General features: G+C 41.6%; 2 protein-coding genes across 2 annotated transcripts in view; one reads left to right on the top strand and one right to left on the bottom strand.

Annotated features, from left to right (window-relative positions):
• Positions 1 to 123, top strand: part of RHOBTB1 (Rho related BTB domain containing 1) — a gene marked incomplete at both ends in the record, with an annotated part of 23,871 nt that extends 23,748 nt beyond the window's left edge. The window contains one exon of the mRNA XM_080620873.1: positions 1 to 123. This exon is cut by the window's left edge and continues 47 nt beyond it. Coding sequence (XP_080476999.1) covers positions 1 to 123 — 123 coding nt within the window.
• A 35,789-nt stretch (positions 124 to 35,912) lies between these two features.
• On the bottom strand, positions 35,913 to 43,245 carry CDK1 (cyclin dependent kinase 1; the record flags this gene model as incomplete). The annotated part of the gene is made up of 7 exons (XM_080621360.1): positions 43,195 to 43,245; positions 41,622 to 41,778; positions 40,399 to 40,522; positions 39,864 to 40,034; positions 39,107 to 39,270; positions 38,830 to 38,971; positions 35,913 to 36,026 (listed from the first exon to the last, which is right to left on the bottom strand). The coding sequence occupies exons 1-7, from the start codon at positions 43,229 to 43,231 to the stop codon at positions 35,913 to 35,915; spliced, it is 909 nt and encodes a 302-aa protein (XP_080477486.1). The 5' UTR covers positions 43,232 to 43,245.
• Positions 43,246 to 72,089: the final 28,844 nt, after the last annotated feature.

Raw genomic sequence — 72,089 nt, forward strand, 5'->3', positions numbered from 1 at the left:
TTAAAGGAAGAAGATCACTACCAGCGAGTTAAAAAAGAAAGAGAAAAGGAAGATGTTGCCCTGAACAAACACCATTCAAAGCGGAAGTGGTGCTTCTGGAATTCCTCTGCTGTAGTTGCCTGAACAAAGCAAATAAGGGAAAATCCATAACCATTGTCAAAAATTAGTCTTATTGTTAGAAATAAGATATACTTCAGGTTGTCAGGAAATTTTGTTCCACGTGTGCATTTATTATGCTAGGGTCAAAAGCACAAGCTCATTGAAAGTGAGCCTGGAACAGCTCCTTGAAGTCATATGTATATTTTTGGCTAGTAAGCAGATAAACGCCTACCATTATTACATTTCTTTTTATAAAAAAAAAAAAAGGGGTGGGAAAAAAATCCAGCATTAATATTTCAGTCTCCAGTTGGGAAATATTTTTATACTGTCTGGTACATCTTGTTCAGATGAAATTCTGGATTCTGTTTTATTTTACAGACCACAAAATAACCATGTAGCAGCTTTGTAATTAGATTTTAACTATTTTTACTATGCGAGTACGGTGAAATAGACAATCTTAAGTCGTAAGAAACCACTTTTAGAATATCTCATAAAAAGTCATCTTAGGAAAAAATCTAGTTGCCTAGTATATGTTGTCTTTTTAAACTAAGTACTGTGCACAGGTAATCTAATTAGATGGTTATTTCCCCTTTCTAAAGCAAAGGGTTGGAATAAGATCCAATAACTGCAAGATATAGAGTGATTGATCTTTGCTCAGCTGAATAATAGGCAGTATAATTACCTGTTCAACCGCAGGCAAATGTATTTCTAATATTTGCCATGTAAGTGCAAATAATTATGACTATGTGGGCCATGTGAAATCTAGTGATGCTGAGTATTCAGAGGTTTTATATGTCTAGATCAAGGAGGATATTTCTAAAATCATTTAGAAGGGCTTATTAATTTATATCCTCATACAAGTATGGATCTGAGCTCAAAAAGCAGTTACACTGCTTGCATTTGAATTACTGCATGGCAGTTACTTTGTTCTGTTAACCGTGCAGCCATTCCTTATGCTGAATTCCTTTTTGCTTCAGTGCAAGCAAATGAAAGGGCTGCGAAAACAAGTAGGAGTTATCTAATGTTACAGCATTTTGTAAAGGAAGAAGGGTCTTCACACACAAGATCAGTTTGATCCAAAATCTTTTTATAGCTTTTCCCAGGTAGAACTCAAACTGTTAGATTATTTTAATGAAGTAGATTATATATTTCCTCTGGAAGTAAGTATTCCCAGAAAGCTGATGGCAAAATGATGGCAGAAGGAGGAATTCTGCACAAGTGGTGCAAGAAAAGAAAAAGCCTCCAGTGTTTTTAAATAGCCTGTGTGTTCATGACCTTTTATCAGGCATTACTCTAAAGCTGCAGTGTTACACTAGATTATGTAAGGATGAGAGCATTTTTTAAAAGACCAAAACTGAAATACATTGACTGTTGAACATACACACGCAATCCTGTACAGTGTCTTAGGCACAATTCTGTAACCAAGGTAGTATTGTGTATTAGATTTGTTAATACTGTTTTGTGCTGGTAGCTCAGCATACCAATGTGAAAAGCTGTTTGTTTGTGTTTTTTTTCTGTATTCAAAGGCAAGGCAGTACAGTCAAACCCCAGTACTGTAGGTCAGGAAAGGCTTTGGACTGAAAGCCATATACACCTCTATGTATTTGCATTCGAAATGGACTAATTCATGGTGAATGCTACCACAGGATGGTAGAAGCTACCCAGCATGGAGGAGTTGCTGCTCCTCAAATTTTTACAAGGAGAGCAGGTGACAGATTCCTACCCCTATAAGATTCATCACCATACGGTGATAAAGAAGGGCTATAAATGATGGTTGCAAATATGTCTCCTTAATTCTTGATCAGTGATAACATATAGTGTGGAGAAGAATTAATGAGAGAAGATATGTCAAGACTAAAATGAGAAATATTTGTTGTCATAAAGTGTTAACTAGTCACGTTTTGAATAAGTATTGCTACTAGGTTTTACACAACCAAAGCTACTGTATGATTGTAATCTTGCCAAACTGTAATGGATATATAAATGAACTTGAGGTATATGCAATAATATCCAGTTGTTCTAGATATCAGCTACTATAACCAAGTGGCTGGTTCATTTGGTTAATGCTGTCTATGGCCTTTAATCTTGGTGTTTATTTTGTGGTTTTTATTTTGGAAAAAAAAAAGTTAATAAAATCATTTAGTTACACATTGTCTCCCAGCTCTTTGAAGAAGCTTCCTGAATTTTGTATTAGGTGCTGCGCTTCTTAGTGCTGTTTGTAATCATACAGTTGTGGTATCATTCGTTTAATTTTCCTGAACTGATATTTGCATGGCAGATTAGGATTTATGGTTGGGAGTGTCATGAGGAGATCCTACAGTGTTGGTATATGATAATGGAAGGTTGGTGTTTGTCACCATTCAACTACATAGCAAAAAAAATCTCTTGCCACTTTTCCCCATGGTTTCTGATGTTTAATTAGACTTATATTACCCAAGGACATGAAACTAATTAGTTATGACAGACATGGGGAAGAAAAATGCAGGTAAACAACAGGAGGTCTGTATGGTTTTCAGTACACTCTAACCTTTGTACAAACATTCTTTTCCCTGCTTTCTCACTTCCTTAGTTGTCAGCCATTCTACAGAATCCCTCATTGCCTGTTAGTAGACTCTTAGCAACTACCTCTATGCATATAGGCTTTTTAACTGATAGAGGTAGAAAGGTAACGCTTTTCTAGAGGATTCTGCAAGATGTCATGCAAAGAATGCCATATTTGCAATTTTTTTTCAGCTCTTAAACCATGCCAAGGATATTGAAAGTAAGCATGTTCAGCACACACTGTGCATGTTTTTTTAAGTGGTAATTTATGAGAATGTTACATATCTGTGTGATTTATTTCTGGAAGGAAAATTTTATGTCTTTGAACTTACTATTAGAAAAGTTAATAGACTCAACCAAAAAAGTGGTAACATTAGAGGCAAAAATGTTTCTCTTATTTATTTAAAACCAGTACCATGGAAGGAAGGAGCAAATCAGAAGCGTTGCTCTTCAGGGTATTATTTTTAAAATATTATGACTCTTTAGAAGAAGCTGTGTGTCCTTTGTTCCTGGGGAGTCTCATTCAGCTTCTTAGAAACAGTGTTTTTCTGTTTTTCTTTAGGACAGAATTTGTGCGAGCAATTTCCTCTGCATCACAACACAAACCAGTTTCTGTGGCTTCCCACCCACAAATAGCAACCAAAGCCAGAAATGGAAGTGTTTTATGAGTAAGATGGGATTGGCCAGACTTCAGCCACAACTCAATTTCATTCGCAGAAGTCCTACTCATCGTCTTTTAGTCAGAAGAGGCCTCAAAGCATGGACAGGTACACTAGATAGTATGGCATATGTGGGTATGTTAAGAAGGGCTGCTGCCTAGTAGAAGGGACTAATCTAGACATCCTTTCTGAACACTAAGAGCAGTATTGTACCAGAGAAAGGCAAAAGCAGCACAGGGCTTTATTGCCCTGTCTCTCAGAATAATATCTCTCAGATGTCTCTCAGAATAATTTATGCCTAGAAGTGTTTGATTTGTAAAATCAGGGTTGTTTCTTTTATTTTCCATGTTCCAGTAACAAGCGCTGGGAGACCAGGTGAAGGCATCTTGGAAATGCTTCTCTGAGGGCCAAGTGTCCCATCATCTGTACAGACAGGTTTAGGTAAAGGTCTAATGTACTAAATAGGATTAATTTTGGTACCTATACTCCAGGATAGTGAAATATTTCACTTCCTCCAGACTTTTTAAGATTACAGTCTGGTGAAGAGATTTGCTTTGTCAGATGAAACAACAGTTTTGTCCCTATTGTGTCACTTTTTTTTCTAGATCACAGTCTCTATACTCTTATCAATGGATAGGCCAGCATTTATTTACTCTGGGTTGGAATCCAAGGTATGTGCTATTCAGTGAGGTGTCTTTAAGGTGACTGCTTGCCACTCCTGAGTCCCCTTAGATTTTTGGTCTATTAAAATCTAACAGCATTTACATGAGTCTACTTCTCCTGCAGGCAAAATTCCTATTGAAATGGTTGAGAGAACACACGCACTTTGAGGTGCCACCTAATGAATTTACACATTATCACTTGCTTGTGTTCCAAATCTTGTAACAGAAGTTTACTTTCTGTACTGCATGCAGGCTAAGACATTGTGTTAGCAGCAATAATCCCCATCCTGCAGGCTCTACAATAGGATAGTTCATTGTCAGTTAACTTATGTTTTTGCCTTTAGTTAAGAGAATGTAACACTTGTCATGGAATCACTTTGCGCTAGCAGCCGGAGTAGTGAGAGTATTGTATATTTATACATGCAAACTAAATCCCTCACTGATGCTTACATAAAAATCTTGATTTCTGGTAGAAATATGAAAACCTTTTGAATCAAGGCTGCAGGAGGTTAAGAAGAATATTTGAACATCAGAAGAGACAAAAATTATTATGCTAATGTATCCCAGCTCTAGAGAAAACCAAACTAGGAAGATAATGATGTGATTCAGAGGGAGAAGCTAGCATGGGACAACACGATTGTGATGGCTCCTTTATAATTGTTCAGCTTTACTATTTAATTTGTAACAAGGCCATATAGCTACAACATCCCACTGGGCTGTTCTACAGCAACAATTGTTCTCAGATGCAGAACAACTGTTCCCTGCATCCCACCCCCACCGCATGGGGGGGCACACGTTACAATGAAAACATTATTTGATGGACCTCAAGTCCTTTCCTGTGCAGCACTGGTACCTCACAATCTGTCCTTTGGCCTGCAGAGGAGCCCAGTACCAGCTCCTGGATTGGTACATCTGTTTTTGTTTCATGTTGAAGGATATTCCAGAACAACAAGGACCTTACCCCAATGTAAGAAGGATCTCCAGACAGCCTCCTTCACTAGGACAGCAGACAATGGAAGAATAAAGGTCTGTGGCTGCCAGACATCAGCCTGTCTAGGGATTTCAAGATAAAAAAATTGAAGTTAATGACTTTCAAAAAACACTCAGCTAGAGACCAAGTCACAGAATACACAGGGAAAAGCTGCATGGCAGCCTGGTCAGCACTATTTCAGGTACCATTATAAAGATGCTAAACTGGGAGGGGCAGATTCCTTGTGGAAAGCTCTGGCTTTCAGCTTTAAAGAAAAGCAGGCTTCACCATTAGATACAATTAGCAAGCTGGGTACCATGCCTCTGTATTGCACAGGTCTGAACAGCCACATTGGAGGGTTGCCTGTTTCCCCCACCCCATTCTGGCTGCTCTGAAGTTTCAGATAAGCAGCCGGGTGATGACACCTCACAGGGAAGATTTTTCTCAAGAAATTTTCTTTCCTTTAACATTTTTTAAAAAGGTTTCTTTATTCCCCATGGGGATTAATACTTTTTTCTATTATGGCTGTATAATAAGGATTACACGACATCTCTGGTTATTAGTGCTGAGTAGTCAAGTTATCCTCATAGGTTAAAAGCAAAACATACAATTAGCAGCAGATTAAAAGTATATGATTAAATATGCATTTTAGTCATTAAATATAAGCTGTTCATTCTGACTGGACGATCAGATGTGATTACCCCCGCCTCCTGGCTATTATAAATGCTAGTTGTGCACTACATATTACAAAGAAATTTCTTTAGATTTCTCTCCTGGGTCCTTAATTAGACTTAGAGCCTGCTTGCAAATTTCTGTGGATCTCTATGCCGATCATATCACATCAACATTTTCAATCGTAGCGTTTCTGGGGTTAGTTTTAAAATATTTAACAGATCTCATCCTGTAATCAAACTCTGTTAGACGATGATACCTTTTCCCACAAGCAATATAGGGAAAGAGGGTTTCTAAGGAGCCCCTGGGGACTCTCTGGGGCCAGGGAAGCTCTGTGAATCCTCCCTGTTTCCTGCACAGCAGAGTCTGCAGGAAGAGCTGCATTGGCTTGCAGGGGATGTGATCAAGTGTCACTAGTCCTGCAGTCTGTAAGATATCCAACAGCACTCCGTAAAACAACCTCAACCAAGTGCAAGTATTCACACACTTATTGCTCAAGATTTACCTCTGCTTTCTAGCTCTCCAGAGGGTATGCAGAGCTTTTCCTGCCTCACTCAGGCTGGTCTGCTGAGGCAGGTTCTCCCAGCTTTGTCCCCCCTTCATTTTAGCTGGCCAAGAGCAGTAAAGTTCGAATACACAGAACTAATTCCTGGCCTGCTGCATTTCTGTGGCAGGTGCTGTGGCCAATGAAGGACTGCAGTTCCCACAGCTGCACAGCCTTTCCTTTCTGAGGTTTCCAAGGCTAGAAAAGGTAATGAGCTGTAGAGACTGGTCTGCTCTTAATTGGTTTTATCATCTGCTCAGGGGGGTCTGTTTGTTTGTTTGCTGTAATCACAGCAAGGTTTGTTTTGTGGAAACTAATTTGTTAGGAAGGTAGGAGGAATAAGAAATAAAAATGGCTGCATCAAAAGATAATTGGGTGATTATCTAAAGGCAATTGGGTAATTAGGCTAAAGACTTGTTTTTCTTTCTTCTTAGGCCTCTCCAGTATGTCTGAAGGTGAGGAGAGACTGAAGGTCAGTGCAGGGGTTGCTGGGCAGAATTTTCCTCACAGTTAATAGAACTGATTGCTCCTCCATAGCTGAGCAGATTGGCAAGAAGGCTGGTGCCTCAGAGTTTGTTAGAAGCCATAAAATGATTTACCTTCAATCTTTTCTGCTACCCGTTGGCTAGACACTACAATAGGTGGTGTCGGTCTGAGCTTGCTGTGGGGCTCCACAAATGGTTCTGTGCCCTGCACAGTGTAGTGAGTGCTACATGGAGCACATGTGCCATGCGCCTTTTAGACAGGCACTTGATGCATAACCTACAACTGTAAGGGCAGCATTTGAGAACTTTGCTATTCTCTTCTAGCTCCATGGCTTTTATTTTGACATTGCTGACTCTCCCAGTGCATTAACACAGAGTGAGACTTGGGCCAGGAGGTAACTTCTTAGAAGTACATTCTACCCTCAGGCTTCAAAATCTTGTTTTCTTGAATCTGGGTACACAGACACCAAACAGAAATCAAGCAGCTCTGCCCATTGCACCCCTGATCCTTCTAAGCTGTTTTTCAGCCCTTGTCAGAGAGGCTGCCCATGCAGAGCAATCAAGCTGCAGAACTTGCCACATGACATTGGGCATATGAATAGCCTGCACAAATTCCCAGGTAATTTGGAAAAGTCCATGATAAGAAGTTAACTGGGAGTCAATAAATACATAGAAAAATATGCCTCGCTGAGTAATTTCGAACGGCAAACAAATAGCTGGTAGTTTTCAGAAAAGGTATCTCTAACTGGCCATGCTGTTCTTCGTTTCTCTGGGCATCAGATTTTGGCCACTGTCAAGGACAGATGAATTCTTGGTCTGACCCAGCAATGCTGATCTCTATGCTCTAAAACTACTGGGATGAAGAATTCAGTGTAGTGGGCGAGCTTTTCCCACCTATCCACGTGCTCCTTTGCAATGAGCTATCTAATAGGGTTCTGTCTTCCTGATCACCTTCCATTACTGGAAGTCCTCATGATGCTTTTAAGCTGTTTGTTATAAATGCTAAGAATAAATTTAGGTGGCATTGATGGTAGCATGCATAGAAAAAAAGAAAACCAGTTGTCTGATTTTTATAAGTTAATATGCAGCTTTTCAATGGGCCTTTACTGCACCAGCTGCACTTAATGGGATTATTGCCCATTCACTAAGCCACATCTTAGCAGGCTGTACACCATCCACAAGAATCCATAACCACCCTAGCACACTTTACATCTCCTGGATGTTTATCCAAAAGCTGTGCCATATTGGTTCTGGATTGTTATCTATTTTGCAGCAGAGTTGAAACAGAAGTGGTTTTGCCAGGTTCATTCAAGATCTGCCCCTGATCTCTCTCCTTTAGGTGCACAGCTAATCATAATCAATTCTTGAACAGACTGTCAGGTATAAGCTACAGTTCAACTAATCTGCTCTCTCTCACTGCTTCATTTACTGCTATTTTCTTTCAGAGAACCATCAGTATAGATTGAAGGAGAGAAGCCAGAGAGTTGTAGTCTATGGGGCGGAGTCTAGTTGGAGGCCTGTATCTAGTGGAGTGCCTCAAGGGTCAGTATTGGGACCAGTATTATTTAATATATTCATCAATGATTTAGATGAGGGAATTGAGTGTACTGTCAGCAAGTTTGCTGATGACACTAAGCTGGGAGGAGTGGCTGACATGCCAGAAGGCTGTGCTGCCATCCAGTGGGACCTGGACAGGCTGGAGAGTTGGGCAGGGAGTAACTTGATGAAATATAACAAGGGAAAGTGTAGAGTCCTGCATCTGGGCAGGAACAACCCCAGGTTCCAATATAGGTTGGGGAACGACCTGTTAGAGAGTAGTGTAGGGGAGAGGGACCTGGGGGTCCTAGTGGATGGCAGGATGACCATGAGCCAACACTGTGCCCTTGTGGCCAAGAAGGCCAATGGCATCCTGGGGTGTATTAGAAGGGGGGTGGTCAGTAGGTCGAGAGAGGTCCTCCTTCCCCTCTACTCTGCCCTGGTGAGACCGCATCTGGAACATTGTGTCCAGTTCTGGGCCCCTCAGTTCAAGAAGGACAGGGACCTGCTGGAGAGAGTCCAGCGCAGGGCAACTAAGATAATTAAGGGAGTGGAGCATCTCCCTTATGAGGAAAGGCTGAGGGAGCTGGGTCTCTATAGTTTGGAGAAGAGGAGACTGAGGGGGGACCTCATTAGTGTATATAAATATATAAAGGGGGAGTGTCACGAGGATGGAGCCAGGCTCTTCTCAGTGGCAAACAATGATAGGACAAGGGGTACTGGGTACAAACTGGAACACAAGAGGTTCCACTTAAACTTGAGAAGAAACTTCTTCTCAGTGAGGGTGACGGAACACTGGAACAGGCTGCCCAGGGAGGTTGTGGAGTCTCCTTCTCTGGAGACATTCAAAACCCGCCTGGACACATTCCTATGTAACCTCATCTAGGTGTTCCTGCTCTGGCAGGGGGATTGGACTAGATGATCTTTTGAGGTCCCTTCCAATCTCTAGCATACTGTGATACTGTGTGATACTGTGATCTTCTTTTTGAATTCCCTTTTGGTCTTAATTGCAACACCTAGGGAGTAAAAGGCAGCCGGAGTAAAAGGCAGCCGGAGTAAAATGCAGCCACAACATTTTCCCCTTGTCCCTTTAGCAGTCCGCTACAGTCATCTTCCAATTTGGCAGCATTTGAGTGAAGCACTAATCAAGGCAAAACCCTTTGATATGGGTACTTGACATTTCATGAGCAGCCTCATTCTTTGATATAGGCTATAACTGGGCATAGGGAGGGAAGACTGACACAATCACTGTGTCTGCACTGAGTTGTCATTTGTACAGAGTGGCATACTCTAGGAAACCAGAAGGGTCTTCAGGAAGACTTAGTACTTCCAGCCTGCTAAGAAAGCAGGCATGTGTATTACGTTAAAGAGCTGTGTTTAGCCTGGGGCAGGAGGGCAACTGGAGATACTCAGACTCCAGGCAGAAAGGCTATCAGGAAGTAGCTAAGCAATCCCATAGTATGAGGGTTGAATGGCATCAAATGAAACTAGCACGTGGAAGGTTCACTACTAAGACCATTTCTCCACATCAGTGTTAGTTGAGCAGCAAAATTTTGTGCCAGAGAACACTGAAAGCTCACACAGCTCCCAGAATAAATATCTGGGGAGAAAAGCTGTCAAAAACAGATCAGCACCTCTGCTTTGGGGACTTAAGTCCAAGGCATTGAAAGTTGGCAGTATGCTACCAAGTACCATTTCATGCTTACCTTTGATTTATCTTTCCAAAGTGTCTGCTGCTGGCCATTTTCAGAGGCACGATCTGGGGCTGAGCAGACCTTTGGTGATCTGCCCATGGCTGTCCCTGTGACCCTGGGTAAGGACACTCTTACTTCACTACAGAAATAACCAAGTCTGCTCTTCCCCTCTGTGTGCTGCAGGCAGGCCCTTGTTGGTCTCCTATCTGATGTCAGTTAGAGAGCTCATCACTTGCTTGTTGGCAAGTATAAGCTCAACCCATGAAGGGAGAGGAGAGAAAGCAGAGGGATTCATCCTTCCTCTATTCCTGGAAGACTGTAGTGTTCCTGCAACGTTCTGAGCAACAGATGAGCCTTTTAGAAGAGGTCAGATGCATGAAGCGGTTGTGTCTACAGACAAAAAGACTGCAGAACAGGTACCTCCTTTGACAGGAGTCAAACCCAGGCACCAACTCCTGTGAGTGAGACATAATCCTGACCAATATACTTAAAAATGAAATCAGGCCTCACAGTCTACAGCAAATGCTGGTGTTTGTTCTGGATGATGCTAAATCACACGAGGATACATAGTATGAATACAGTGTCTGCCAGGCATTTTAAAGCATCTTGGTTCATTTCACCTAACCAAGCATCTAAATAACATGTTAGATTCAGCTGTTTGTGTTGTGATCCCCAGAGTCACCTACGCTTACCTGCTCTTTAGGAGGCCATTTTGGCTGTTGGGAATGAATCAGTTTCCAGTTCTGGAGCTGCACAGTACTATGTTAAAAAAAAAATAAATGGAATGATGTGAACAGTGGTAGTAGAGAAATATGAAGATATGTCTTACCTTAAGCATAGCCATCAGCCTGCTGCTGAATATAGAGTACCAAGGTAAATATTGTGTTCAGCCACCGCTTCTGCCTACCCTCTTTGTCTTGCTTCTTACTCACTTTGCTCATTTTCACACACAAGGCTGACAAAGTACCATCACTTACTGTGATACACATTTCTCCTATTGCTCTGGGAACAATCTTTCATTACTATAAGCTTTTTCAGTTTTCTTAAGGCCTTTTACCACTTTGCCAGTGTAGCATAATTTATTTTGTTGAGTGGTTTACACATTAAAGTGTGTGAAGTTGTATTTATATGTCTCCGATGAGTTCTTTGCTAGCTAGTGGAACAGTGTTGTGAAAGGTTTTTTTTCTTGGAGCTTTCTGTTTCCACAGTGCAATTTTTCACCAAAAATAAGACTTCAAAACTGCTGACTTTTGCCACCTCAAGCCACTTTAATCACCATTTCAATTCTCAGCTCCAGATAGACAGTGTAGAGCCTGGCATCCTCCCTGAAACGGGAGCTTCTCATTTTAGGCCAGAGCAGCTGAGGACCCTTCAAACAGCAAGCTGCAACTGTCCTTCTCAGATGCTGTCCTTCAGTTTTCTGGCTTCATGCCCTTAGTTTAAGTTACATATTTTATCCATATATTTCATAGATATAGTTTAAAAAGTTTAGGCTCTGCCTGCTGTTACCTTTAAAATTGAAATGTTTATTTCCTTCCCATACATCCTTCTCCCTTTTGTAGCTTAAGCTTTTCTTAAGCTATGTAGCAAAGTGTGGGCATTAAGTGTGATTAAAGATAATTGTGGATGTACTCACATCAGAGCACAGGGAAAACTTAACTCAGTTTTGTACAAGTGCCTTTAGTGATGGAGAGCTCATGCAGCACTTCAGGTAGGACAGAAGAAGGCACAGTCAGAGCCATCATAGAAAGATTTGGGCTGGAAGGAACCTTAAAGATCATCTAGTTCCAATCCCCCTGTATGGGCAGAGACACCTTCCACTGTATCAGGTTGCTCAAAGCCCCATCCAGTTCTTACCATTTCTTTTGAAAGAAACAAGAGGCAACACATTTTTCCTAGATATGCTGATACTAGACTGCAGTCACAGCACACTGCTTGATCTATCAAATATGCTTTTTGAGAAACGCTCAGGTTCATCTAAGAACTATGTTTATGTGAGGCTTAAGGATAGGGGTTTTTTTACTAGATATCCAAACCTTAGGCAGAACACTTATATTGGTCAAAAGAGTAAACACTGAGTCTATTGGTACTAAGCTGGTTTATAAAAATGACAGCTTTTCCTAAAAATAGGTCCAGAGGATTTAAAGGGCAGGGAGAATAGCATCTTTTGTTCTTGCCCTGCATCTGTAGCATCCTGTTTTCCAGATTAGGCCCTTGGAAATACTGTGTGTACTCCACTGCTTTTTGAACTGGGGAGGGGAAAAATAAATACAGAGAGGAGGCTGAAGAGTAGGTAGGCAATGCCAGAAGAAAGTAAGTCTTGTTATTAAATGCACAATCCTCACTATGAGTGGATTCAACTGCGTTCACCTTAGCTAAGACTAGTGTTTGCAAGCCCCATGTATGCATTCAGCTCCCAGTTCTTCCTCTTGTACCATCACTCTCTGACTCCCAGCTGCTGGAACATACTGGAACAGCTCATTATGCAGTACCACAGGTGAGCCCTTAGGACAACCTTTATACCATTCCCTGTGGTAATGTGCCAGCTGCACAGATGGCTTCTTTCTGACTCTGCTTTTCGCTGAGTTGCACATATTGGAGCCTGCCTCGAATCAAACCTGCCCTTGCATAGCTAGCTAGAATATAGCTGTGCGGCCAGTTGTGAAAGAGCATCACATTCCCTCATAAATATGAGGCTCACTTCTCCTGTTTTGGGATATTTGACCCACCTGCTGATGGTTTTGAAGGTTGCCAGGAGCAGAGGAAAATGTGTCAAACAAAAAATGAATTACAACATCTAAAAAGGGGAAATTAAAAGCTGAGTGGGCTGCTGAAAGCCTAATTCAAACAAGAGGAGTGGCTGATCGTTAACTTTTCTGTAGCAGATGAGGCATTGCTATAAAAGCATATAAGATTAATTAATTTAGTACCATAACACCTCTTTTAAATAGGTAGATGTCGTGGTTTAAGCCCCGGCTGTAAATTAGAACCACGCAGTCTACTTCCCCCCCCAACTCCCCAGAGGGATGGGGAGGAGAATCGAAAGAATGTAACTCCCACGGGTTGAGATAAGAACAGTCCAGTAACTCAGGTATAACACAAATCACTACTGCTGCCACCAATAATAATAATGATAAGAGAAATAACAAGGGAAGAAAATATGATACCGCTCGCCGGAAAAGAGCCCGACCGAAAAGAGGACGTGCCCTTCCGGGTAGCTCCCAGTTACATCCCCGGGCATGACGTGCTGTGGTATGGAATACCTCTTTGGCTAGTTTGGGTCAGGCGTCCTGTCCCTGCTTCCTCCCGGCCCCTCCTCCTCCCTGGCAGAGCATGAGACTCACAAAGTCTTTGGTCAGTCTAAACATCGGTGTTATCAGCTCTGTTCCGAGGCTGAAAGTCAAAAACACAGTGCTGCAACAGCTACTAAAAAGGAGAAAAACTGACTGCTACTGCTGAAGCCAGGACAGTATCCACCCCTTATTCCATACCATTCACGTCATGCTCAGATCCCACATTTTCCATATACCCTCACTCTCATTTCAGTGCACTGTTATCTTAGTGCACAGACCAATTCCTATAAAGCTACTGAGTCCGTTCGGTTCATGATGTTGGGCTCCATCTCTTGTAACAGTCTTTCAGGGCAGGAGAGGCTGTGTGCAGTGTTGGATCGTTGTCTGCTGATGCTGATCGTTCCTTCACTGTAGAACTCATCCGGTTCTATCAAAGTTCATTCTCTGTTGGGATGATGGTCGGAGGGAAGTCAGGGCCAGTCGCTGGTGCCCTGCAGACTTCTAGTTGATGGCTATAGCAGGCAACAGCGTACAATTGAGTTCATTGTCTGTTTTCCCCTAAAATCAAATCCCCTTGAGGTACGCATCGGACTTCCCCATCTTCCCGCATTACCCACCAAGTATATCCAGGTCCCTGAGCAAAAGCAATCCCACGAGTGGGTTTGCCTTTACCTGAAGCAGGAATAACCCAGACTGTCTTCCCCAGCAAATTCTTCATGTGCACCACAGGAACTTTGTCCCCCTCTACAATATGTAAAAGTTCTGACTGGGCTGGGCCAGCCCTGTTGGCAGATCCTCTGGTGTTGACCAACCAGGTGGCCTTTGGTAAGTGTGTATCCCAATGTTTGAAAGTTCCCCCACCCATTGCTCTCAGTGTAGTTTTTAACAGCCCATTGTACCGTTCGATTTTCCCAGAGGCTGGTGCATGGTAGGGGATGTGATATACCCACTCAATGCCATGCTCTTTGGCCCAAGTGTCTATAAGGTTATTCCGGAAATGAGTCCCATTGTCTGATTCAATTCTTTCTGGGGTGCCATGTCGCCACAAAATCTGGTTCTCAAGGCCCAGGATAGTGTTCCGGGCAGTGGCGTGGGGCACAGCGTATGTTTCCAGCCATCCGGTGGTTGCTTCCACCATGGTAAGCACATGGCGCTTGCCTTGGCGGGTTGGTGGGAGTGTGATATAATCAATCTGCCAGGCCTCCCCATATTTGTACTTCAGCCATCGTCCTCCATACCAAAGAGGCTTTAACCGTTTGGCTTGTTTAATTGCAGCACATGTTTCACACTCATGAATAACCTGGGCAATAGTGTCCATTGTCAAGTCCACCCCTCGATCACGGGCCCATCTGTATGTTGCATCTCTGCCCTGATGGCCTGAAGTGTCATGGGCCCACCGAGCCAAAAATAATTCACCTTTATGTTGCCAATCTAAGTCCATCTGAGCCACTTCAATCTTAGCAGCTTTATCCACTTGTTGGTTGTTCTGGTGTTCCTCAGTGGCCCGACTCTTGGGTACATGGGCGTCTACATGGCGTACCTTCACCACCAGGTTCTGCACCCGGGCAGCGATATCTTGCCACAGTGCAGCAGCCCAGATGGGTTTACCTCTGCGTTGCCAGTTGCTCTGCTTCCATTGCTGCAACCACCCCCACAGGGCATTTGCCACCATCCATGAGTCAGTATAGAGATAAAGTACTGGCCACTTTTCTCGTTCAGCAATGTCCAAGGCCAGCTGGATGGCTTTCACCACGGCAAACTGACTCGATTCACCCTCCCCTTCAGCAGTTTCTGCAACTTGTCTTTGAGGACTCCATACAGCTGCCTTCCATCTCCGATGCTTTCCCACAATACGGCAGGACCCATCAGTAAACAAGGCATACTGCTTTTCACTTTCTGACAGTTTATTATATGGTGGGGCCTCTTCAGCACGCATCACCTCCTCTTCTGGTGACATTCCAAAATCTTTGCCCTCTGGCCAGTCCATGATGACTTCTAGAATGCCTGGACGACTGGGATTTCCTATTCGAGCTCGTTGTGTAATTAGTGCAGCCCATTTACTCCATGTCGCATCGGTTGCATGATGTGTAGCGGAGACCCTGCCTTTGAACATCCAGCCCAGAACGGGCAACCGGGGTGCCAGGAGGAGCTGTGCTTCAGTGCCAATCACCTCCGAAGCAGCTCGAACCCCTTCATAGGCTGCCAGTATCTCTTTCTCAGTTGGGGTATAGCTGGCCTCAGATCCTTTGTATCCCCGACTCCAAAAGCTGAGGGGTCGACCTCGAGTCTCCCCTGGAGCTTTCTGCCAGAGGCTCCAGGTAGGACCATTCTCCCCGGCTGCGGTGTACAGTACATTTTTTACATCTGGCCCGTTCCGGACTGGTCCAAGAGCTACTGCATGAACTATCTCACGTTTAATTTGCTCAAAGGCTTGTTGTTGCTCAGGGCCCCATTTAAAATCGTTCTTCTTCCGGGTCACATGATAGAGAGGGCTTACAATCGAACTGTAATTTGGGATGTGCATCCTCCAGAACCCCACAGCACCCAAGAAAGCTTGTGTTTCTTTCTTATTAGTTGGTGGAGACATTGCTGTTATTTTGTTGATCACATCTGTAGGGATCTGGCGACGTCCATCTTGCCATTTTATTCCCAAAAACTGAATCTCCTGTGCAGGTCCCTTGACCTTACTCCGTTTTATGGCAAAACTAGCTTTCAGCAGGATTTGGATTATTTCCCTCCCTTTCTCAAAGACTTCTTCCGCTGTATCACCCCACACAATAATGTCATCAATGTACTGCAGGTGTTCTGGAGCTTGCCCCTGTTCCAGTGCATTCTGGATCAGTCCATGGCAGATGGTAGGGCTGTGTTTCCACCCCTGGGGCAGTCGGTTCCAAGTGTACTGGACGCCCCTCCAAGTAAAAGCAAACTGTGGCCTGCACTCTGCTGCCAAAGGAATTGAGAAGAATGCATTGGCAATATCAATCGTGGCATACCACTTGGCTGCCTTTGACTCCAGTTCATACTGAAGGTCTAGCATGTCCGGTACAGCAGCACTCAATGGTGGTGTGACTTCATTCAGGCCACGATAGTCTACTGTTAGTCTCCACTCTCCGTTAGACTTTCGCACTGGCCATATGGGGCTATTAAAGGGTGAGCGGGTCCTGCTGATCACTCCCTGACTCTCCAGACTACGGATCAGCTTATGGATGGGAATCAGGGAGTCTCGATTGGTGCGATATTGCCGCCGGTGCACTGTTGTGGTTGTGATTGGCACTTGTTGTTCTTCGACCTTCAGCAACCCCACAACAGAAGGATCCTCTGAGAGACCAGGCAAGGTGGACAGCTGCTCATTTTCCTCAGTCTCCAAAGCAGCAATACCAAAAGCCCATCGGTACCCTTTTGGGTCTTTGAAGTACCCTCTCCTGAGGTAATCTATGCCGAGGATGCATGGAGCCTCTGGACCAGTCACAATGGGGTGCTTTTGCCATTTCCTTCCAGTCAGGCTGATCTCAGCCTCCAGTACAGTCAACTCTTGGGAACCTCCTGTCACTCCAGAGATATAGATGGGTTCCACCCCTTGACAGCTTGACGGCATCAGGGTACACTGTGCACCGGTATCTACGAGAGCTTTATACTTCTGCGGGACTGATGTGCCAGGCCATCTGACCCACACAGTCCAGTAAATCCGATTATCCCCTACCTCCACCTGGCTGGAGGCAGGGTCCCTCTAACAGTCATCACAACGTTGGACACCTAAGTCGTATTGAAAGGGATTATTCTTCGTTATCATAGGAGCTGGAGTAAAATCAGCTCTTCCACTCCATCTGGGAACCTGCTCACCAGAGACTGAAGCCGCAGCTCTCATGGGATGATTAGTCTTGACCCTTGTTCCTATTTTCAATTCATGCACCCATTCCTCCAAAGCTGAAGTAGGTTTTCCATCCCACTTCGTCATGTCTTCTCCATGATCCCGCAGGTAAAACCATAGGGTGGCCCGTGGTGTTTGCCTTCTATATCTTCTGTCTCGAACAATAGGACGTCTTTTGTTAACAGCTGAGACCTGTGTTGGTACACGTGAGGAGCTGGATAAATCAGATAGATCGTCCCTCAATTGTTTGACATCCTGGGACAGTTTTTCCACAGCTGAGATGATGGAAGGGGTGAGATTGTCTTCGAACTCTCGGAGTTTATGAATCATTTCATCCACTGTTGGTGTTACTATGTCACCCCAGGTTACTGTTGCCAATGAATGGGCATATGATGACGGTGCATTCTGTGTAAGTTTTCGCCACATGGGTCGTGTACATTCGACTTCATCTGGGTCTATGGGTGTATCTCCGTTATTCGGTTTGATGTGATAAATCATCTCTACGATGGCTGATTCCCTCAGAGACTGGATGCCTTTGTCTAAAGTAGTCCACTTGGCCGAACGACTCGTAACATCATCCTTGTATGGAAATCTTTCTTTCACAGCTGCCAAGAGCCGCCTCCAAAGACTGAGGGACTTTTTCTCTCTTGCAATTGCTTTGTCAATTCCCCCTTCTCTAGCAAGTGATCCCAGCTGCTTGGCTTCCGTACCTCCTAGTTCGTGACCATCGGCCCCATTGTCCCAGCATCGCAGCAACCAGGTGATGATGTGCTCCCCTGGTTGACGGGTAAAATCTTTTCGCATATTCCGTAGCTCGGTTGAGGTCCGAGGTCGAGAAGTCACCTCTTCTTCTTCTTCGTCATGTGATGATGACTCCTGACCAGATGCTGTCCTGAGTGGTGAATACATTGTTTCTTCATCTCGCTTCACCCTTCTTGCCTCTTTTTTGCTTTTTCTCTTGCGTAGAGGGGCAATCGATATTGGTACGAATTGGTCCTCTGGTTTAGCTGCAGTCATCACTGTGGTTTGAGTAGCAACAGTACTTGTTGCTGGGGGTGGTGTAGCTGCTGTGGTTGGAGCTGGGGTAGCTTCGCTGTCTGTTGCAGTTGAAGTTTGAGTAGCGGCTGTACTTGTCGCTGGCGGTGGTGTAGCTGCTGTGTTTGGAGCTGGGGTAGCTGCACTGTCTGTTGCAGTCGAAGTTTGAGTAGTGGCTGTACATGTCGCTGGGGGTGGTGTAGCTGCTGTGCTCGGAGCTGGAGAAGCTGCGCTGTCTGTTGCTTCGCTCTCAGATCCAGGGACATTTTTTCCCTTTTGAAGGTGCTGGATAGCATTGAACAAGGCCCGGTAGGCATAGGCCAAGCCCCAGCACGTTGACATGATTTGTCCCTCTCTGGTATGACCAGGATGACAGCACACCTCATTTAAGTGTTTTACTAATTCTTCTGGATTTTGCAGTTGTTCGGTGGTGAAATTCCAAAACACTGGAGGGGCCCACTGACCTAGATACTTGCCCATACTATCCCACACACCTTGCCACTCATGGCTGTCCAGCCTCGGGGAAAATCTCTCGGTCCCCCTATTTTGTCATCTAACCCCAGACAAGACCCAAACCCGACTCTGCTTAACTCTTGAGATCAGACGTAATGGTTGTGGACAAAACACACTCTGTATGTGTGCCAACATGGTGATCCCCATCACAATCAGCAAACAGGTCTCAACAATATTAAAAGGCCACTCAAAAATTTCAAAACTCTCAAACGATGCTGTAAACGGTCTGGGAGGGGCACTGGGAGGGTAAAAGAATGTCTCCTTCATAGGTTGACCACCCAGGAAGGAGAAAAAAGATGTATAGTTGCTAAGCATTTGTATTATATACCTCCCAAAGTATAAAGGTGGTGACCACACTGGGAACACAAGCCAGATCAGTTTCATGATCAATCCTTCTATTGTATTACAAGTCATTGCTACAAAATACAACGAGACAACAACCTTAGCCCAAGCCCCACACTTGAAAAACACCAACACAGCAAATACCGGCTCTAAGTAACCTACGGCATATTGAGACTGTGAGATCAAAAACAACAACTTTGAGAGCCAATAAATCAGCATTGTGACGAGTGACTATTAATCTAAAACACTGAATGCTTATCACAAATACGATTAGACACACTCCGGTCAGATCTGTCGTTATCTCAACCCTTCGGGCCCCACGTTGGGCGCCAAAAAAGAACTGTCGTGGTTTAAGCCCCGGCTGTAAATTAGAACCACGCAGTCTACTTCCCCCCCCCACTCCCCAGAGGGATGGGGAGGAGAATCGAAAGAATGTAACTCCCACGGGTTGAGATAAGAACAGTCCAGTAACTCAGGTATAACACAAATCACTGCTGCTGCCACCAATAATAATAATGATAAGAGAAATAACAAGGGAAGAAAATATGATACCGCTCGCCGGAAAAGAGCCCGACCGAAAAGAGGACGTGCCCTTCCGGGTAGCTCCCAGTTACATCCCCGGGCATGACGTGCTGTGGTATGGAATACCTCTTTGGCTAGTTTGGGTCAGGCGTCCTGTCCCTGCTTCCTCCCGGCCCCTCCTCCTCCCTGGCAGAGCATGAGACTCACAAAGTCTTTGGTCAGTCTAAACATCGGTGTTATCAGCTCTGTTCCGAGGCTGAAAGTCAAAAACACAGTGCTGCAACAGCTACTAAAAAGGAGAAAAACTGACTGCTACTGCTGAACCCAGGACAGTAGATTATCCCACTGAATAGGGAAAAAATAGGAGATTAAAATACTCTGTGGGAGCTAATTGAAAGTACATCAGCTGCACAGAGCCCCACACCTATTTGTCCTTGCTCATTGTTTGAAGCTACAGCAACAATATCCTCTAACTTTGAGCAACGCATTTTCCCTGCTATTAGTGACCAGCTAGGATCTGTGGTCAAGATATCCCACATGGCAACTCATCCCTACAATTATTAGATGTTTTACTACTTGCTCCTTAATTAAACACCTCTTTCTTTAGCACAATAGTGTAGCATAGCAGCAGGGAGCAGAGACTGAAGTCTAAAGATGACAGGCTTATAACTATTTCCTTACAAGAGGCATCCTGCAGTGTTATTAACTAGTACAAGCCAACCCCAATGAAACCACAAGAAGAAGGTTTCTAGCTGACCAAAGTCTTGAATGCTGAAACAGGACAGGGGAAGCTGTAAAGGAGCATTTAGTTCAGTCCATGAGCAAACAAAGGATTAAACAAATACGCACCTAAACTGCTAACAGCATGTAACAACTGGTGTGCCATGGGATGGAAGTTTCATGCAAAGGAAGGAAGATTCCTATAGACCTTAGAAAACGGAGAGCGCTTTTTCCAGTTTACACTTTTTAAACAACAGAAGAAAAATATCAGTTTAAGCCAGGTAAGTGTGAAGCATGTAAAGCAGCTTTCCTTTTGCTCCGTTTAGCTCTCAGTACTACCCTTACTCTCCATCAAGTTCTGAAGTAACAGCTCTGCTGCTGCTTAGCTTCCATAGCCTTCCCATCTCCCAGACGCCTTTGCAGCCTTCTCCCTTCTTCCTCACTCCATGGGCTTTATTTCAGTGGGCTTTAACCTACTAGGAAAGTAGATTTATTTTAGGTCTAGCTTGGTTTTAGATTATTGTTTCTATCCATCTTATTCTGCTCAAATATTGTTCTACTGAGCACAGGAATATCTTCCTGCTTTCATTCTGCAAGGTGAAAGAGTTTGAATGAAAAAAATGTTTTTAAGCTGATTTCTTAGTGGAGACCTACTTATAAGCTTTGATGTGTTCTTCTGCAAGGAGTCATCTACCACAGCACTACGTAAAGGTTGGAGCTTGGATCTCAAAGACGGCCTCAAACAGGATCTTAAAGAAAAAAAGGTCAGGGAATTTTGGTGACCAGAAAAGAAAGAGATAGTGATGTTTAATCTTGTTCTGTGTGCTGCTGCTTCTCCTTCAGTCTCCAGCTGAAGCTTTCCTGAAGTTGTTCAAGTACAACCTTTTTCCCCTGGTTTTATCAGGCACCAAAATCTGAGGAAAAAGTGTGTTTCAGTGTTGCTGTCCTTTGCACTATAAAAGAAAAATAATCCTTCATGGTGTTCTCTGACCTACTGCACAGGTGATGGGTTCACCATTTCCTCGCCAAAGCATTTCCTTTGATGTTTTATCTACCCGTATCTTACATGCTGCATTTGTTATCAGTCTATGGTTTTGCAGGGGATATACGCATGGGACTAAATACATTAAGAAAATACTAGGGATATTCACATGCTTTAAGTGTGTTCATCTGAGACTCTCTTGGTGTTATATGCTTTCTTTAGCACAATGAAGCTCTCAGGGATGCTTTGTCAATCTGATATGTGGTCTAGGTAAATGTTCCTCATGCTGTAATTTTACTTGCTGTAGGGAATATGCATCCTACCGTGAAAGTGATGGTTTGGTAGTTTATGAAACAGATATGTGTGGGTTTGTCTGGATGTCTTCCCTTTACCTGCTCCTGCCAGCATTTCTTACTGCAAGTGGGGTTTGCCAATGGGACAGTGGCCTACAGAGCACAATGCTGCTGCAAACATGAGATAGTCATAGGTGGCATCTGGGAGCAAACTGCTCATGAACCTCAGAGCAAGAGTGCTGGGGAAGCCAGCACAAGCACAGCTGGGCCAAGCCTTATGCTGTCCTCTTCAGGCCCTTGCAGAGGGCTGGCATGGGTCTGTGGGCTTGCTCGTCAGTGTGGTACCTGAGGCACTTTTCATGAGGCAGCAGCTGTGTCCTGCCAGCAGATCCAGGTTGATAAGCCAGAATCCGGTACAATTAGTTACTGGAATGGTGGGGCTTCTCACCTTCCAGTCTCCCTGTGAGGCCTAGAGACTTTAAAATGAAACCAGAAGCCTTTTAAATGACAGCAGAGATGCTGATAATTCCATGTAGCCACAGGACATTAGGTCTACAGTATTGATGTCTCAGTTTCGATCTTGTTACTGATCAGAAAGACTTACAGGGCCAATAGAGATCACAAAGCTCATATTTCTATAGCCAGGAATTATTAAAATAATTTTAATAAAATAATAATAATAAACCTTAACTTATTTTAGTGTCAAATCTTTCTGACACTGATTCTTCCAGCTTGCATATAACTCCCATAGCCTGAAACCCTTCTGAATTAGTACCACACTCATTACACAATCCCCCAGGTAACATCTAAAAAGCTGACTTCCACTCCTCAATAGGTGAAAGGCTATTTGGGTCCTTATAAGAGATGCCACTGAATGGGAAAAGCTTTCCTTTGGAAGCCAAATTAATAAAACAGCAAGGTCAAGCACTGTCAAAATCATGGCAAATGCTGTGAGCCTGTCACTTGGAGATTGTAGGGGCAGATGGGGAGAAACTTTCCTGCTGACCAGGGACCTTTCTTGAAGGCTCAGTTGTTGTGACCCGAATGATTTTTCTAAGATTCTAAATTCTTTTTTATAAGAACTAAACTTGCATTTTCTCCCATTTCTCAAAGGCTAAAGCATGTATCACCTAGTACAGGCCAGCCACTTTGTGGGAATGTCATGTCCCAGAATAACCCTTTCATTTGGTCATGCCTTGGGTAAATTAAGGAAGCCTGAGAGCATATTCCGTGTTCTGTGTTCCTCCTCAATCTTAGCAAGCCAGAATTGAAATGCAGTGGCATATTGGTTTCATTTTGGGTTTTTTTCCCCCCCAAGATACTTGAAGTAACAAGACTTTCAGGGCAGGGCTTAAGAGCTAGGCAGCAAGACAGTCCCTATTCAAACACAAAGAATGACTGGAAGAATGACTATTGCTGAATGGGGCTAACTACCAAACTGACAGCTGCCTTGAATATGTCAATAACACACTTTGAAGCTCTTTAGAATTTTGGGGCTTTGGTTTGGTTTTGTTTATCTGGTTGCTGCTGAAGAAGCTTTCCTTTCCCTGGTATTTTAAAGGCATGTGTTATGATCTGTCACATTCGTTTGATGTGAAGTTTGAGGCTGGCCATTGAAAAGCACACTGCAGGAATGTATTTGTTTTGCTGTCTGCTGGAGGTAACACTGAACAGCTTAGTTTCCAGTTTTGTTGAGGTTTCGGCTCCAATTTGTGTTGTGAATGTAATAATCACATTTGGAGGAGGAAAATTGGCATATGTGGTCTATAGATGGAAGGCACAGAGCCTGCAGTTTTCTTTTAGCTTCCCCCAGGCTCTGGCTTTCCCCTGGCAAACAGTCATGTTCACATGAAACTCATTGCAGAAATGGTGCTAGAAACACCAAAGCCACAGCTAATGTAAATCTTGCCTAGACTTTAAGGGCTTCTCTAAACCACATCTACAGAGACTATTGGCTTTGACAGCTCAAAGATATTCTCCAGGCTTCTAAATACCAAACAGATTTTAAGTCCACTTACTCCTATCCTAAGAACTAAGGAAATCAAATCGAACAAGCAATGGAGCCAAAGCAAAAACCTTTTTTGTGTTCCTTGGTTGTCGAGCGATTGAAAAATATAATCTTTTCCTTTGCAAACACTCTATTTTAAAATAACTGATACATATATACAGAGAATGCACACTATTTCAGTTCAAAAGACAATACAGAAGTGTTGAAAGTTAATTAAAGCAGTTGGTGTTTGTTCAAAATTTGAAAAAGGGAAAACCTGGACAAGCACTACTTATTGTCCATTAACTTGCCTTTTTCTAAGCCAGGACTACTCTGTGACATGCATTACATGAGAAAATTATACAAAGCAATTTACTCACCTCTATGAAATGGTTTTTAATTGCAGAAGACCATGTTAGACCCAGATTTTTATTTTTTTTTACTGACATGAAGGCAAATTAAACTCCACCTTATTTCTCTAAAGTTTTTTGCTTTGAAGAGACCAGCCTAGTTTGTACAGTACATGTCACAAGCAGTCAGAGGACTCTAGTTGTGATTCATTTCATTTCCCTAGGGGAAAAAAAAAAAAAAAGCATTTTCCATAGATACTTTTTTCCCTGTAGCCTTTCAGTGTGAAGTTTCATTGTGAACTCAAGGTCCCCAAACACAGGGTCATTCCCACCTCCAGTGCTTGCCAGTGCCTCACCTGCATCTGTGTGTGTTTGATGTTCATCACGCTGCAACCTATTGTGAATGAGAGCACGTCTCTCCACCTGAACACCTGAAGCTGCAAGGTTTAAGCATTCCTGTTGGAAAGGAGCACTATCTGGCTTATGGCCTGGGTTTTTGAAGATGTGCAGTAAGAGTTAAATCACGGAGCCCATCTTTGGCAGGGTTTCCAAGAGTTGCAGAAAGATGTATGGCAACTCTCTGAGTTAAGTCAATGATAGCTTTTACTATGGACTCTCATCTAGTTTGTACTCACTCTCTGTCCTTAGAACTGATGTTACTTGTGGAGATAGGTATGTTATATGATTTTACCTGTCTTTGAAAATCACCCCATTATATAAAGCATCAGCATTGGTATTTTTCCCCATTTACCAGAATAAGTACTTCGACCGAGCCTCAAGTTGTAGGAGAGGACACCAGCTATGTATTTACATTTATTTATGCTCTTTAACTATGTGTTAAATGCACTTATACCTAGACCATATTATAAGCACTTGAATGAGAATTGGGAAATGATTAGTGTATTTTTCCATTTCCAAGGATAACTATCAAAGTACATCTCCTACACATTAGCACCTGCATTTCTGTCTCAAGCAGCTCAGTGAACAGAACTATTAGCATAAACTTGTTATGTACCTGTACATCACTCTGTACATTGAGAGGGGAGAGTTACAAACAACCCTAATGCTTCATGTACCAGCACTGGGGTGAGTTTTATCAGGCTTGTGACCATATAATCCCATGCCTTTGAGAACATATTGAGTCATCTGGGAAGTATTTTACATAGTTCTGCTTTAGCCAAAAGCTTTTGCACTTAGAACACCATATCAACAAGTAAAAACAAGTAAATCGGTGTTGAGAACCACACTCTCAAATGCTATGAACTTGACTGTTTGGATGGTTTTTCTCTTTTGGTTTGTCTTGGGGTTGTGTTGGGGGTTTTTTTGTTTGTTTTAGTTTTCTGTTTGTCTGGTTGGGTTTTTTGGTTTGGTGGTTTTTTTTGGTTTTGTTTTTGGTTTTGGGGGAGTTTTTTGTTTGCTTGTTTTTGGTTTTGTTTTGGTTTTTGTTTTGCGGTTTTTTGGTTTTCGTTTTTTTTACCAGCAGAGAATCTAATGACACTTTTGAAAGGTATTTAGAGAGTGACAGGCAGCAAAACAAAGAGAGACACAATTTTACACACACCCATCAAATACCAAATGGGAAATCTAGAGATTAAGCATGCAGACTTGAAGAAATCTGCTGCAAAACTGGCCACTGTGGAAAGTTGATAGGGATTTGTGATACTCATTATGAGCCTGTTGTAGTTTAACTATTGGCTAGCACTTCTGTGATATTTGCTATATTAAGTATAGTCATTCTGATCATTAATTTCAGCATGAAATAGTTTTACAGAGGCTTTTGTGTGTTAGCCCAAGTGATTCCTCACTAAAGAGAGAAATCAGTATGTCAGTACGGACATCTCTGAAGTTAGCAAAATTTAACTGCCCAGATGTTTCATGAAAGGCTTTCAATCCAGACAGTATTTTCAGCCTGGCTGCCTACCAGAAAATAAATACCCTTCAATTTTTCATGGAGCCAGGAGAGTCACAGTTTTTCTCCTCTTCCCTGCCCCCCCTGCAGTGGTTGTCAGTGCTGAGGTACCAGAGTGACACCTCGTGGTTGAGAGGGAAGCAAAACAAAGAAACTTTAGGAATGCTGAGAATATAATTCTCATGCTGAATACACATCAGGACTTAACTGCTGCCATGGTTTAAGCCCAGCCGGTAACTCAGAATTGCGCAGCCATTGGCTCACTTCCCCCTTCCGGGCAGGATGGGGAGGAGAATCGAAAGGATGTAAACCCCACAGGCTGAGGTAAGAACAGTCAAGTAACTAAAGTAGAATATAAAACGACAACAGGAAATATCAAGGAGAGAGAATATAAAACTAAAAAGGGAAAAGGAAAAGAACCAACAATAAACACAAGCGATGCACAATATAATTGCTCACCACCTGCTGGACTGATACCTGAACAGCGATCTGGGCCTTCTGGAAGACTCCCCCCAGTTTATATATTGGGCATGACATGCTGTGGTATGGAATGCCCCTTTGGCTGGTTTGGGTCAAGTGTCCTGTCCCTGCTTCCTCCCAGCTTCCCGTGCCCCTCCTCACTGGCAGAGCATGGGACTGAGAAGTTCGTGATTGGAGTAAGCATTACTTAGTAACAACTAAAAACATCGGTGTGTTATCAGTGTTGTTCTCAGACTAAAGCCAAAACACAGCACTGCACCAGCTACTAAGAATGAGAAAATAACTGTTACAGACGAATCCAGGACAGTATTAATCCCTTATTGCACGAGATTTATGTTATGCTCAGGTCCTAAATTTTTCAATATACCATCACTTTTTGTCTTTTTTTATGTGTATATATATATATATGTATGTGTATATATATATCTACACACACACAGATATCATTCCTTAGTCTATGCACCATCCCTATAAAGTTCACTGAGTTCAGTCAGTCCATGATATTGGCCTTCATCTGTTATAATATCTTTCTTATAATAAATTTCTTTTAATTTATTATCTTTCAGGGCAGGAGAGACTGTGTATAGTGTTGGATTGTTGCCTGCTGATGACACTGCGGAGCTTGCCTGGTTCCAAAGTTCATTCTTTGTTGAGATGATGATCAGAGGGAAGTCAGATTCAGTCAATGATGACCTGAGGACAGTTCTGGGAGAGTCCTGCTGCTGCTGCCAGCTTTTCCCATGATTTTATTCTCTTCTGATGATCATGACAACACATATCTTCTTTTCAAAGCCTAGAGTGGCAAAGATGGACATCTAGCTGATGGGCTGTAGAAGTGTTATATAGCAGGCAACAGCATATAACTGAGTTCATTGGCTATTTTCACCCAAAAATTAAATCCCCTTGAGGTACACACCGGACTGTGCGATCTTCCCAGCTATAGCTGGCCTCAGATCATCTATATGCCCAACTCCAAAAACCAAGGGGTCGACCTTGACTCTCCCCTGGAGCTTTCTGCCAGAGGCTCCAGGTAGGACCATTCTCCCCAGCTGCAGTGTACAGTACATTTTTTACATCTGGCCCGGTCTAGCCTGGTCCAAGGCCTACTGCATGAACTATCTCATGTTTAATTTGCTCAAAGGCTTGTTGTTGCTCAGGGCCCCATTTAAAATCATTCTTCTTCTGGGTCACATGATAGAGAGGGCTTACAATCGAACTGTAATTTGGGATGTGCATTCTCCAGAACCCCACAGCACCCAAGAAAGCTTGTGTTTCTTTCTTATTAGTTGGTGGAGACATTGCTGTTATTTTGTTGATCACATCTGTAGGGATCTGGTGACGTCCATCTTGCCATTTTATTCCCAAAAATTGAATCTCCTGTGCAGGTCCCTTGACCTTACTCCGTTTTATGGCAAAACCAGCTTTCAGCAGGATTTGGATTATTTCCCTCCCTTTCTCAAAGACTTCTTCCGCTGTATCACCCCACACAATAATGTCATCAATGTACTGCAGGTGTTCTGGAGCTTGCCCCTGTTCCAGTGCATTCTGGATCAGTCCATGGCAGATGGTAGGGCTGTGTTTCCACCCCTGGGGCAGTCGGTTCCAAGTGTACTGGACGCCCCTCCAAGTAAAAGCAAACTGTGGCCTGCACTCTGCTGCCAAAGGAATTGAGAAGAATGCATTGGCATTATCAATCGTGGCATACCACTTGGCTGCCTTTGACTCCAGTTCATACTGGAGTTCTAGCATGTCCGGTACGGCAGCACTCAATGGTGGTGTGACTTCATTCAGGCCACGATAGTCTACTGTTAGTCTCCACTCTCCATTAGACTTTCGCACTGGCCATATGGGGCTATTAAAGGGTGAGCGGGTCCTGCTGATCACTCCCTGACTCTCCAGACTACGGATCAGCTTATGGATGGGAATCAGGGAGTCTCGATTGGTACGATATTGCCGCCGGTGCACTGTTGTGGTTGTGATTGGCACTTCTTGTTCTTCGACCTTCAGCAACCCCACAACAGAGGGATCCTCTGAGAGACCAGGCAAGGTGGACAGCTGCTCATTTTCCTCAGTCTCCAAAGCAGCAATACCAAAAGCCCATCGGTACCCTTTTGGGTCTTTGAAGTACCCTCTCCTGAGGTAGTCTATGCCGAGGATGCATGGAGCCTCTGGACCAGTCACAATGGGGTGCTTTTGCCACTTCCTCCCAGTCAGGCTGATCTCAGCCTCCAGTACAGTCAACTCTTGGGATCCTCCTGTCACTCCAGAGATATAGATGGGTTCCACCCCTTGACAGCTTGATGGCATCAGGGTACACTGTGCACTGGTATCTACTAGAGCCTTATACTCCTGTGGGACTGATGGTACCAGGCCATCTGATCCACACAGTTCAGTAAACCCGATTGTTTACTGGAGCAGCACTGTATCAGCCACTAGGAAGGAGAAAAAAAAACTGTTGCAGCTGAACAGGACAACTATGTCATATTTCATCCAAAATAGTATTTCTTACAGCTCCATTGCTTTTATTTACACTCATTTCTGTATTAAGCCCCAAATACTGAAAAAGAAAATAAAATGTATTAATTACTGATGAAATGAAAAGTACCAGATTTCTGCAATGCGATTAGAAAAGAAAAAATCCAACAAACTTCCCCGTATTTTTTTCAATTTTTACTATTAAAATCATAATTATTTCTCAGAAAACTTTTAAGAAAGGCTTCCCCAGAAGTCTTTTTCTCTTTGGGAACATGAAATAGTTGAAGCTTTCTCATCCATCTGCCTATTTTAAATATTCTACACTGTTTCACTTCTTTTATCCTTCTGCCTGTCACCAGAGGATGCCAAGCAACTCCTAACTTCCCAGCAAGTCCATAGTCCCAGTATATCTCAGGATGAGATTCTGAGCTGGGTGAGGTAATTCTTAGGAGCTGTTATTCTTCATCCTCAGATTATAGTTTTAAAATAAAATCAAGACAAATATAATAGAACTCCTCCTCCATTTTTGCAGCCAGTGAGTTAAAAGATATTTCAGAAACACGTATATGCACTGGGGCGGGGGTGGGTGGTGAGAACTGACAGGTGTCAGGCACATTTGTAATACAATATATGTTCAGAGTCCAGAGCAAACATGGTTCAGCAAACAGCTTTGAAATATTTACACTACTGTCCACAGTTTACAGAGTAAGGGGTTGAAATGGAGCATAGAGGCTCAAGGACTTGCTAACACTACGTGATGAGTGACTGTTCTCCAATAACACAAAAAAGGTCAAGATCCTGTGGGGAGCAAAAATGACCCATGAAGGATAATAGGAGACTTAGGCTATTCCCTGCCTTCCTTCAACTAGTCAAATCCTTTCTGATCCCTCCAGGTCTCAAGACCTACTAGGTCACAGCAGTAAGCTCCTCACAGTATGATCCATTAAGAAAGCATACAGAGTGAAAAGGACTGACCTTTCCTTTTATCCCCCCATGCCACCAATTGGGAGCATTTTAGAACGTGATCTCTCCTGTCAAAATGTGACAACCTCAGGTATTAGATAACCCTCCTCATTGCCTTTAGTCCCCATTGGAAGCAAGACGGGCACAGCCAGGCCTTGGTCTGATTATGACGTTCTGCTTCTAATCAGTCAGAAGTGAAAAATGTCTATCTCTGATGCCTGTTAAGTCAATAGATTCAGATAACCGAAGGGAACAGTAGCACTGAAGGGGAGATGGAGGAAATAGCAGGGAGGGTTTCTAATGACATAAAAAATTTTTTTGTTTGTTTGTTTTAGGCAAAAATGACTCTCCTGAAAGATCAACAATTGGCAGGAAAAGTGACAGCTAATGGGTCTTGTATAAAGACAAGCCGTAGGTGCAGAGAAAATAGACAAGGAAGCTCCTTTAGCCCCACTGGGATTAGAAGGAGCCCATGGGGCATTGCTTGTTAAGCAAGTCAAAGCATGTGCACCCAGGACTAATGATCCTTGCTGGAAATCACCAAGATCACAGATCTTGACTCTGCCACAAACATGTTACTTTGCACATACTGCTTATTCTGTGGACTTTAGGCAGGACTTTTTACAAATTAATTCAATAGGTTACCATTTAAAATAGTTTGGGAACATATTTCCTAAACAACCCCCTCCAGCAGTCTAGTCTAAATCCTACAGAGGTCAGCAGAAAGGCTTTTACTAAATTCAAAGAACTGAATATAACTAATCCTGTAAAGCCACTAATTGTGCTCAAAGGCAGAATGCCTGTTACTTTAGCAACTAGAAGAGACCAGCTACCTGTTCCAATTCTTCTGTTAAAGACAGCAAGCCACTTATAGGCTGGCTATATATGTTTGAAATTAGTCAGTTTATCAGCAGCAGCAATAAACACTGCTATTGATTCAAACACAATGAAAATATATTGAAATAATCAGCAGATCATGCTCAAGTAAAATATGCCCAACAAAAGAGGTGAACACCTGCTGACATCTACATGTGAGGAGACAATACAGGAACACACAGTGGGAACCAAACCAAGAGTCATTACCTGAAATCAGTCATTGACACAGCAGATGCAAACTAGAGCAGCTGGTGGTAAAATCAATAGGAAGTGTTTACATTACCCCATAAATTGATGCAGCTCGTCAGAAAATAATGCAAGGAGCTTGGTTGAGAATGGGTAATCAGGCTTAATGAAGTATGGCCTTTGTATCAGCTTTCACTTACTGTCTTTACAAAGCTGATGCAAAATAAAACCAAAGAGCCAATAGCTGTGCTCCGTTGTCATGCAGGTCTGTAGACACCAAGCAGGAAATACTGCTGCTCAAAATTGGCTTTTCAGAAGTAACCCCAGATACTGATACAGGAACACTAGTAAGTTCTCAATCGTTTGCTGCAGAAGTTTAATTTGCTGCTTAAAAGTAATTTTAAGTGTAGCAAATATACAACTGCAATCTGGCTGAATAGACATCTTTATGACTCCAGCAGTTACATTTCCCATTCTGTCTAAGCCAATGTAAGTCTTAGACCTACCCCATGCCTTAACAGAGGAAATAGCAAAGAAGCACTTGTGGTGCATGTTCCAGGACAAGCAGGAGGTTCCTTAGGTAGTTAATAGAAGGGGAGGTTATTTACATGATCCTTTTTAGCAGTGTCACAATAGCTTGACATCCTCTCCCTCCTGGAGGAAACAGATTATATAGATGCTGAAAAGAGATCTACACGCAGCAGTGAAAAGCTAGTCAATCCTTTTTTAGCACAGTAGGAATTAGATCAAACATGCATTTACCAGCTGTTGCAGGACCATCCCAGGTCAGTGCCTCATCAGCCCTGAAAAGCCTGGTGCCTCCCTGAGCTGCTCTAGTGATTTAGTTAATAGCAGTTTTAGTCGTCAGTCAGAAGACAACTTATGCATAAGGGACATTTTCCAACTTTAATTGTTCAGAGGTGTGTAGCATTCTCCTCCATTTAATAAGATCTTTTTTTTTTTAATCATTAGCCACCTTCCTTTTGTCGCACACATCATAATCTTATTCCTTCTGTCACTAACTGCAGGCAGTGTAAAGCTGCAGGTAATGTCATTTCCTGGAAAACTGTCGTGTTCCAATTGACTGTTTTGATGCTTGCAGTAAATATACTCTTCTGGTTGTAGTAACTGCAGTTGCATTAAACACTGAAATGCAACAGTTTTATTTGAGCTTTAGCAGCTCAAATTGATAATACCCCTTCCCTAGTACTGACAGTCTTTTTCCAGTACTGACAAATTAGCCCTAGTTGTAACTTGTGTTACGACAGACAGCATCTGAGGCTAATATTATCGAAGCCTCTAGGTACAACTATAATCCACGTAGTGAGGGATGTGGATATGGATTATGAGTTACCATGCTCAGCCTTACTCTTTCAGAGCTGGGTAGGTAGATAGGTAAATTGTGGGTGGGGGTTGTTTTGTTTCTCTCCTTTAAACCAATTACCAGATGGCTTAATAGAGCCAACAGAGCAGCTGGAACTTGCTGACCAGGCTGAAAACAGTCATGTCAGACCAAGTTTTAAACAGACACTGCTTTGGGAACAAGAAATCTGGTTGGAGCAAAAGTCAACCACCTGCAGTGCAGGTGCACAAAGGCAATGCTAAAAGTACTGGTCCAGGAAGGACCACCTCTGACCCCGCCACCTGCATGACCAGATGAAGAGGTACAGGTTTCTTTTTACACAAGATTTTACAGTATTTATCCCATTCAAGGGCTTAAGAAGTCAAGTTCGTTCTTTTCTTTGTTCCCTGTGAAAAATCTCTATTTTTAAGAACCACCTACTTTAAAAGCAGTAGATGGTAATACCTGTTAAAAGTAAAATTAACTAATGAGTAAAATAAAAGCAGCTGAGCTCAGTCTACAAGTATCTACTAGGTGACTGGCTATTTTGGAAAGAACAAAGCTTGCTAGCACTTGGAAACTTAAAGAAACACTGAAACCCTGATTTGATCCTTTGTAAAAATGTTATTTTTGTATACACCAAACTTTCATCTGCACTACTTTTTAATGGGATAGAGGACAAGCAAGTTAAGTAAAACAGTAAGTTTATCATTCCCTGCTAGGGTGTGCCTGTGCTGCAGTAGAATACACATTACTGAGCAACAGATACAACACTGGAGATAATACTGATACAACATTATGGAACTTTAACCAAGAGCAGACTGTTTTATATAAAGTAATTCCAACCCCAGTTCTTCCAGCATTCAGGAGAAAGCTACTGCAAACTTGTGGAGCTTTTAGAGATGTTCACTACTGCTATAGAAGCCCATAAAGGTTACCTATTTACTAGTAATAACAGTTAAGGGAGCACTTCCTAATCAAGTTATCAAGTAACTTAGTATTAAATCTCTTGTACACACAGTGGGAGGGAAAACACTTAATACATTGACTTCTAGTCACTTCAGCAAAGTTACAATGTTTTCTATTTACAGCTAATCATTCTCCATCTGCAGCTATGAAAAATATGCTGGCTATCACCTAGTGGGCCCATATCCAGCTGTTGGTCTGGTACAATTCAATTGTCTAAACATCCTAATAAAAAATTAGGAACCAGCAAAGCCAAGCACTACGGTATCCTCAACTAAAGACAAGTGTGCTACAGCAATTCAACTCTCCATACACAATCAAAACACTATCAATAAATAGAGCTGCCAATTGACTGCTACTGCTGAACCCAGGACAATTACACAATGAGGTAAACCCCAGAAGTGCAAGGCACCTCATGTTTCTACCAGTATAAACAGGAGTTTCAGATGGCCAAAACTTGAGCATCACAATGATGCTCAGCTTGAGCTTCCACATACTAGATCTAGACAGCAGGGCAGTTACAAAGTATAGAGGATATATCTTTTGTTAAGGTAAGTTATCTGTATCATTAATAATCTGGTACCATACTTCAGTATAATAGCTCATTCAGAGCTACAACGTTAGCTGTTACACCACCAGCCATAAGAGTGCCCGGATAAACAAACAAGACAGATTACAGACTTGCAGTAAATCATTGTTTAGGCAACTTTCCTTAGAAATTTCAGTACTAAAGTATTTTAGTTAAGACAGGCTGCATTCACTGTATCACATCAAACAGACACCAGTACTTCTGTAACAAATATAGGGCTTTGCCAGTATTGCAAACTGCAAAAATCTGATTTTGCCTAGCTGAAGTTGTCTTTCCCACACAAAGAACTTAAGTTTGTCCACTATGAAGAGACAAATCAAATAAGCCTCCAGTATTTGCCTGAGTGGATTAACATCAGATACTTAAAGTGGTTGTGAGCAGGTTCTCCTCTGTTTTTCTACACCAAGGTAACCAAGCTAACACCAGCAATACTATCCTTTGAGCTGTAAGGTTCAGGTCAAGTTATTATATTCATAAGCAGATAAATTAGATTCCTAGTTTAATTTGTCTTGAAATTGCATCCTATCGATTGTTTAATCTCTATCCCAAAACAAGTGCCCACTTAACTGCTAGTACTAGTAAATAACTTAATTGCAAATATTAGTAATAGAAAAGAGTCAGCCACAGCAAACTTCTTTCCCTCTGCCTTCAATTAAGTAGTAACTTTCTGTATAAGCAACTTCAAAAAAACCTCCCCTACTTGGCTCAGCTGCTGATTACATTAAACTGACAGTATCCAGATACTTCTGGAGATTAAGAACCACTCTACAGAGAACAATGATAACAACACAAGTGGTATTTACATCTAAAAATGCTACTCATTTACAAAAACTAGGTCTGACACTACTACTTTCAGCTACTCATCAATAAGCAGCTGAAGAACAAGATGTCATCTCCATTGCTTTTGTTTCAAAGTCTCACTCTTCAGCAGCTATAGGACAGGGCTTTTATAAACCTCACCATTTATGAAAAGTTCATTTTCTGTCATGTGCTTGATTCCAAAACTTAAAATATTTCCATAACTATTCCATGCTTTGCTGCAGGATTTGACCTCTAACCAGGAAGTAATGGAGCATCATAGTGCTTAGATCCAGTAACACAAGAGAGTTTGAACCCTTCTGCTACTGACATATTTAAAAGCCAAGAATAGAGGTAACAACTGGAAATCCAATAAGCAATCAATTATTAGTACATGCTTTTGAATTTTGTTTCAACTTTTTACAGTACTCTTACCCATGAAGAAAAATGCTGGGGAACTTTAAAAAGCTCCTGCTTTAATCATAAGGGTCTAGACATCTGGCATCTCAGTCTATAATTACAATTCCTAGCAGTCAATTTAAGTCAACATTTTCTTGAGTACTGCTGTATGAAGCATAATCCAGGGTGTTCTACCTTTACCAAGAATCAGAGATCTGCATTACTATCAGCAACTGGGAGGGGGTCTGTTAAGCAGTTACACACTGGTATATAGGCTGCCCACGTAAAATTTAAGATATATGTTGACTGGTCCAAAAGGTAGAACTACACCAATTCACAAGTTAACATGCAAGGGGTAACGGATTAAAACTTAAGCAGGGGAAGTTTAGATTGGATATAAGGAAGAAGTTCTTTACTGTAAGGGTGGTGAGGCACTGGAATGGGTTGCCCAAGGAAGTTGTGAATGCTCCATCCCTGGTGGTGTTCAAGGCCAGGTTGGACAGAGCCTTGGGTAGCATGGTTTAGTGTGAGGTGTCCCTACCCATGGCAGGGGTGTTGGAACTAGACGATCTTAAGGTCCTTTCCAATCCTAACTATTCTATGATTCTATGCCAACATCTAGTTAAATTCTATAACAAAAAAGCATACAGAGCAAGGATTTTTCCAAATGCTTATTTGCAAATACCTTCAAGAACTCAAAGCTCAAAACTGGGACACCTACTTGGCTTCAGTAAGCTGCAGTTTTTAAGTTCAAAATACCTTGATTTACATGTCCTTTGTAAAATTGATTACCATGCTCAAGTAAAATCTTAACTGACATTATACTGAAGCAACTCAAACTTGAGGGAAGTTTTCTATTGTATATTCCTATCATATCAAGACCAGCAATTTCGTAGTTTAGGTCAGCCATAGTCTGGAAATGAGTTCAGTCCTTCACTGTATTTAAAGCTTTATTTATAGGAAGTTCACTGCATTAATGGCAGCAATATTTGCATTGTATTTGAACTCAGCACTAATAGGTTAATATTTACATGTAGATAACATTTAAACCAAAACAAACTAAACACACAGCCACAGTTTTAGACAAACATAAAAGTTACAGACAGACTTAAAGTAAATCACAATTATTTCACTGTGGTGGTTGATTTAGTCCAAAGGCCTATTATTTCTTAATCAGATTAGCAGGAAGAGTGGATTTGTCCAAGTCATCAAAATATGGATGGTTCAAGGCCATTTTGCCAGAAATTCTTTTTGCAGGATCATAAATTAACATTTTCTGGAAGAGAAAAGAAACACATTTACTCCCTCATGAAGTGGTAATTAAAATCATGTTAAACAGGTAGCTATTTCACCATAGTAATAATCAAGTAACCATAAAGACTAAGTTTTCTTCTACATTCCAAGATTTCTCATAGATGGAGAGGTTATTACTACCTATCAGTAGAAGGTCAGTAGTAGCGCATATCAACTCAGAAAGTAAAGAAACATTTCTCCTCCTGTTCAATAACCAAGTTCATGACAGTTCATGCATGTGTCAGTGGCAGTAATTAGTCTCAGCTTCTCAATTAAGGGAAATAAATAAGCTTCAGGCTGTTAAAGCCCCAAATGCTTACAAAGGCAAGTGGTCATATGCTCATTTTGTTAAATTGAGACTGAAGAAACCAATGTCAAATTGCTTTTACTCAGCTTGGTGCAGCAGTTCGTAGTTAAAATATGAGTTATCACTGTTTCAGAATCAAAAGAGGAAAGTATTACAAGCAGGCAGAACTGAAGAAACACAGCATTTTAAAACCTTCAGTTTCTTTTCATAAATTACTTTAGCTGAAGACTTCAATAATAAAGTTTAGATTCAGATTATTAGAGCAAATAAAGGGGATGCTGTAGCTACTAAAGTAACACACTGGAACTTTATAAGAAAAGGCTAGAGATTTTTCCTAGCAGTTAAATAATAATAATTAAAAAAAAAAAAAATCTACAGTTTATATCATGCAACAAGGGGCCAAAAGAACATAGGAATGAAGTGTTTAGCAGTTTTGTACTACAGCAAAAACTGTCTCTGCAAAGCATTTTTGCTTTTATTTCTCCTTACTAAAGGAAAAATACACTTCAAATTCACATAATCAAGGTTCTACCATCTGCTTCTTTCCCATGCCAACAACAAACATCTTACAGAAAAAAAAAATAAATCTTAACCTGTATTACGCTGCCCAGTAGGGTATTACCCTACCAGTCCTGACAGTTAACTATCTTTAGACTTCATCCTACAGGGAGTCTTCCAAGTTGATTGAAATCACTGAATTTGCATTTATATTCTCTGAACTCCTGCCAAATGCAACACTGTCTCTAGATTTCCCGTTGCATGTCCAATTTAATCTTAAGACAGGTTCCCATTAGCTATATACCCCAGAACAACTGTAGCGTACTGATATCCAAAGTTCTCTTAAAATTGAATCAGACAAGAAGGGGCAAATTTCTCTGAAAAGGGATGCTGCACATTGAGACATTCAGCTGACAGATTAAGTGACCATTTCTTCTCTGAGCAGTCTGGAACAATTTTTCCTGGAACTTAAGTGTCTGACAGACCAAAGCTTTTGATGACAAACCATTAAGTGCTTTAAAATGCTGTGTTTGTGTTACAGAAAAAAATATTTAGTTTTGTTGCCTTTAAAAGTTCTATTCTTCAAACTTAAAAGTGCCATAGGAAGCTTAAATGGATTCCAGATGCCTAAGAATTCAACCATACCACTGCCACCAGGCATTAACAGGAAGCTAAAATTTCAACATTTATTAAGGTAAAACTATAAAACTTTACAGAATATGCTTTGAGATCAGTATTGTGTTAAAATCATTTACAGAACTACTATTCTTCCTTTAGTAGCAGCATCCCAAAACATTGGTATTACACAATGAAGCCACATCTAAGCTCAGATGAATACTTAACCATTTACATGACTGTCAACAAGATTCACTTGCCTATTCAATTGATTTGTTTGTAAATACAATCAGTTACAATTCTACTTCAAAGTGATTTAGTAATAATGCTGTCAATGGACACAGAAGAAGTATTCCCATATTAAATCAGTTAACTCTGTAAGATGATACTGCTACAAGGTTCAGAGAGCTATCCAGGACAACCATGCTTAACAAATGTTCAGGTTTCAGTCTGGACTGTGGTACAGTTCTCACAAAGAAAACTTGTGAGATACTGTAGTCATTTGAGCTTCTTGGGTACCACCACTTCACTCAAAGCATTTTGCCACAGACATGCCAATAAACAACTTTGACTGCTTAAAAACAAGAGCCACCTACACAGGTTACTGCTGTACAAGATTCTCCGTGTACCAAGATGCTTCTGAAGTTTCAGCCTACCTAAAGACTTGTAGAGCACCCACTCCACACCCTCATATGCAAGTCTGCATAAATGCAGTTTGAGGAGAGCCAAAGGATAAGTATAAGAATGTACCTTCGTGATTTAAGTGCATCTAAGATCACACCTAAGATGTGATCTAATTTAGGCCACAGCAGCAGCACATGAGCTGCGAGAGCACTAAATTGAAGAGCCTGCCAAATGAAAGCTTGGTGGCACAGTTCAACTGCATGACCACAGAACTAAAGAAAACTCACACTAGACACAAAATATACCAATTAAAAGATAGTTTACACAGCCAAAAATCTTTAACTCAATTTAAAGGCAAGATTAATTCCCATGCCATATGGTAATTAGTGCTGGCACCAGGAAGGTCATAGCTACAGTTTGTGGGCAGGAGCCTTCACTTAGGCCTGTTTGTAAAAGCTCATCCTCTTCACTTTAAAGTTGTACCTGGCTTACTAGTGTAAAAAAATAAAAATGTAAAAAAATCTGAGGCATAATTGCTTAGTGAGAATGGAAGTCTAATCATTTATTATTTATGAAAGTAGTGAGTGAATATCAAACTGTCAGTTCTACAAGAATGACATCCCATACCACTGAAGATGGTTAGATCTCTGTACCTTCATTCTAGAAAAGACTGATTAGTAAACTCTTATGTATTTCAGACCCATTCAGTTTCTTAATGAGCAGTTTAAGACAGACTACTTACAGACAGCAGATCAAGTCCATCTTCATCTAAGTTTTTGACATGTGTTCCAAGGCTGCCAGGTTTCCATTTTGGAAATGTGTTTTTATAGTCTTGCAGGGATTCCACTTCAGGCCATACCTCATTATTGGGGGTCCCTAAAGCTCTATGTAAGCATAAGCAACATGTTAAACAATTTAGTCTGAAATTTGTATGCACTGCTATGGTTTTAATATGAACTGAGCACCATTGTGCAATGCTATTATTATTAAGTCAGAAGGAAAGGTTCAGCCTAACATACCTGAAGATTCTGAAGAGTTGGTCGATCTCTGAGTCCCCATGGAAAAGAGGCTTTTTAGTTGCCAGCTCAGCAAATATGGTACCTATGCTCCATATATCGACAGGAGTAGAGTAACGAGCAGATCCTAGCAACACTTCTGGAGACCTGTACCACAGTGTCACTACCTATTGAACAAGGAAGTTTTTTATAAGTTTATAAGAATCAGGCCATCTAATTGCACACACAATGGCTCATTCATTATTAAGCAGCATTCAAAGTTTTTTGGTTAAAGTAATAACTGGCCCTAGAAGTTTTAGTGAAAACACTAGTTTCAAACTTCCATTTATAGACAAATATTTTAAACTCCATCACAGTAGTTTCTGCTGAAGGTGAAGCAGTTGAATACACTACCTTCCCAAAGAACGGGAAGGCTTTTGCACCTAGCCACTAAAACTCTCAGAGTTGAGTACTTAATGATGATTCTATGATTCTATGAAGTAAAAATGCCCTTATGAGACAGTAAGCAACAAGTTCTGGGCCATCGGATTCACTGTCGGGGTAACAGTGGAATTCATGATCTTTGGAACCTTAGCGTAGAACGAACCACAGTCAGGGAGATGGAAAGCCATGGAATAAAGCAAAACTGAGATACAACTCTTTTTATACTGTTAGTTCACAACTTCAAGAACTCTGATTCTTTTTTAGTTGTTTCATATTCAGTTATTATCAGGAAGCTAGTAAGCATAGTCCAAATCACTACAAGGATGTTCCAACTCACTTCATGAGTGTATACCCGCACTGGAATTCCAAAGGCCCGAGCCAATCCAAAGTCTGCCAGTTTAATCACTCCTTTGTCATCTATTAAGAGATTCTGAGGTTTTAAGTCTCTGTGCAGAACTCTTCTTGAATGGCAGAAGACAATACCTTGCAAGATTTGATACAAGTAACTCTAGAAAGGATGAAAGAGAAAACAGAGTAACCTTAGTACAAGGTAATGTTCCACAACATAAAGCTGTTCCCTTACATTGTCCCTCTGCATAGTAGTAGAGAATGGAGATTCAAAGCATTGCAGATAAGCCACACAAATTAATTCTTTACTTAAGCTTAGTTCAAGGCAGTTTAATTGCAGTAATTATAAGAATTTGAAGCAACATTTGAAATCAAAACTCACATTCATCTTACTACCCACAAATGCTTCTTTAACCTTTCATTTCACCTCAAAGACTTGATTATACTGAAACTAAGAGCTGCTTAAAGCTTTGTAGGTTATAGTTATATTAATTTCTCTTATATTAAGAAATTGTCCTCATTACCTTAACACGTGACCGATCCAAATATTGGCCTGATGGAATAGTATCCAAGTATTTCTTGAGATCCATGGAAAGAAATTCAAAGACAAGGTACAGTCTTGAATCCTGCATAAGAACATCCTGAAGACTAAAAATTGAGTATATGATCAACTCCATTGCAAAATGCATGGACTCACATTTGCATTTCCCCTCTCAACAGGGATACAAGCTGACAATTCCAGGTTCCTATTATAAAAGTCTTTAGCTTTCAGTCTTAAAAGACTAACAGACTTGGTGAGCTATACTGGTATCTGGAAAACCACGTTTTATCTGAAATAGTATCAGACAAATAAAAACCTAAATGCTCTCTTAAACTTCTGTTCCCTCATGCCAGAAATTCTGTGCCCTCATAAGGCACAGAAAGTCTGAGGAAAAAAAACATTGTTGCCTTAAAAAAATGACCCAGTGTTGGTGTTTACCCCTATATGGAGCTGGCCTATTACAGCAAAGCCTGAATTACTAGGAGGGGTTAAGGAAATATTATAATAGGAACCTAGCAGACACAGAAGGATTTACACAGGTTTAAGTATTTCCTTCATCCTTAATAGATTATAATGGATCCTAAACACAAGCATACATACATTGAGACACTACATGGCTGGAACTTATCCAGTTTTGGGGCACATTAGACAAAGTAATTTGCAGCACCAAAGGAATAAGTAAATATTTTGCAGGGAAGACAATAGCTGCAATGAATTCTACATGTCAAGTAGTCACTGATAGAAGTTTCACCAATAGCTCAGATGTCAGCTATGACAGCATCCTAATGCAACATGTAAACCTCTGCAACAAAACAGAAGAGGTGATTTATGACAGAGGCTCAAGTAATAACACTAAAGTCAAATGGTCTATTCCAAGGTGGCAAATAAAACAGAGACCAAAGTAACAGCTTCAGCCAGTTTTCATGAGGGATGCTGTTTCCTCTCTGATAATAACCCTCAAGATAATCCACATAAACTACAAAAATCAACAAAAACTTTTAGATTCCTAGAATAGGGAATGGCAGCATAGGAAATCTGAAGTAGAAAACTGCCATGAACATGGGATTTGGGACTATAGCAATTTGCTGCAAAGCAGTGTATTAAACAGAGTAGCTATCACCTCACTGAATTGCAGAAAAATAATTTCTTGCATAAAGGGACCTAGTGCTCTTCAAAGAGTTTAGCTAAGAACCAGTATATGCATACCAGACTATATTGGGATGATGCAGCTCTTTTAACAAAGAAATTTCTCGGATAGCAGTACTTGGAACACCTTCCTCCTCACTTTCTAGACGTATCTTCTTCATTGCAACCACTTGGCCTGTGGTTTTGTGCCGACCTTTATACACAACACCATAGGTACCTGAACAAAACAAACAGTGAAACACATATAGGACATACCTGCTCCAGGTACAGATAACTCATTGCAAATAAGAGTTGCTAACATAGGCAAGAGTCCTTACAATTTAAGTCTCTGGCTTGATTAAGAACTACCATTTAGTTCTGGCAGTTAAACCATGCAATAGTATGATTTAGGCATGCCATCTATGAACAGTGTCATTGTTAGGACAGGGTACTTTGTAGCCTGATTGTGAAACTTGAATATTTGGAATATGCAGTTAAAAAAAAAAAAATCACATACTGTTTGAGTTTCAAGTTGATTAACTTTCAGGCAAGATCACTATACCTCTTCATCCCCAAGGAGTTATGATTTTCCCATTGATACATCATATGAAAATGGTAAAGGCTTCGCTACAAAAAACTTAGTGCTCCCTCTGCAATCCAAAAAATGGATCTAGCTATCCATTAGTCAAATCCATAGAAATACCTCTAGCACAACCTTCACTGCAGGAGAGAGGATAGTGCTGTAGATCTCAGAAGAAGCTAAAACTGGAACCAGTAGTAAATTCCAAATCAACAATCTACTTTAATGATCAGTGTTATCATTAGGAATGATAACAGGAATAGAACTCTTAACAAACCAAAACAGCTTAAACATTCTCTTTTGACCCTTCTTGAAGCATTTATCCCCGAGATTAAACTCAATCAATCTAGTTTCTTAGAAGAAATATCCTTGCACAAGGCTTTAGTTACAAAGCTTTGTTAATAGATCCAAGCCCATACATTTTGCTATTACCATTGAGGGTACCTTATCAGAGTAGCATACTACAAATTCTCCTAAAGCATTTTAAAACACAGACTTCAACATTTAACAAAGGCTGAATTTCCAGTGAACGGGGAAGTGTGACTAACTCCTGCACTGAAGGAGTGAATGGCACTTCTTAATGCCATTTAGTAAATTAATTGTTACAATTCACTTCTCCAGAGGTTTACAATCTGCTATTTTCCTTGACAAGCGCAGTGACCAGATGTAATCAGAGCAGCCTATCCTCACACCACTACTCCCCACCAGCAGCTCCAGGCAAAATAAGCAAGGTTATATACAAAGGAATGGAGAAGCTTCCTAAGTTGAAAAGCTAGTTTCAGGCCTCAGAACATATTTTCTCTCCTTCTTGGGGGAAAATTACACCATTAGCCATCAATATGAAGGCAGACACCTCTCAACAAATGATTGGTTGTTTCAAGTAGACCATGTCATCCTCAGAAGAAAGGGAGTCTGAAAGTTTTTACAGAGAGATAATTACTGTGGTAAATCACAAGCTTATTTTTCCAGTTAGTTGAATATCAGTAGTTCCTCTAATAGGCAGTGCAGAGAGCTTCTATGGCACTTGGTAACTCAAACATTGGAGCATTACGAGGTTCCATTCCATATACTTACCTTCCCCAATCTTCTCTATTTTTGTGTAATCATCCATTGTTGTGGTTATGCCTAAAGTGAACAGGAAAACGAGGAGAACACGTAAGCATGAACAGTTGCTGTCCTGAACACAGCCAAGTCACTGAAATTATGCCAAGTCTTTAGAAGCTACTTTTGTCTTACATAATTAGAACCTAACACAGAAGACCTATTGCTCTCTTCAACAAACACAAGTTTTTATTCAGGGTTCCAACTAGAAAAACTACATCACAAAGTATGAGCGGACACCAAGTTAAAGAAGACGCTTTTGTGCAAAAAGGTCCTTCAAGCAGCTGAAAAAAACCCCGATTTATAAGTTTTATGTAGTTGCTCGTTAGCGGGAGTCTAATATCTAAAAATCACACGGTTTGATGTTAGCAACATAAAGGAACACCAGCTCCATGTTATTTGACAACTGCATAGGACAGAGTTACAAACTTAAAGAGGCATTAGCACCTCGTGGGACTGGCACTTCACACCTTCAATACCGCTCTTGACCACTTCCATTCAGCACAGCTGAGCGTTATTACCAGGCTCTGAAGCGTTACGAGGTAACGAGCGAACTTGTAGTTAGTTACCTACAGCTCCACAGGAGGTTTCCCAGTCAGGCAGTCGCTAAGCGAGGAAGAGGGAAGCGAGCGCTCACCCCTAGCCCATTACCGTGAAAGCGAGGTCAGGAACACGTTCCCGTAGTGGTCCAGCTCCTGTACCATTGCCACAGGTCCTATCATCTCAAAACCGCGCCCGGTGCCGAGCCCAACAAAAGCAGAAGCCCCAAGTACCCTTTCGAAGAGCAGACACCCTGCATATCTTCCTCCCTTCCCACGTCTCAAGGGCGATCTTACCCCACTCGGGAAGGGATGGGGGCCGCAGTGTGCCCCAGCACACGGTCCCACTCCGAAGCGGAGGCCCCGCCGCCGCACAGCCTCCGGAACAAGGGCTAAGCGCGGCAGAAGCGCTGTAAGGGCCGACCCCGCACCAGGCTGCCAGCCCCTCGCCCCGCTGCAGGGCCAGGGGAAAGGTAGAGCACCAGGCCCAGCCCGCGACCCAACCTGAAAGCACGAAAACAGCACCACCTCAGCCGTTACGCGGCCGCGTACACCAACGGCCGCAGAGAAGCGACTGCTCAGCCCCTTACGGGACCAGGTGCCCGCCTGAAGCCCCCTTACCTTCTCCTCAAGTGAGAAGAAGCTCCGCTCCGCTCCCTCTCACCTCAGGAGCTGCTGCTGTATCCTCTCCCCGCCGCAAGGACGTCCTGGACTCGCTTAGGGGCGGGCACGGCGCATTCGAACTAGCCGCCGCAGGGCTCCGCCAATGACGCCGAGCCGAGATGATTCAAAGCGACCAATCAGCGCGCACCGCTTTTGCGGCGCCAAAGCGAGGCCGAGAGGCGGTTTCTGCAATGATGGTGCGGGCGGGCGCGGCAAGCTGACGATGCGCTGAGCATCCGCTTGGTTCGCGGTCGGTGCGGGCGGGTGGCTCCGTGTAGCCTAAAGCCTTTTTGCCCTAGTGACGAAAAACGAGGGCGCTGGAGCAGCGGGTTGCGCTTGGGACAGCGACAGCGCGTGAACTGGTCGCTGCTCGAATAATACATTAGACTGTTTGCATGGTATGGGGAATATAACCATATTTGGATCAAGCTAGGCTTGTGACTACAGCTGCTCCTTCTAATCAAGCAAGTCTTTTGGATGCTATGGTGGACCAAAGCATAAAGTCATTATTTCTGGCTGTAAGGACGCTGACCTGTGATGTATCGCTGTGACTTCTGAAGCTGGTTTTAAAGTACACACATTAATAAAAGGTCATTGGGTGACTTGATTCCCCCAAACCCAAGACATATGTCTGTAGGCAAACTAAAGTTTAGTATCACTGCTCCCGGATTAAGAACCCTTAATTAATCCCTATGCTATCATGGCTTCCAAAAGAAGGGTTGGGACATGACTAACATGTGGGCCTTGCCCAGGGAATCCTCTAGCAGTTGGAACCTTGCTCCATCAGTACCTGGGGAAGTAGTAATGTAACACACATATTAAAAAAAAAAAAAAAAAAAAAATAGAAAAGAAAAAGTAGCCTGGGAAAATGCTATTCCAAACATTGAAAAAAAAAAAAAAAAAAGAAAAGTCCTACTTTGAAACCTCAGTACTAAAGAGATTTGCAAAGCAGATGTGTTTCTAGTTTTATAGGTCTTTCCCCTACAGGATAGTTTCACTGTGGATTCTGTGATCCTGCCGACACATTTTGGCACCCATTCTCATTGGCACCAATAGTCCAGGGCCAACACACTCCAGTGGAAATCTGCAATCCCTGCAGGAGTGAGGTACAAACACCACTCCACATCAGTGAAGTAACTACATTTTTTAATTACTTCATTGCACTAGTTTACAACATCTTTGAAGGACAGCATTGCTGCTTCCCTTAAATGTAAGCAGGGCAGGCTGCTGTATACAGAAATGTGCGGCTTCTTCCCTAAAAGCATTTATCTGGGAGAGCGATTCCAGCAGGCAGGACTGTTTCTGGTGCACTTCCTTCTCTACCCTAGCCAATGGTAAAAGCAAGAGGCAGCTTGTCAAACTCCTCCCCCCTAACACGTATACATTTCAGGGGTAAAACTCCTCCACTTTTCCCTCCCTCCTGGGGAATTTTTGCAGCATATGGTGCACATGCTTGCAGGTTTCTGTTTACCTTGAATCGTGTATTCCCAGCACTTGCGGGGGATTTACCTGCACATAACAAGTCTTTTGTATCTCTGGGAAATCCCAGAGGGAAATACAGCTTCACATCTTGTGCAATTCAAAGGAAAAAAGTCTGATGTGCTCCACCTTGCACAGCCATAGGGAAACTCTGACCCATGTACGTATCAAGTCCAACATAGCCAAAACATCCCAGGCTCAGTAATGCATGTGAATTGACTCAGCAAGGTGTATGTGTTGTCCCTCAGGCCTGATCAGCAGCATCTTCAGGCTGTGCACACTTTACGGCTTTGAGGGGATTGATTTCTATAGCCAGCACAGGAGCAGAGCTTCTGCTGCTGACTCTGCTGGACTAATCGTTGTCCAGAGACCTTAGGAAGGTGGCCAAAGTCTACCTTTTCCTCCATATAAAAAGAAAACATGTCTGGGAAAACCCAGATGTACAGTAATGGGGGGGAGGGGAGGGAGGGCAGGGGAGGACAGAGGTGAGCAGGAATTGGAGTATCATGAACTTTTAGTACTATAAACTAAGTTATGTTAAAATATATACATATTATATTTATATATAAAATATATTATGTCTGAAAATACTGAATACAGTGATCTGAATTTTCTTGAAAGTGACATTTTCTTTTTTTCCAGGTTTTAACTAGTTTATGTTTAAATATACACAAATATTTCTTAGTTGTACTCATACAATTATTTCTGTTGGACACTAACTGTTCATTCTCAGAGTGCTCACTGAATTTTCAAATTCTTTGAGTATACGTCTTTTTCCATATCTCCCTTTACCTCATGAGTTTTGAGTGGTGAAGGCCAGGAGGCACCAGAAGGAAAGCTGGCTGAAAGGGAACAACTCTCCTACACAGGAGTCCAGCAGCCTTACTTCTTTTTAAGACATGAGGAGACAGCATACAATGCTGTGATCTCTGCGAGGCAGTGATCTCCTTGGCCGGTGCCTGAGATGAGCTGTTTAGCCTTTTCTGACACCTTAAGGTGGATAACTTTGATATCTGTCTGATTGCCATTGCACCCAAAGCCCACCATGACTGCCCATGCCTTCGCGTCTGTTCTTGTGACTCTTCCTCCGTGCACGAACTGTGATGGCTTAATCACAGGTAAGCAGCAGAGGGAAATTATTTTGCTATGGTCCCCATGTTGGGTGGACTAGCAGCTGTGTACCAATGCCTTATAGCAATGGAAAATGCCATTGTGTGCAGTGGTTTCCTTTAAGTACAGCAGTACTTTGCCACTAGTGCGTGCTAAGAGTGCTCAGTGGCCATGACGGTGCATATTGACCCAAGGCAGCTTACACCAATTTCAGCTTGTCCTATCCCTCCATAGCACAACTGTGCACAGCAGAACTCTGTGAACACTGACAGAGTGCTATGTATTCCATAACCACACTCTCCACCCTCACTTTCTCTGTCCCGCTTCATATAACTGTAAGCTCTAGATAGCTTACTTATAAGGGAGAATACACATAAGAATAGACCTATCATGGCATTAATTTGTCAAATATCAGTCTGACAGTTCTGCTTGCCTAGCATTTTCCTCCCTCTTGCTGTTGTTTGCCTATCCTTAGGATATAAATCATGTGTTCCTTCTGACTAGATAGTGCTTATCTTAGGTTGACCATTGCTTTAGACATGGCAGTAGCTAACGATACTGCTTGAGATGGGTGATAAAACTACATTTGCATTGACTTTTGTGTTTGAAGGGACTTGCTTAAAGGAATAGTAGCAGTAAGCCTGCTGACAACTGAGTAACAGATGAACAGAGATATATGGATTTGAGAATCCCTAAAACTGCTGCCCCCTTTACAGCAAAGCATAGATCCAAGTGCAAAACCACGGGAGAACTCAAAGGCAAACAGCAAAGGAATCTAGATGACATTGACAAATTCCTTTAATGATCAAATGACATCACTAATTATCATTTTATTTATGTAAACAGGCAAACGGCACATATATTAAAACCTCTTCGACATCCAAAACTTCCGCTTGCTTGAACTGCAGTGCTAATTGGGTAAGGCATAAAGGATTAGATATACAATGCTGAGCTTGGATGATAGTATTACAACTGTTATTCATGGCTAAGAACCCAGTGTAAAACTGAACAACTGCTTCTCTGCTGAATAAAGGGCAGCTGCAACAGTCTTGTCTTTTGTATATTAATCATGTTCTCCTCAGCAACAACATCACTGTAGGGAAGAGAAAAAGTGTATTTTGTTTTTTACATAATGATGTGATTAATAAAGGTCAGCTGGCTTGTGAATACCAATGAGGGTATCTAAGATAGGTTGTGTTCATTGTACTCAGAAGCAGACAAATACAAACATTGATTGGCTTCTTTTACCATTTATTAAAACCAAAATATTAATTTGCTAATATGACAATGCAGAAGTACAGTAGGAGAGATTTAGTAGCATTTAGGAAAGCAAGATAATATTAAAGGGATGATACCTCTTTAATGCATAGCTCAGATGATGCATTTAACCTGTTAAAGGCGTCTTATTATGCAGGATAGTTCCCTATATCAAGAAACATGGAGAACCCTTCTGCTGTTCCTATTCTGAGTTAGCATTTTGACAGGGTGCAAGAAAGCAAAAAGCTCCTGAGAACTATTTGAAATTAAAGCAAAAGTATGGAAGCTGCTGAGAAAAAAAAAAAAAAAAAGAACTGTCACTGTTTCCTGAATTCATGAATAGAAATATTTTAAATGCATTTAAAGTACTTGAATTTAGGTTTCAATTATTTTAAAGTATCATTTTTTGTTGCATGTTGAGTGGCATGAACTAAACCGCTTTATTAAAAAAAACCCAAACATTGATATAATTACAATAATGAAAATATCATAAACCATCCCTTTGTTGCAAATAATGAGGTTGTAGATAGAAGGAAATGTCAGTGTGATGGTCATTCATGGGTTATTCTGGTTATTGTCATGGAGGAAACCTTGGCTGAATTTAAAATCAGGAGAAGTTTTACTGTGAACTTTGCAGCAGCACATGAAGAGGAGCGACATGAAAGCACTGTGTGCGGGGAGCTTGTTGCAGGGATCAGAAGGATGTGCAGGGACCCCAGTGAGTGCATTGGGGTTGGTATCCAGAGGCCAAAACGTACAATCACTGTATGTAATGTCTGAAACCTTCCCTCAGCTCTGGCTTTGCAGAACTCCTGCCCCACAGTAGGGAATGCATCACCCAGTCACTGCAGACCTGCCTTTACCGTGGTGGGGACAGCTGGTTGCATACAAACCTCTGGAGAAATACCTACAAACACACAACCTGGATTTTAATAATTGTAATTAAATGGGAAAGGTGAACAGGGCATGTGTATCAAGCCGGGGGGGGAAAGGGAGGAAGTGTCTTTTGTTTCTCTAGAGCATCTGGGCAAAAAGCCAGGCTTCACCAAAGTCATTGGCAAAACTCCCATTAAGTTGAGCTGGGCAGAGCTTTCATTCTTGATCCCTGTAAAACCAACCTTAGGAAAAGGTGTCTGCTTCCTGATTTTAGTTTTCACATTTCACATGGCTTACAAGCCAAGAAGAAAAATGGCAGAAGCCAATAAACTGCTTTTTAATTGTTGTTTGGACACATGAGAGCAGGAAAGGTGTGCTCAGAGTTCTTTTTGGAGTTCAGCTCTCAGCCTTCACACAGGCAAGCAGTCTCACACTGGACTGATCAGGCTGGAAGAGACTTCTGAGTTAAACACAGAGGTCTGGTTAGCAAAGCCCTCCAGCAGAACAAGCAATTTCAAGGCCCATTCACTTAGGCTCTGTCCAAATTTAAGGCCAGTACAGCTGCAGCAATATAACTATCAGCAGCCTTCCTCAGGGGTAGACAATTATGCTAGCTAAAAATCTGATTGCTGGTATAGCTGTTTAACTTCAACAATAATACTCTTTTTTTCTAATTACCTCAGGTTTTCTCTGTGCTCCTGATCTGTTTATCCTTTCCTGTCTTATGACAACCACCTGCTACTGTGCTTTATCAGATCAAGAGCACTACAATAACACATTTAAATTCCAAGCCTTCAGTAGGGAAGTCTGACTTGAAAACTCTCCTGGAGTAAGGGAAGTTAACTTTTTCTTCCCTCTGGGTATCATCCTAGCTGCCAAAAATAAAGGTATACTTTCCAGGTGAGAAAGGAGATGAGACAAGTGAGACATGTAAGCCTGTGGAAATGGACTCTGGATTTACATGTCAACCTTGAATTTATTTAACAATTCCTCCTGCTATCAGTTGTGAGAGTAGAATTACAAAACACTTTTCATTTCAAGTAAAAATGATTTTCTTTCTTAAGGTGTTACTTTATAATCTGCAAACTCTTTTTCAATCTTTATAATTTTCCTTCCTAAAGAGCAGTGGAAAGTGGTACACAGTGATGGTGTGGTATGTAAGCCGCATAAAAATAGTGCATGGCCTAGCCACAGAGATGTTAATTGCCACTACCGGTGATAGTACTGCTTGCCAATAAACATGACCAGCCCTGCTTCATGCATTCTTTTAGCCCGTGTGGGGGTTGTGATCCATTTTTTCCCCCATCTCCTCTGGCTCCTGGTTCCCTGAGTGGGCTGAGAAAATGAGTCACTTCCAAAATAAGAGGGATAAAGACATTCTGGGGAATTAACTTTTCCGTATAAGACACAGCCAAGTTCTGTGGTTAAATATTTTTATTTGGCTGTATATACAAAGGAGAAAAACATACACCTTATAGAGAAAGTGACAAGCAATTAGTTACATAGTATCAAGAAGATGTATAAAAGCATATAGTCAGTTTATACAGCTGGGTATTCACTCTGCAAATTGCACCTACAGCACCAAGACCTCTGGTAGTAAAAAGTATCTGGACTAAGCCATTATGAGCAATATTTGTAGGTAAATTAGTGCTTAATAGTATTTGTTGTGTTTAGCCACTGCTAACAGATAAATTAAGTTCTAATGAAAACCAAAAAATAGGTTGGTGCACCAGAACAGGCTTTTGGGAGCGGAGGAGAAGTAAGATGACTGGATAATTTAAGTTAAAACTAAAATCATTACTTTTGCAATACTTTAACGATTTCAAGTCCTGATAAAGCATACTTTAATAAGAATGATTCAAAGATTTCTCAGTGCTAAGAAAAAAGTACAAGTAGAACTACTGGTTTGGTCAATGCAGCAGCTCATATGTGGGGTTTGCATAGCCATCAGCTTTGACTGGTATAGGGGGACCACCACCCAGACTGCCTCAGTGAGGCTGAAGAGCGTTGTATGAATTTATTATCCTTAGGAGCAGCTTCCCATTGCACTCAGGGAGTGAGGAATTCTCCCGTTGCTTTTCACATGTAAGCAACTTTGGATTTGCATTACTGTAAATATACTACACCTGTAGCACTCATTCTGGAAACCCAACGGCTTTAACCATGGTAAAGAATGCATTAGTGCCAAACTAAAGGGTTTGGTTAGCTTTTAGACTTTGCTTAACAAACTTCAGCTGGGCTCCCCAAACCGCATCCTCTAGAACGATCTGCGGGCAGGAAGGAACAGCAGCTACTAGACTTGCCTTCGGGACTGGCGCTCGCAGCTGCAGACCGCCGTTCCCAGGTGAGCCGCGGCGCAGGTGCGGGCGGCGCTGCCGCACTTGGGGGGGCTCGGCGCGGCGCGGGTGCTCCCTGGCCCTTCCGAGCCCTCTGGTAGCTGTCTCCCTCTGGCTTTCTTGCAGGGGAGACCTCGCAGCGCTCTCCCCACGGCAGGGCACCTCGGTGCGGGAGCTCATGAGCGCCGGCAGCGCCCGGCTGCCCCTGCCGTCGAGGGCCGCAGTCTCCAGGCCGCGCCCCGCTGCCTAGAGACGGGGCGGGACAACGGCAGCCCCCGGAGCTAGTGGCCAGGCTCGGGATTCGAGCAAGCCCGCCCCTGCCTTGCCTGCCGCAGGAGGAGAGGCACCGGAGGGGCTCGGCTCCACCTGAGGGGGCGGTGGCAGCGAAGGGCAGGCCCGCCCGCCGGTGGGGGTGAGCCCGGGACGGTTCTGCCCCCGCGCTGGGCGAGGTGAGGAGAGGTGCCTGGGAGCGCTGCAACATGGCCTCCGCCTCCTCCTCCCGTCCCGCGGGACGGGGCGGCAGAGACCAGGTGAGCGCACCGTTCTCGATCCCGCACCGCTGCCGTCGAGCGGGCTGAGGGCAGGGACGCCGGTACCGGCGGCTCCTTCTGCTTTTCCTCCTTTTCTTGTCCTCCCTTCTCCTCTTTCCCTTCGCCGCTCCCGGCAGAGAGGGGCCAGCGCCCGCCGGGCTGCGAGCGGCGACACCGACGGTGGCTCCGGGTTGCGGCGCGGGGCGCGCGCGCAGCGGAAGATGGGTGGCTCGCGCTGCCGCGGTTGTTAACGGACACCTCCTGGCAGCGTCTTTCCCGGGGCAACCGGGCGTGAGGGGAGCGGTGCTGCGCGGCCTCCGCCTCGGCCAGGTGTGAAGGCTGCGAACGGGCACCTCAGCTCTCTGTCCAGGCCAGGCCTGCCGCCCTGCCCGTGCGGGAGGGTCGCGTTGCTGTGTGTCTCCTGGGCTAAAAGCTGTCGAAAACTTCTTATAAAGCAGGGGCATGACCACACGTTAACGCTCGCGCTGTTAGGAATAAAGCTCTTCAACTCGCTGGTAACGAGTTAGTGTATGGCATGTGCTTGGCTTGTCTGGCTTGCTTGTTTTTTCACACCTCAGTCATGAATTGGCGATGCGCTTGTGGGATGGAGGCTGAGAACTCTTTTGGATGAGGGTGGAGTCTCCTCCATCCTCACCTGGTGTTTGGACACCAATCCTGCGGGTCTCTGGTGGGGAATGTGGTGGCCGGCTTACACCCTGTCACCTGGGGGACAACAGAGGGGTGTCTGTGTCAAACCAGTATTGCTTTTGCCAGCAGCAGGGCAGGTGAGGAGCAGGTGCTGTGGAAGGCTTCGCTGCAGTGTGGTGTGGGTGGCCATGGGGGTTGTTTTTCTCCCTGTCCTCCCTCCTCCACAGTGGTTAGTCCCAGGGTCAGGTGAAGGAGCTTTGCCACTGTGTTGTGTGTCCCTTAGGTATTTGATGTGTTCACTTTCTGATTGTCATGCTGACAAATGCTGCCTTGTGTCAGGAGTGAGTGGACTGGTCTGACAGTTTTCCAGCTGAACACAAATAGCATGATCAGTTTTAACTGTGAAGAACTGTGTTCTCAGGGCAAAGAAAGAGCATATTTTGGCCTGTTATACAATGTCTGACCAGGAAAATGACACTTCTCCCAGTAAAAGTAAGTTTTAAAGGATTGCAAAAGTATGATAAATGTGAGGGGGGGTTGTTTTGGGGGTTTTTGTTGGCTTAGGTTTTCTTTTTTTTTTTTTTTTTTTTTGTCCTTTGGGCTATATGCCCAGAACTACTGAAACTAAAACTGAAAACTAAGATTAAAGCTATAATTAATCAGGGCTGCATCAGCTTTATCCTTGTTTTTCTTTTTTTTTTTTCTTTTTTTCTTTTTTTTTTTTTTTTTTTTTTTTTTTTTGGGGTGTGTGTGTGAAGTTGGTATCTTTTGAATTATTAAACCTCCCTGCTTTTAATGCCACTTTTGCTATTACTTGAAACATTTAATATCCCATCTTCTTTGTCCAGTTATCTCCTTTGTTGTAGAGCACTGTGATTTCTTATGTTTCTCCCTCGAATCTGCCTAGTGTTCATGCTTTAAAATGGAGTGTAAATTAGCGCCACAAGAGGACTGATCATCTAGAAGCAAAGCACTGTTCTGGCAGCTAGGTCTTCTGAAGTTCTGGCTCAGATAGCTGCTGTTCCCCCTTACTCATAACTTCTTCATTCTTTGAGATCTGTGTTTGAAGGAGAGCTCCTAGGATGTGAAGACAGACCTTCTTGCTGTGGTGCCGGCACTACAGGCATTTTTCCCTTCATCTTTTTCAACAGTTGGCTCAAGGATAAATGGAGAAAATGTGACCTCTTGTGTGTTCACAAAGTGAGCAGCTTCCAGGCTTAGTCTGAGAGGTTTGTGATCTAGGCCATTGTTGTGGTTTAAGTGCAGTCAGTAACTCAGACCTTGAAAGCCTTGAAGCGTTGAGTCCCTAAAGAAGTTGACTGTTCTGTCTCCAAACTGTGGATGTTACATCTTGGATTTGGAGTAGCTTCAGGACTGCTGGGGAGACTCAGCTTTGTCCTCTGGGCTCTGGTCTTTCAGACCATCAAGGGCAACAGATTTCCCATTGTTTTCAGCAGACTGTTAGGTCAGGCTTTCAATTTTTAGGGTGTTGCTTTGTGTGGTGGGTTTTTTTTCAGCCCTTCCCCCCCCCCCCCCCCCAGTTGGGGTGTGTAAAATCCTCAGATCTTCAGACACTGTTCATGTCCAGTGCTGGAAGTGGGGACATGTTTTGAAACAGTGTTTTTAGTGAGTTCACAAGAGGCTTTTCTGCTGTCACAGATCTCTTGCTGATGTCCTAGACACTTCCTGTGGGAAAATTGCTAATGCGCATTGCTTGACTTCTGTTACAAAATGATACTGTACTATCATGGGCCGCTGCTATGTTGATATTTGCCAGAGGTTAAGGTTGGGGAATTTTGTTACTGAAAGAAGTATCACCTCTCCCATCTTCTCCAGATAGTAATTTATTGGCCCTATGCCTTTTTCATTTTTTTTTCGCTCCAGCATTATCCTTGTAGGTCACTGGCAGTGATGCTTTTTCTGAAGTGTTTATGTGTGGTCGATTTACAGTACTGAAAGGGGTTGTCTCTGTGGCTTGTAGGGGATCTGACTTTGAATTTCAGAAATGAGAAACTTACACTTTTTTACATTTTGGCACTTAAAACTTAACTTAGTTCTAAGGAGGACATTAGTGGGAAAAGACAGGAAATTGGTTGGTCATATGGTTGTGCAGGGGAAGAAGAAACCTAAACTATGTTCAGATATTGAAGTCATGTTATTCTCATGTAAAAATCTACCGTTCAAGTAAAAGTTATTTCACAGAATAAGCTTTCGAGTGTGATCTGTGGGGCCACAAATCCAACCATGGGTGCTTGAAAAATGATAATAAACCTGAAATTTCTTCAGTCATTGAAAAATGTGGGAAGAGGTACTTCTGTAGTTAAAAAAAAAACAACCCCAAAAACCCAAACCAAAACAAACAAAAAATCCTAAAAAAACAAAACCAAACAAAAAATACCCCCACCAAACCTCAAAACCAAACCCAAAAGTAATGAACCCCCCAAGTCCCTAAATTGTCTGTATAGTACACTACCTGAGTCTCAATGAGTGGTAAGTTCTTGCCACTGCTCTCTATTCTGGTTTTATCCTACTTTCTTACCAGTTTAACTTTGACTTTTTTTTTTTTTATTTCCTCTACTCCAAACTTTCTAGATTTCTGTTTCTCAAAATTCAGTGATCTTGACACCATGTGAAAACTGTTGACATAATAATGCAGTGGCTGATTACCTACTAAGGGTAATTTTTGCCACTCTTCTGTTGTCTGAAGTGTGAATATTTCCCATGTATTAGGTTTTGTTGACAATGGTACTCTTACTCCCATTGGCATGGCTCTCAGTATGACAAAATAGGATGTGGCATGTTGCATTAATCTGGGAAAAGCATGGATTTCCAGTCTTTAATCAGGCAAAGTTTTATTAACTCTTTGAGGGAGTTTGACAGTGACTTGGCCCAAGGAAGTGCTTTTTTCTCTTTCTTTTTTTATTAAAAAAAAAAAAAAAAAAAAAAAAAAAAAAAAAAAAAGCAGCTCATGGCACTTGTTAGCTTTTTCTAGAGAGGCAGAGAGTGGCATAGAACCTGGGCCATGAGGGTAATAGAAAAGACTTCTATGGGTTTTATGCTTGAATTCTGAACTGCATAATGTTAAATAGGTATTTATAATGGTGACATGTCTGAGAAGGAAAATAAGAGTTTTGAAGTTTGAATTTTATGAAACAAATACTTCCAAATGGCTTCAAATGTATTTTTTCTTTAACGTCATAAAACTAACTTGGATTCTATTCCTTTCTTCCCTGAAAAAAAATTAGGCAAAATAGGAAATAACCTTGCTGCTTCTTTTTTAATCTCGGGAAGAGGGGAAGAAGAAGGAACTCCAAACTGTTACTCTCATCTTCAGTAGTTAAGAAACGCCACAACTTTGCTACTGTTTTGGTAACTTGCAGGTACTGTCCAATGGCTGGTGCTAGTTAGCTTTTTCTCTCAACTGATGAATTACATTAGCATTCACATAAAATACATATGAAATAATAGTTGTTTGCACTGTCTGCTTCTGTTGTACTTGCCATTTGGGATGCAGTATGTCTCTGTAGAGAGGGTATGTTGCAGGCTGAGAATAATGGGTGAGGAGGATGATGGCAGCAAAGAAAATTGCTTTATTAAAATATTGACTAGTGTGATGGTGAAATTCTGAGGAATCTTGCTTTGCTCGTGTTAGTCATTGCCTTGTTGTTCACTTAAAGATTTTTTTACTCTTACAGTCTTTGCTCAGGTTTGAGCAAAACTCACCGTGTTTACTCTTGCAGTAGTGGATGATCCTTCTACACTGTCCTGTGATATCCCACAAAAATGAGGCTAGTATTAGCTACTTAATGATACTGTAATTTCTTCTGTTAAATCCATGTAAAACTTCAGTTCCTACTGACTTATTGAAGAGAAAAAGGTACTATATTTCCCTTCAATTGCTTTAAAATCCAGAGAGTTATTTTCCAAGGGCATAGCTAGGTCGGTGCTCTTCAAAGGAGAAATTGTTCAAAGTTTCCATATTATATCTGATGTATGCATCGTGACTTTATTAGTGGGGATTATTGAGTCTATCTGATAATAATAACTTAGAAACATTATAAGCTAATGAAAGGAGTTCTGTGTAGTATCTCTGTAGTCAGGTGCATTCATGGGCTGAAACCTTCCCATCTGCCCTGTGTGCTAGTGCTAAAGCAACAGCTGGCTGAGCTTCTGCACTAATCTTCTGTATTATTTTAAACAGGTTGTGATGACAGCTCCTTTTAGTAGGAGAAACTAAAGTAACATTCTGCAATGGCAGAGTAGTTGGTGACATGTGCGTGTAATATGAGTACTTGTTTCTTATTGAGAGTCTTTATAGAGTCTTAATTTCAGGCTTTAAAGCCTCTGTGATAAATCATATTTGGAAAGTGTTTTTACAGCAGTCCTACTAGACGTTATTTTCAGGTAACTTGTGTAGAACCAAAGTAAGTTGGTTTTATGATATTTGCTTGCTATTGTTATTAGTACTATTTTTAAGTGTGTGGGTTTTTTATTTTAAATAAAGAAATATGGATTCTCTAGCTTTCATGACAATTAGCTTGCTCTATGAAAAAGCAGAGATTGGAAAGGTTATGAATGACCCCATGCTGACCTAATAATCAGCAGACATAGTTCTGATTTTATTTTTTTTGTCGTCTCAGAATTCCTGCCTGTTGCTGTGTTGAAGGTGCCGATTATGCAGTTGGTGAGGATTTATCTAGCATTAGAAAGATGTTTGGGCAGCTGCATCTATTTTTCTTCTGAATTTGAAAGTTAGAAGTCTGAAGTGCTCTGTGGTGGAAAGTGTCCATTTTCTTGCAAACATTATATGTAAATGACTTGTTTGATTTTGCTTCAATTTGTTGTTCTGTAGATTTTTGTTGCATGCCTCTCGCTCCTAAAACCATCTGCTTTTCTGTTTCTTGCCCTCATTTTTGAAGGGGAGGGACATTTTACTTAATTTGTCTTTTCCATGCTGTAACCTCAGACTCGTTTCTGTCAATGTAATATTTTAGTGCAGCCTTTGGCAGCAGACCGATTTCTGTGCAGGTTCAGTTTCCTCAAAGCACCTGTTTAGCTTTAGGACTGAGTCAAAAGAAAATTCATCCTCAAACTGTTTGGATTTAATGTGCAAAGAAGTCTGAGTCATGCCATAGAATAGGTTTGACAAAGCTGAAAAACTTATCATTAGTTTTAGTCTTCCCTTTTCTTGCTGAGATGAGTCTGGTCTATATATGAACATATGATATATTTTGAAAGCAGAAAAGTCCGTCTCTTTCAATGGGAAAGCAAGGCTCATGGGGGGCGGGGTAAGCAGCAGAACTGCAGTTGCTGCTTACTGAGTGCAGTTAACTTGAGTCATTAAACCTTTTCCTTGTTTCTCTACTACTTTCCTTTTATTTTGGAGCCTTCTGTTTGCTTGTGCTGTGGAGGAATCCCAAGAAGCAGGCTGCTTTGCTTCTGTACTGCAGGACTGGCCCTTTTACGAAGCTGCTTGGGGATTGATGTGTAAAGTTTATTGAGGCAGCTGGGTGAGGAGGTAAAGAATGAGTCTTGTAAATGGGGAGGGAGAATTTTACAAGGCCGAGTGACCTTAATGTGCTCTTTAAATTATATCTTTGGGGCATAATAAAACACTAAAATCTTAACATAAAAGGTGGGTCAGCCAGCCTTCTGTACTAATATCTGTATTGTATTCAGGGAAAGAAAAAAAGACTTCTAAAAAGAAAGAGTCTTCTAATGATAGGTAGAAGTATTCCACAATATTAAAAAAAACCAATTAATATATGGTAATTATATCATGTGATGGGCATTAAGGGAGACATTAATTAACTTGGCAAAACCAGAAAGAGTACCAATGACTTTACAATAATCTTTGAAGGAAAAACTGTAGAAAACAATAAAAAAAAAGGGGGGGGGGGGGAGAACACAACTCAGTATGAGTGTTAAAATTTATTTAAAAAGAGAAACTACAAGGTGTGCATGGTGTGTTTTGTTTTGGTGGTGGTTTTGATTTTCTTTTGTTTTTATAGATATCCTAGGCCATTTCTGTAAGTGACTATCTCACCAGAGATTAGATTTAAGGCACAGTAATTATGTTATTGCCCCATATCTCAACTCATATGACTCCATTGTGTAATATCTGAGGTACGTGAACTGGTACATATATCACCCAGAACCTTAAAGGCAAGTTGCCTTTAAGGTGTGGTAAGTGGTGAGGCAAAGGAAGTCAAAGATGGAAGATATTCTTAACAGCCTCTTAAAACACTTCATTATACACACCTAGCCTTGCTCTTGAAGTTTTTGGAGATTTTAGGTGTAATATCTACTAAGATATTGTGTTAAAGTATCACTGGGCTTTAAATTAGGAAAAGTTGAATATTCATGTGGCTTCTAAGTATCTTGCCTGAAACCTTTTGTTATGTGTTTTTTAATCTGTACCATGTCTAAAGTTGTTGCTTTCCGTGTCCTTTTTAGTATAATGTGGATCAGCTGCTCTGTGCTCTGGCTGAGGTAGTATAGGCATCTTGGTTTTTATTTAACCTCAGCATTTGTAATGGCATATTTTGCCTCATTGCATTCATATTGTTGTGTAAGAATCTGCTTCTTTTTCTGCACAGCTTCATAAGCCTATATTACTTTATTTGAGGAATTCATGTCAAATTCTTAGGGTGTAGGCTACTGTACCTGCAACCTGACAAAGACTGGGCACAAGTCCAGTATGTTTCAGGATATGGACTTGCTCTGTGGCATTCATTTTTACAAGGAATGACTTGTTGTGCCACAGACGTGACCCCACTTTGTAGGTGAAAGTTCTATTGGTGTGATTCAATGTTTTGTGTATCTGGTAGGATGGCAGAGCCCATTTCCTTTCTTACTTTCCTCTACGCCTTGATTCTGCTTGCTCCTGTTCAAAGAATGCTTCAGGAAGAGCACATAAGCATGTGTCTGAGAAGGCAAATTTCACAGGTCATGACTTTGCAAATGTGTGAGTCAGACTTACTCTGGGATAGGAGCCTCTGGTGGGAACAAGCTACAGTGAATAAGGAAAAGGCAAGAACCTCTAAATTGCATTTGCCTCTTACAAATTTTCTGTGTAGAACAGCATCAACCAGTGCAGGGATTTTATATTCAGGAGCATATATGGCTCACAAGGCTTAATCTGAGACTTGCTTAGTCTGAGACTTTGTGCTTGTATCCTTGGTTGGGAACTCAACCTATAGTTTCAACATCTGGTTCCAGTGCCTTAATACCTGAAAACAGTAGAGTACTTTTTTTGTTGTGCTGTCCTCCGCTTTCCTCCTCCTTTGCTGCATCAAGTCTATTGTGCTCTGGTTATCCTTGCAATCCTTTGTGGGGAGAAAACCTCATTTGTTTACTGGCTTCCTTCCTGCTGATATCGCTCTGTGAAATCACTTTAATTCAGTAGGGTACTCTTGGTTTTGAAGTTATTGCTTTTCTCTATATTGATACAGATTTTTTCAGCCTTTAGTAGTTTTGGTGATGTAGTTTACAGCACAGTTTTGAAAAGTGTTTTGTTTCTGTAGTTGGGGAGAAATGCACTGTAGTAAAGTTGTGGCAGGGAGCAGGGCTGGTGCTTTGCTACTTGTTTTCATTGCTACAGAAGATGTTATGTAAATACATTGAGACTTGCCTCTGATTTCAGTGATGTTTCGTAAGTAAGCATTGTGCTGTTTAAAACTCAGATGTCAGAGGTAGCAAGCTAAATAAGTTCAGAAAAAATGTGGCATGTCTGAAGAGTAATAAACTTTTCCAATGATCCGTGTGTACAAGCTAATATGGCATTCTAGGGAAACCCACTGGAAAACAGGATCTTTCTGAAAGGGTTTGAAAAATAGTGATGTGTTTACCCTTTTTTGGTGTACTGGTTAGAAATGTCTGAGACTAGCAGTAAGAGATTCGATGAGTCCTGAATGAAGTTGCTTTATCAAGTCTCATGAAAAACAGCAATAGTTTCAATATAAAGATAATGTATACAGTCTGTTGTTCTAATTGAGTCATAAATCAAACAAGCTCCCCCCCCCCCAAAAAAAAAAAAAAAAGATGGGGAGGAGGGAAGAATGCACATGTATCAGTCTGTCAGTTCAGCATACTTTTCTGTGTGAGGCCTGCATTTCTTTTCATGGACTCCATTCCAGCAAAACTGCTTTGTGATCTTAGTCTTGATGTGGGTCAAAAGGGGAAGATTGTTAACATTCCTCCAGCCCCTCTCCATCACCATCAGCAGCTCTCTGTGGACATCAGCCCTTTGGGCTTATGTGGGAGAGGACAGTGGAATCTTGTGCTGCTTATAATCACTCTGCCAAATATTTAGCTCAATCTGCGTCTCATCTGGACAATAACTCAGCTGCCTATTTTTAATTATGATTATGAGTTGTGATTGATTTATTAATTGGAATGCCAACATTGCTGGCATACTAGTATTTTCAAATTTTATCAACACTCATGCTCATTATGAAGTCTGACACAGCTAAAGAAACAGTTTTTCTTCAAGAGAGTCATAGTTCTAGGCAGGGTTCTCTGTAATTGTCCTTCAAAGATTGTCTTGCCCTGGATGGCAGCTTTAAAATTGTTGCTTATCTGTGTGGCTCTTTCTCGCCACTTGTTTTGATACTAGTATAGTTCCACTGTGACAGCTTCGGTTTTACAAGATAGAAACAACTACATTTTTTGGCTAAATTTGAACAGCTTTGAAATGGAAATGTCCTTTGTTCTGCAAATGAGTCATACTGGATTGTTGGAAGCAGTTTAGAATTTCTTGTTACAGTGATACAAGTAGGTAACAACATGCCTCTGAAGAGATTAAGAACCTTTCCTTTTATATTGCATTTTTTCCAATCATCATAACTCTAATGAAATAAATGCCTGTCTCTTCCCTGCAGTCTCTTTCCCTTGTCTTTAATGTGTCCATCTTCCTAAAGAACTTGTTAAAGAACGTGGCGTTGTTGAACAATATTTCCTTGATCAAAATGTAACAAAAAGAAAATATAATATTCAGTAGTGATCTTTAGCTTGAAAAGCAAATGTGCGAAGATCATTAACCTCATACTGAGCTCAAATATGTTCCTTGATGGGGGGGAGGGGAGAATATACCAAATATGGTTATTGCAAAGGTTACGTGCTGGGGAGAAAAAAGCTTAGAAACAGAACTTTTTATAGATAATATATAGGTAAGATTAAGAGGATATGTGAATGTGTAATGGGTAAAAAGATACTAATAAGTAACAGCAAATTCCACAAACCTTGTGCATTTTATGATTATTGCTTTTACCAGTTTTTAACAAAACCAGTGTATTGTAATGGAAGAGTCTGAAGTAATTTTATTTAGTGAGCTGCATGGTATGTCTAACTTGACTGTGACATTCAAGCAACAAAAAGAAATACCATTCAGATTGCTCCATGAAAGGATAATTAATTGTCTTGGGCACTTGTAACTTCATCATCTGCTTATTTTTGTGCCAGTTCCACATACTGCAGATGATTTTGACTGTTTAGCATGATAAGCACGTTATTCTTTCTGCATGAAGGACACAAGTATCTGAAAAAAACCTTCAATACTAGTGGAAATAAACCACTGGAATGTTTTGGTTTATTATGTAAAACCCATTTGTTTTTGTGACAGTTGTTGCTGATGTGAGTATAGGAAATCCAGCAATACTAGTCAGTCATTGTTAAGGGTTTGGGTTTTTTTAAGCTAAAACAATATACAGTACTCTGCAGAATTCCAAACTTTAAGAACCTTGGAAAGCACTGATATAAGTTGTGTATTAAGTATAATGTATGAACAATTTTGACCTTCACACATATATAGTGAGTTTCATATAGTAAATTCTGTTAAAGTAATAATAGTGCAACAGTTAAGAAATAGCAATCAATTCTACTGCAACTGTCTCTAACTAGAGGATGAAAGTGCTGTGTGATTGCTGCTATATGTGATCACTTCTACTGGCTGAAACAAAAACTACATTGCTGTTATTTCTTAGCAATATTTCTATTAAAAAGTTGCATATTTGTATTGGATGGAATCACAGCCTTTAGTTCTTGTCATTCATACTCACCACTGTCACTCAATAGTTTATGCCTTCCTCTACTCTTTGTACTGTGGGAGAGTCTGTATGGTTAAAGAAGTGTAATTGGCTCTATCCCTTGCGTGTGTAGAGCTGCTGACTGCCTTGACTTCTAGGGGCTGAATAGCACTAGCTGTCACTGGGGTTGGAAAAATGCAGTTCCTCTTAATAACAGACCTTAAGACTATACAATCCTATTGTGGAATACTAATTTAAGTGATATAATGGCCAGGGAAAAGAGTGGTAGCAGTATGGAGAATTGACATATTTTATTTTTATTTATTTATTTATTTATTAATTCATGTCTGTTTTGAGAGCTGATTGGAAGAAAGATTGGGATGAAATGTAGAGCAGCTTGTCAGAGCTGAAATTCTAGAGTTGAAATATTTACAGGAATGAGTTATTGATGGATATATACACTCACACTTCTTTATATGCAAAATCTGATTTAAAGTGTGTATATATATATATATATATTTGAGTTTTGCTTAATAACAACTGGGAAAGAAGTGTCACAGAGATATGAAACAAAGGGAGCTTTTATGGCCAGATATGGCCAGATGCTAGGGTAGTAATATCAGTGAGAGGTCTCAGCAGCCAAATTATTTCTACTATAATGATGTTGGTGCCTGAAACTCTGACTCCAGGTGCTGGTATCTGTCCTGCTGGCTTGCATGTTTGGCAGCCACTCTGCAGGAGCTTCAACCTAGAATACTGGTGTCTGTTAATGAAGGAAGGAGGGGGCCTATGTAGCATGACCTCTTGAAGAGGAGAGATTCAGCCGAAGAAGGGGCAGAAGAGCAATTAATCTGAGTCTTTCCTGTCTGTCAGCGGTACCTTCAGCAGTTCTGAGTGTGTCCTTTGCTAGCATTTCTGTCAGGTCCTGGGTGTTCAGTTGTTGGTTTTGGCAAGGCATCCCATACAGATGCTGTCTTCCATAGTTGCATGGAAGCTTTATTGATCATTTTTGCTGCATGTGATGCAGGTGTTATTGTTATACCTAAATGTGTTTGGCTGTGATTACAATTAGTCTGGAACAGAAAGCTGGTCATTAAGAAATAGCCTTATATTTAACTAACTATGCCATAGATTGGGCTCAAAAACCTGCTGACGTTGATAGAAATTTTGAAGCTGATTTTGGTGCTAGAGTGTCTCTCTTTATCTGACATTACAATAACCTTTTCTACTTCAATTTTTTGTTCACGTTCATAATGATTAGGTAGACAATGATAAAACTTGCAGTGCTTGGTGGTGGTCTCTTTGAGAAAGGCAATATTGAATTTATTTTACTAGGAATCCCCTAACTTCTAGTGAAATGCAAGACTTATGCCCAGTGGAGTAAGATACAGTCTTACCTTCCTAAGCCCACTGAATCTTCTTCCATTAAAAAAAAAAAAAAGCCACACACACACATGAAAGCAAATGAACAAAACAAAAGCCACTAAACAAACAACACTTCCCCTGTCCACCCCACAAGCAGCCAATGAAAACTAGTATTTCCTTTCTCTTCTGAGATCTTGATGCTTCCCGTCAGTGTTATAGGGAACTCCTGAATACTGCAGTGTGTGAATTTTGTGATTTCTGAGACTGCTGCATGCTCTGAAGTCTTGTTGTCAGTGCCAAACCAGAGAGGACTGGGTTTTCTAAAATCCTAAACTTTTTCAGAAAGATCTGTGCTGAAAAAGCATTTTCTGCCCTTTGACATTTGCAGTAATGCTGTCAGTCAGTCATCTGAAATTAGAATCATAGAATCATAAAATAGGGCTGGAAAGGACCTTAAGATCATCAAGTTCCAACCCCCCTGCCATGGGCAGGGACACCTCACACTAAACCATGCCACCCAAGGCTCTCTCCAACCTGGCCTTGAACACTGCCAGGGATGGAGCATTCACAACTTCCCTGGTTAACCCATTCCAGTGCCTCACCATGCTAACAGTAAAGAACTTCCTCTTTATATCCAATCTAAACTTCCCCTGGTTAAGTTTGAACCCGTTACCCCTTGTCCTGTCACTACAGTCCCTGATGCAGAGTCCATCCCCAGCATCCTTGTAGGCCCCCTTCAGATCCTGGAAGGCTGCTATGAGGTCTCCATGCAGCCTTCTCTTCCCCAGGCTGAACAGCCCCAACCTTCTCAGCCTATCTTCATACGGGAGGTGCTCTAGTGCCCTGATCATCCTCGTGGCCCTCCTCTGGACTTGTTCCAACAGTTCCATGTCCTTTTTATGTTGAGGACACCAGAACTGTAAACAATAAGTGAGGTCTCCCGAGAGCAGAGTTGAGGGGCAGGATCACCTCCTTTGACCTGCTGGTCATGCTCCTTTTGATGCAGCCCAGGAGACTGCTGGCTCATATTCATTTTCTCATCGACCAACACCCCCAAGTCCTTCTCTGCAGGGCTGCTCTGAATCTCTTCTCTGCCCAACCTGTAGCTGTGCCTGGGATTGCTCCGACCCAGGCGTAGGACCTTGCACTTTGCATGGTTAAACTTCATAAGGTTGGCATCCGCCCACCTCACAAGTGTGTCAAGGGCCCTCTGGATGGCATCCCTTCCCTCCGGTGTATCAACCGAACCACACAGCTTGGTGTTGTTGGGAAACTTGCTGAGGGCGCACTCAATCCCACTGTCCATGGCACCAACAAAGATGTTGAACAAGACCGGTTCCAACACCAATCCCTGAGGGACACCACTCGTTACTGGTCTCCAGCTGAACACTGAGCCATTGACCACAACTCTTTGCATGCGGCCATCCAGCCAGTTCTTTATCCACCGAGTGGTCCACCCATCAAATTGATGTCTCTCCAATTTAGAGACAAGGATGTCGTGTGGGACAGTGTCGAACGCTTTGCACAAGTCCAGGTAGATGACGTCAAGTGCTCTACCCCTGTCCATCAGTTTCGTAGCCCCATCCATAGAAGGCCACCAAATTGGTCAGGCAGGATTTTCCCTTAGTGAAGCCATGCTGGCTGTCACCAACCACCTCCTTGTTTTTCATGTGCCTTAGCATGCCTTCCAGGAGAATCTGCTCCAAGAGTTTGCCCGGCACAGAGGTGAGACTGACTGGTCTGTAATTTTCTGGGTATGTATGTATTGTCTGTTTTTAACTGTGCCTGTTCAACTCTTGGCACTTGTCAATAAAAATATCTATCTCTGCATTTTATTTATTTATTTATTTTTTATTTAGCATTGTGCCCTGTGTAACCAAGTCTCCCAACATGAAACAGCTCAACACAGAGAACCCCACATTTCTCAGTGGGGTTAATGTATGGGGCCAGCTGAGCAAAAGCGGAGGTTGAATTTTCATTGCCAACCACTTAACTGCGAACAATGCTTTTAGGACTACAGTTCCTCCAAAATCCTCTGCCAGTATCTTAGTGTTTTGCAATTTCCCCGAGAGAAGGAATGTCCTTGCTGTTTAACTTAGATTTATCATATAGCTGCCCCCAGCAGCTTGCCAGCTGTTTTGTTTGTGATCTCTCTTGCTTGTAAGAGTGGGTAGATGTTTGCCACTCTTGTCATAATGTTTCTTCTCTGCTTTCCTGGCAGATCCTTGTGCCTACCACGTGCCTGATTATTCTTTGGGTCAGAAAGCTTGTTGAATGCTGGTAATGCTTTTGTCCATAAGAACCAGTGATTCCCTCAAAGCACTGCCTGGAGCTTTGTGATATTCTCATCATGCTAAATATAAAACCTCTTCCATTTTGCAGAATGTGTTCTTTCCTATATTTAGTAACTCTTCCAGTTAATGATTACTTTGCTTTATAACAAGTATCAATGTCTGTATTGTTTCAGTCATGCTGATAAACAGATCTTTGTATGCTTGTACATGGTAGTTTGAGAGGACAAACTCACTGGAATATCTAATAATGAGCAAAAAAGCTTTTATTGAAGCCACCATGCTGCACACCTGCTAGTTGTAAAAAATTAGTTTTATTTGAAAATGGATCCAGAGATGTTTCACTTCACTACCAGTTAAACCTTTTACAAGCAAAGAAATTAGGTAGCAATACATTGCTTATTCTTTTTTAATGTATATCTTAATGTGGTATAGGCATTTTTTTAATCTGTATTCAAACTCAGAGGTAGTTATTCCTTATGAAAATTGTGATTTATATTTAAATAACAATTACTATAAATAAAAAACTTAAATAACAATTACTAAAGAAAAGAATGTGTTGCACTAATTTTTCTCCTTTACCCATGCCCTGTCACACCTTGGGTGGGGATGGACCTGTATGAAAACTGATGTTGTTTTGATGTTAGTCAGCAGTAAAACTCTTTTTATCTGCTTTCAGTTCTTTGGCATGGCTAACTTCTAATAAATGAACTCAGTGCTCTTCAATTGAGGCTCAGTGATGTGTGCATTGTTGTTTAAATGATTAGCCAAGTAGAAAATTGCATGCTCAGTAGAAAAATAAATTGAAGATGGTAACATAGTAATATTAATCTTCACTAAATTGTAATAAAATGCTTTGAAATGGAAGAAACATGTATTTTGTGACATGGTTTACTACTAGCAGAAAGCTCTTAAATTTGCATTTGTATGCAAACAGTTCTTGTCCTGTGTTTAATTAGGTGAACAAGTGAAGATAAGTCTTGCATTTCAGAACTTATGGAATGTTTGGAGACTTGCACCCAGTTTCTGGTTTGAAAATATTTTAAATGTATGAACTTCAAATATTCTAGGTATTCTCTCCCTTCTTATTGCTTACCCCCTCCCACCCCAACACTTACTAGAGAGTATCACATTCTATCAAATGCTTTTGGCATGTTACGTGTTTTCCCAGTCTCTTCATGATTCTTCAGGATCTTTATAGTTTTGTTAGGAGTTATAAACTATGCAGGACTGCACTAATTTTGGCATATTTTCCATAGCTTCTAGGACTTGCTGAACATCAGTTCTAAACAAATAACTGCAGGATGTCTTGGGGCATAAATTACAACAGCCTAAACACAGCCATGTTTATGGTCACAAACAGCTTGGGTATATCCTCTAATGCTCACTCTGTCATGATTGCAGGGCAATCTGAACTTCTCGTGTCAGAACACTGGATGTTTAGGTTAAGTATTCTTGTTTTTATTCCTCAGGATTTTGAAGATTACTGTTATTGCAGGCCTTAATCTCAGTGCTAAATTTATCACACTGCATGGCCTGATAGCTGAGAATGATCTTGGATGGGATCTCTGCACTGTAAATTCCTGTGATCAGAGATTGTCTTAAATCAAAATTACTACTTTTAAGTGCAAAATGTTTAGTGATCAATTTTAATCTGTCTTAACAATAGATATCCCACCCTGTCATAGAGATACTAATACTTCTCAAAGTCTAAGGGTTCCTAGGGATAAAGTGTGCATCTCTGCATTCAACTGATTTCTATAACTGAGGGCCTTTCATCTGCAGCAGTGCTTCTTTAGGTGCCTACAGGGATTTCTGACTGGTGTGTGGATGCTCAAACTGAACAGATTAGAGCAAACTGATTAGAGGCAGGCTTAGGAAAGAGTCAGCCACAGGCATGGGACTTAGAGTGTACGCATGGAACTGGAGTGCGTGAAGGAATTGCACCTGTTATGTGCCAGGCAAGAGCAAGACTAGAAACAAAGCTAAAGACTAGTAAATGGCAAAGCTGGTATCATAAAATAGGGTGCAGGGGGGAAGCAAGCAGGGCGTGACTGGTGTGAAGGAGTGCAAGAGCTATAACAGGGAGGAGAAAGATTAGACTTGTGAGCACAACTATAGGTGGTGCACCTCCACCTACACTGTCCTTCAGTGTTAGATCTTGCTCATGTGCTGGGTCTTGGTCTCCTGGCACCTGTGTTTGCCAATGGCCAAATCATCCAGATAGCATCTGGCAAGCCTGACACTTATCTGGACCTTTACAGACATGGGTAAGACAAGGTCAAGGTCTTTTGAACCCTTTAAAGACGTGGTTCTATCTTTATGTGACTTGGTCTCTAACATCATTGACATGGGATTTTCTTCTATTTTATATAAGTTTAAAATAGTGGCCAACATATATATGAAATAAGATTTAATTTAATGGTCTTCTATTGTAGAGCTATTGATTGTGGTATGTTCCTGTTGAAACGTTTTAATTACATTCTGGTTTTGGATCATGTGCAATACTGAGGTTTGCAACTCCCCTCACCCTAGCTAGCATCTTGCAGTGTAAGTCAGATCTAAATACCAGTGTCTGTGAAAATATGATGTAGAGTGTTTTTTGTTTGTGTGTTTTGCTTTGTTTGTTTTTGTGTGGGTTTTTTGTTGGTTTGTTTTTTTTTTTTTAGGCACTTTTTATCTTGTCTGACAAAAAATAAACTAATATAGCTGATAGAGTGTTAGGATGTGCTGTCAGCCAAGTGGAACACTTCAGGATTAGCAGATGGACTTTATTCTTTGAGAAACCAGGAGGTTCTACACATTCCTTTCTGTGATGGAACCCTAGAGCTTCCACATCAAAAAATGGGGTGCTGTTTTGAGAGAAGCTGCAACATTGTTTGCTTGCATTTTTGCTGACACTTGGATTTGAAAGGCAGAACACAATGAGTTTCTTCTGTGGTAAGGTGATTGTGGGAAGTGTAAGATTTTGCCTGCAAATTGTGTCAGAGAGATTTCACAGTTTACAGCTACCCCAATGCCCCGGATGTATTGTGGTGAGAAGAATCCAGGCAGAATGTTCTGAGGGATGCCTTAAAAGAAACCGAAAGAACAGCTGGTATCAGACACAGCCCCAGTTTGTGTTTTCTTGTTGGTAAGCTTATTCCTAACCTTGAACTTTAAATTTCTGTGGCAAGAATAGACTTGCTATGCTCATTGATGTTTAACTAGTGTCTGAAGCAAATGCAAATGGGTCTGACAATTTTTGGATGCTTTCACTTCCTTAGAAGTGACAAACACAATGGATGTGATGTTAATGAGGAACTTTCCAGGTACCTGCAACCCAAAAGAAGGAAAATCCCAGATCTGGGGGATAGGACTGGGGCTTTCTTTTTTCTGTCTCCCTCTGTCTCAACGGTCTGTTTACATTCAGGCAGCCGTTAAGTGAACAGGCAGAGAAAAAAACCTGTCTGCTGTGTATGAACAGCCAGCCTGATACAGGCCATGGAGCAGGGCTAAAGCAAGAACCAGCAATTTTAGGTAAATCAGGTCATGGTGGATTTCAGCCTTAAAATTTAGAAAATAAGCAACATTAAATGATGTCTTGTGGTAAACGTTGCAACTGTATCACAGACAGATGCCTAAGAGACTGCTGGCTTGAAAGGTTTATCAGGCCTTAAGAAAGTTGTTTACTGATCTTAACCCTATCTAATAGGTCAATGGAAAGAAAGACTAGAGTCCTGTTTTGCAAATAGACCTTCCTCTTCAAAGTAAATGTGGTCAAAGAAACACTTAAAATTGTGGTGGGCAGAAAGGAGACTTTCATGAATTGTACTTGTGAACCTGATTCCAGATTTCTGGAGTCACTTTCTGAAAATTGTATTTGGTATGAAACTAAAGCTTTGCCTAGACTGTTATTTAGTAAGTTTGTTTTGTTTAAAGTCACAATACAAATTTGCTAGAGGAGAGGGGATGGTAGGATCTTTCCTCCCACTGTTAACTTCATGTAGTGTAGTGCATAGGCTCAGGTCCTGTGACACGAATTCCCTCCTTTTCTTCTTTGTCCTATGGTTCTAGACATCGCTGGATATGGCTAAGTGAATGTGTGCATTTAAGTGTGTAAACAGACACTACTCCTAATTGTTCCTAAAGTATAAATGACCATTAGGCTTGACTTTTAAGAATCCAAAGTTGTGCTACATGATCAGGTATTAATGACTTGCTGCAGGTGTGCTTGGATCTAGGAAGAAGGCAGAAGTTTTCACAAACTGACTTTTTCCTGTATGCGCACCTAGACAATCAAGTCTTTTCCAAGACTTCTTGCCCATCACACCCTTTTTATAGAGTAGTGAGAAATTCTTTTACTTAATCTTCTCTGTGTGTGTGTGTAGGTTCTTCTGTAGTTTGGATCTTTGTACAATAGCAGAAATACAAATTGTTAGTCTATTTTCAGTGTCTAGTAATCTTGCACATGATTTCTTTCCAGGGTGTTTCCAAAACTGTTTCCTTTGCTCAAAATAAGTGGTTTTGTTCTATGTCATCAGGATGGGAGAAACAAAGTAAAAGGTTTCCTTATCTTCTTAATATTTCTGTAGTATTACCAAACAAAAGAACACCAGTGATGTTAGCACTGGCAAATCTTGAGTACTTTCTTGGTGAATAATCAGATAAGGAAGAGCTCTAGAAGGAGAACCTTAAAAAATACTTGGATGTTTCTGCAGTGTATGGATTGTTTGAATTAGAGATAGAAACTCAGCATGATCGCTGATGAATGCCAGCTTAAATAAAGGAGTGGGTGGGGAAAGACTAAAAATTTAGCCATCTAACCTACCAAAGAGGAAGTCGTAATCCCTAAGTTTTTTATGTAAACAGTTATACTCAATTCTGTAGTGTTCATCTTGAAGTGAGAGGACAAATATAAAGCCTTGTTTCTTTTGGACTGCTGTAGGATATTTTTATTCTATTTAATTTTCTATGAAGGGGCTTGCCTGTGCCCTGAGAATAAAATGAAACCAGAAATTGGCTTGCTTGTTCCAGAGGCCACGGAAGCTGAAAAATGGGAAATGCTCCTCATGTATCAGTGAGAGAAGGTTCTGTAAATCAGAAATGGGAGGTATTTTTGGCATAAAACTGCAAAAACGGCAACAGCTATTTTATGCTAAACTTAAGACTTTGGCCTTAACCTGTTTTGTTGTGTGGATCTTGCCAAATTAGGTCTGATCTATTTTTCCTCTAATTTAATCTAATTCCAAATAGGGCTGAAGGTTCTTTCCAACAGCTTCATGAAATGGCATATCACCAGAAGTGATACAAATGAATGCTATGTGTGCTTTTCTCAAGTCAGGCTTCCAAGAATCAGCTTTTATGAAAGAAAAAGATAATATATATGCATTTTTATACTTGCCAAGTATTCTCACCTCCCTATTAATTAATTTGGGCTAATCTGATTCTGTTTAGTCACAGGATTTTGAAGCTCACTCTTCTGAGAAAGTGAGCAAACAGGAATACAATATAGAGAGGGATTTGAGAAGCAAATTCTTTGGGAATCTGTTGATAACGCTTATAAAATGTAAGCCAAAACAATATCTTGCATTTGGTTTACAGACCTCAATGTCTGTGAGGTCCTCAAGTGTGGGAGATAGAATGAGTTCTTTCAGGACCTGTGTGGACAGTTCTGTATGCTGAAGGTCTTATAAGAAAATTCTGTAGACTGTATTTTTCTTTACAGTTTTATTTGCAGGCTAATTTCATCTGAACAGTTTAGCTATAT

Source organism: Psittacula echo (assembly GCF_963264785.1).
Source record: "Psittacula echo genome assembly, chromosome: 6".
Taxonomy (NCBI): Eukaryota; Metazoa; Chordata; class Aves; order Psittaciformes; family Psittacidae; genus Psittacula; species Psittacula echo.